The 71,619-nt window shown below is 35.7% G+C and overlaps 7 protein-coding genes across 7 annotated transcripts; 2 read left to right on the forward strand and 5 right to left on the reverse strand.

Moving 5' to 3' along the window:
* The first annotated feature begins 10,831 nt into the window (after window positions 1-10,831).
* LOC140963770 (GDSL esterase/lipase At1g71691-like) lies at window positions 10,832-12,429 on the forward strand. The gene is made up of 5 exons (XM_073423160.1): window positions 10,832-11,185; window positions 11,265-11,386; window positions 11,484-11,711; window positions 11,850-12,099; window positions 12,195-12,429. Exons 1-5 carry the CDS (start codon window positions 10,927-10,929, stop codon window positions 12,413-12,415), a joined length of 1,080 nt encoding a protein of 359 aa, XP_073279261.1. The 5' UTR covers window positions 10,832-10,926; the 3' UTR covers window positions 12,416-12,429.
* Window positions 12,430-12,512: 83 nt separating this feature from the next.
* On the reverse strand, window positions 12,513-14,172 carry LOC140963769 (GDSL esterase/lipase At1g33811-like). The gene is made up of 5 exons (XM_073423159.1): window positions 13,893-14,172; window positions 13,657-13,781; window positions 13,325-13,573; window positions 12,980-13,238; window positions 12,513-12,866 (listed from the first exon to the last, which is right to left on the reverse strand). Exons 1-5 carry the CDS (start codon window positions 14,170-14,172, stop codon window positions 12,643-12,645), a joined length of 1,137 nt encoding a protein of 378 aa, XP_073279260.1. The 3' UTR covers window positions 12,513-12,642.
* Window positions 14,173-30,189: 16,017 nt separating this feature from the next.
* Window positions 30,190-32,403, forward strand: LOC140964882 (uncharacterized). The gene is made up of 6 exons (XM_073424853.1): window positions 30,190-30,362; window positions 30,537-30,613; window positions 30,707-30,854; window positions 31,442-31,564; window positions 31,704-31,928; window positions 32,166-32,403. The coding sequence occupies exons 1-6, from the start codon at window positions 30,279-30,281 to the stop codon at window positions 32,304-32,306; spliced, it is 798 nt and encodes a 265-aa protein (XP_073280954.1). The 5' UTR covers window positions 30,190-30,278; the 3' UTR covers window positions 32,307-32,403.
* An 85-nt stretch (window positions 32,404-32,488) lies between these two features.
* LOC140964883 (uncharacterized) lies at window positions 32,489-33,248 on the reverse strand. The gene is made up of 3 exons (XM_073424855.1): window positions 32,986-33,248; window positions 32,779-32,893; window positions 32,489-32,697 (listed from the first exon to the last, which is right to left on the reverse strand). Exons 1-3 carry the CDS (start codon window positions 33,205-33,207, stop codon window positions 32,624-32,626), a joined length of 411 nt encoding a protein of 136 aa, XP_073280956.1. The 5' UTR covers window positions 33,208-33,248; the 3' UTR covers window positions 32,489-32,623.
* Window positions 33,249-33,776: 528 nt separating this feature from the next.
* On the reverse strand, window positions 33,777-45,373 carry LOC140964881 (dynamin-2A-like). Its single transcript, XM_073424852.1, has 22 exons — window positions 45,034-45,373; window positions 43,305-43,355; window positions 43,080-43,203; window positions 42,897-42,986; window positions 42,570-42,631; window positions 42,273-42,387; window positions 41,821-42,163; window positions 40,417-40,564; window positions 39,348-39,449; window positions 39,127-39,246; window positions 38,635-38,718; window positions 38,406-38,533; window positions 38,092-38,176; window positions 37,748-37,898; window positions 36,915-36,991; window positions 36,493-36,549; window positions 35,902-36,049; window positions 35,674-35,822; window positions 35,383-35,496; window positions 35,251-35,318; window positions 34,877-35,049; window positions 33,777-34,298 (listed from the first exon to the last, which is right to left on the reverse strand). Exons 1-22 carry the CDS (start codon window positions 45,181-45,183, stop codon window positions 34,069-34,071), a joined length of 2,769 nt encoding a protein of 922 aa, XP_073280953.1. The 5' UTR covers window positions 45,184-45,373; the 3' UTR covers window positions 33,777-34,068.
* An 8,007-nt stretch (window positions 45,374-53,380) lies between these two features.
* Window positions 53,381-53,923, reverse strand: LOC140963998 (ethylene-responsive transcription factor ERF020-like). Its single transcript, XM_073423475.1, has one exon. It carries the CDS (start codon window positions 53,921-53,923, stop codon window positions 53,381-53,383), a length of 543 nt encoding a protein of 180 aa, XP_073279576.1.
* A 1,293-nt stretch (window positions 53,924-55,216) lies between these two features.
* LOC140964811 (uncharacterized) lies at window positions 55,217-56,573 on the reverse strand. Its single transcript, XM_073424758.1, has 5 exons — window positions 56,174-56,573; window positions 55,942-56,056; window positions 55,778-55,859; window positions 55,609-55,660; window positions 55,217-55,481 (listed from the first exon to the last, which is right to left on the reverse strand). The coding sequence occupies exons 1-5, from the start codon at window positions 56,516-56,518 to the stop codon at window positions 55,419-55,421; spliced, it is 657 nt and encodes a 218-aa protein (XP_073280859.1). The 5' UTR covers window positions 56,519-56,573; the 3' UTR covers window positions 55,217-55,418.
* Window positions 56,574-71,619: the final 15,046 nt, after the last annotated feature.

The raw sequence follows: 71,619 nt of genomic DNA on the forward strand, positions 1-71,619 counted from the left end.
ACCCGTAATGTTCATCAACCTATTATATTATCATTTAGGCAGTTCAACTTAGGAAACCTTAGCACCAAAATTTATTGATCGACTTCTATTCCCGATAATATGCTTAAAAGTTAAACCTTATCTCAACCCCATAATAAATATTAGCCTAAGATCTTTGAATCGAATCCTTATCTTACGGTACCAACCTTACGTAACTTAACTATTTACAAGTACATCCCAAATGTAACATTGTTGCAAATCTTAAATTCGAGTAGTGTTAATCCATAAAACCCAAAATATACAATATTGATCTTCTACCTAATTAGTAAAAACCATTCTAGCACCAATTACATGCTTAAACTATTTTTCTCCCGATTACAATATAGTTGAAGCCAAGACCCTTGGACTTTTCTCATTGGAATAAATATCGCGTTCTTACGTATCGTTAATGTTTAATTAATTCTAGCGTATAAAACTTAATAAGTTATCACATGATAGCATTAGACTAACTCTAATAAATCAACTTCTCTTATAACCCATAGAGTTATAAAATCCCCATATCAAGATTTTAGGTTTCTTACTCGATAGAAATCTTAACATTCGTTCATTGGCAACCTATGTTAAACACAACTAATTCCCTTTTGTTTTTTATTTTACCCAAAATTTTCGTATGAACATATATCTCCTAAACTTAAATTCAAGCTTACGCATCCCAAATGATAATAGATAACATAATTCTCACACACATAATCACTTGTTCCCAAGTTTCTTAATGACTTCCAGGAATTCCTCAAGACAAGATGTCTACCTCAATTCTTACATGCGTCTATCAAGTAACCTAACCATCAATCATACCCAACTTTCTAGAAAAATTTAAATTCCAACTTTAAATTCCAACAAAGGTATAATCTTAACTGTTAAGATCATGACTAAAACTTATGACACATCAAACTTAAGTTCCCAAAAATTTTGCTAACTCAATGTTTATTCTTATAACTTAATCTAACCGATCAACTTTACCTTAAATCGTCATCACTTTAAATTTTCAATTTGCCACAATATTATTTCACTAACGCTTAAATTTTCAAGCCCAATGTTGATTTATCTTACAATGTCCTTGATTACCATTCCTTATAACACTATAACTCAGATGTTTCAAGGTTCTAAATATCCCTTCAAGCTTAAATCATCGAAAATTTTTATCCTTTAAACCATTCGATTCTCACTTATTTCTGAACTAGTTCCCCAAATTTCTTAAAAATTACTAAATTAGTTCTTACTTTCCTCGAAAACTATCCAAATTGTCCTTAATTTTGAAAATTCCCCAATTATCCACAAGTCATGGCATTCCCAATTTCATTTTATAGGTTTCCCGTATCATAAGATTCAATATCCTTAAGTTTATTAAACCCAAAATTAATTCCCATAACACGTCTTATATTTCTATAAATACTTAAAATCCCAAGTGTTCCTCAAAAGTTCGCACTTAAGCCTTAAAAATTTTGAAAATTTCAATCTGGCCCTTAAAGTTCTCCAAATCTACAATTTTGGCCCTATAACTCTGCGAAATTTACATTTTGGTCCCCATAAAATTTTCGATTTTAGCCTCATTAAACCTTAAAATCTTCGAACTCAAAATTTAATCCCAAAGTTTGAGAAATTCGAAAATAGTCCCTTAGAATTTTATTTTTGCACTTAAGTCCTCAAATTATTGGTTATTACAATTAGGTCCTCATAATTATCAATTCTTGAAATTCAATCCTTAAATCCAACTAGGTAGAGTATGCATCCTAAATAAATTCTATGTGTTTATACTTCCAAAGATCGTCGTAGTCTTCGAATCATTAATCCTTATATGGAATCCTCAAAAATTAATTCAACTAGCAACAACGAACCATCAGTAATTTCTTTAAAATTCTACAAATCCCAAAAGCATTCATAATCTTCAAGATTAACTTATAGCCCATAAGTAAAACATCAGTACTACTAACCCAAAAGTTACTATAGTCAAATCATTTCTAGCCTTTCCTAATGCCCAATAGAAAATTTCTTATTCATGTCTCATTCCACCACAAAACCAGCATGCATGAAAATCATATAATTTCTCATTTCATGTCGTAAAATGCACAAAAATTTTAAAACATCTAATCTCAAAACATAACGACGGATAAACATGTCCTGTGAAACGTATATCATGTAAACATGCAGGTGATAGCATTAAAACATTTAAATCATAAAAGCTTACAGACTTGAGGCTTGAAAACTGAGCGGCAGAAGATGGTGGTGGCACAACCCTATACAGGACCCTTGCTCTGATACCAACTGTAACGTCTACCGTTTTAAAAATGCGGAAATAATTTTTTTTAAATAAACGTTTAAATGAATCGCATCCATGCTCTCCTACTTAAAATCATCATTTAAAAATTTTCATAAGCAATTACCAATAAAATGCAGCGGAGTAAAAATATGAGAAAAAACCTACATCCAACAGTAAAATAGACAGCGTAAAAAACACTTGTGTCCTCTCAAAACAAGAAATCATAATAGTGCGGAAAAATCATAGGCCCTCGAGTCGTGTCGCCCACCAGGTCTGCTTACTCAGAGTTTGGCACCTCCAATCTCCTCATCATTAAGCTCACCTGCATCACACACGCCTAGTGAGTCTAAAGACTCAACACACCTGTACCAGTAATAGCAAGTACATATACGTAGCACACAACAGTGAAAAATAACATAATAAACATACATTTCATGAGCTTAAAAACATGAATATGAACGTGTCGTGTAAAATCGTAACGTGTCAAAACATTTCTCATCATGTTATCATATCGTATGCGTAACCGTGACCTGCCAAAACATGGTAATAGCATGTATCATCGTATCAGCATATACGTGTTAAAATCTTAATTTGAATTCCGTTCATTAGCTGTGACTTTCATATCATCATGTCATCATGTCAGTCGATGGATCCATCTACGTATAACAGCGGTACCCGGCGGCGAGGATCATCAGCGACGGCATTACCCGCCCACTGAGTCCAGACCTTACATGTCATCGTGTCATCGTGTTAGTCACAACTAAATCACTTCCTTCAAAACGTGTCAACATATTCATCACTTAAATAAAAGTATGCGTACACGTAATTTTTCCTTTAAACCAAGCATGCATCATAATTATCATAATAGCGTAAAAATCGTAAACATGATGCATAATCATTTAAAATATCATAATTTATGCTCAGGGCGATGCCATGACCAAAATCTCACCCCGGGTACAAAATGACCATTTTGCCCCTAGAAACCCAAAATTCTCGTTTCATCCCTGGACATCTAAAATTGACCCGAAGCTTACAAAACTCCTTAAAATGTCCTAAAACACTTTAACATAAATTTCTTAGACGTAAACTCGAACCCGTTTCAACCTTATTTGATTCGTGTTAAAACTTGGACCGAGATCCCCATTTTAACCCGGATCGACTCGAAACTAAACCAAAATTTTCCAACTTAACCCATACTTAAAATACACTCTAACAGCCCCTAAACTCCTCAAAATCAGCCCTCTAACCCACGGCTAAACCTGCTACCCTACATAACTCCTCGGCCACCCTCCACAAGCGCCATCCTTAACCCAACACATGGCTCCATTACTCAATTATTTCGGTCCACCCAATTTCCACCACATGCCCAGCCTTTATGAATCATCCTTAAGGCCCTAAAAAACCTCCTAAACCAAGCCTAATCAAAACAAGCTGCTGCACGCGTAATCCGAAACCAAAAATCCTCACACACAAGCCAAGAATGATCGGCCTTTGCTAGACCTCGACTCGATTGTGGTTCCAGCACTTACACACGTTAGATTACATCATTTCCACCCTTAGATTATCTGGACTCGGCAGCCCTTGCACAAGGAATCAAGAATCGTGAGTTTACAATCAAAATATAATTAACTTTCATGCAAAAACCGTGCATCAAATCTCGAACGTGTATGATCTCATTTTTAACAACTATGGTACACACATCAGCAGTATATGGCGTGTGAGATGCAGAAATGAAATTACATAACGTGCCTTAGATGATACGAACGCGAGGAGATCGAAGAACGAGTGCCGGGAGGATTTTCTTGCAAACAAAATAGTGGCCGAAGCCTACCTTGAAGCTGCTGGAGAAATGCCGAGAGAAATGAAGTGGGGAGGAGGGTTGTCGGCTGAATAAAGCTTAGGTTTTGGTTAAATGTGTTTTAGGTTAATATTAAATAGTAGTTTAGTGGATTATGGACCCTAAGTTGCCAATTAAATGTTTAAAAAGAGGTTTAAGCCCAAATAAATTTAAAATCAGGCTCATTAAGTCCAAACACACACCTGAAAAATATTTTGTATCGGTAAGTTCTTGAAAATATTAGCCGAAACCTCAAAAAGTCCCCCGATTCAATAAAATTTACGTACCGTTAAAAATAAAATCATGCATATAAAAATATCCAATAAAATCCCCTTTTTGAAAAATACCCTTAAAAACACCTTATGTTAATTAATAAAAATTAATCATGTAATAAAATAATTTTCCTGAAAATTCTCCGGTCTCCGTTTCTCGTTCGAGCACGAAATGCATCTAGAAACCCTAATGCATGAACTTTTAAAATTTCATGAATTAAATCATTTCATGCATGAATTATGCATAAAATGCACAAAATAATTAAACACATAATTTAGAATAAAATCCTAGATTGCATGAACTTTAAATAAATCAAGAATTAAATACAAATTCATGGAATAAACATGCATTTAAATGCTTTAAAACAATTTAATAAAATACCAAAGAATTTAATAACTTGCATGCATGTGGTTCACGTGGACCTTCAAATTTTCGGGACGTTAAAAAGTGTGTCACGGTGTTGGCCGAACGATGCATATGCTTGATTGACACAAAATGATTCACTAGGAACATAGAATGAACTTCAAGAGCCAATACATCAACAGAACCAGCGTCCATATCTGGGTTGAGAACTACACGAACCGCCTCCTTAGAATCAGAATAAATACAAATAGAAGCAACGCCCACCTGTAGACAAAGATCCATACCACAACGAATAGCCAGAATTTCAGCTGCAAGGACACTACCGGGATTACAGATGATAAGAATATGGGCACCTCTAGTTACTCCCTGTGAATCTCTGATTATTGCTCCAACACTAAATTTATTACGCCTGGTATCTAACCCTGCATCAACATCTAGCCGAAATAAGTTAGGGCTAGGCGGTTTCCACAAATGATCTGATGATATTTGTGAGGTACATACTGGGATAGCACACTTTAATCTAGAGTAGCGAACTGAATCGAGAAATGTATAAACCCAACCCACTCTAAATTTCATGCTCTTACCCTTGGCATCATGCTTTCGAATACAAGTTTCACGCCAAATCGCCCAACAAAGGATCCCAAACAATTCGAATTCCTCCTGGTTAAAACTCTTTGACACATATAAAGCACAATCAAGAAATGAAGCATCACGATGTTTTTTCAGACAATACCAAAAAGGAGTATTTTTCCAAACATCCTTAATAGCTAAACAAAAAAGAAGGCAATGACTAATAGATGCATAAGGAAAATTGCACAGCGAGCATGTCCCAAGAGTTGGAATATGATGAGAAAGCAAATTAACCTCAGTCGGAATAATGTCTCTTGAAGCTTTCCGCAAAAAATATACGAATTTTCGGTGGTAATCTGAGTTTCCAAATCTTCCGCCACCAAATGCCAAGAGGCTGCCGAGAATTGAAAGGTGGAGTGTCCCAGCTTCCAGTCTCCAAATGGTAACCATCTTTAAACGAATATTTACCATTGTTGCTCCCAGTCCAATATCGTATATCATCACAGCCCTGTCGGTACAGCGGAATATTGAGGACATCATCAATCTCATGTTTAGGCAAGCATTGCCTAACCAAAGACTCGTTCCATGTCCCCGCTCCAGAAATAAAATGTGACACTCAAAGGTGATTGCCAGTAGAAAGATGTAAACTGCTATGAAAAGATAGAATCGTCGGGATCCAAGGGTTACTCTGGCCATTGCCTACTCGCCAACACAACCCTTTTTGAATAATTTCTCTACTCCACAACATATATCTCCAAACATATGATCGATTTGAGCCCATTCCTGCCTGCATAATATCTGAATTTTTAAAATACCTGCGCCTTTGAGAACTCAGGCCACCAAAGAGTTGGGTGACTGAATGACTCTCCAGATTTGTTTTGCTAACAAAGATTTGTTGAAAGCTACAAAACCTCGAAAGCCCATACCTCCCACACTCTTGGGTTTACATAAATTTTTCCAGTTCATCCAATGCATGCCCTTGTTACCACTAGCATCTTTCCACCAGAATCTTGCGCAAATTTGTTCCACTGCTTTGCAAATAGAAACCGGTATTTTGAAGCATGACATTGCATAGGATGGAATAGCTTGCAAAATTGATTTTATAAGCACCTCTCTTCCCCCCGTAGAGAAAAATCGATTGTTCCAAGATTTAATTTTTTGCTCAATCCGTTCTCGCAAATAACCAAATTGTAATCGTTTACTATGCACTGAGAATGTCGGTAGTCCCAAATAAATGTCATGGTCGTGCACCATCGGTACATCCATAACATCCATAATTTCAGATATTGTGTGCGGACAGGTGCTTGGACTAAAAATAAGAGCAGATTTGTCGAAATTTACCACTTGGCCGGATGCTTTCTCATACAAATCAATACAGTTTCGAACTTGTACACTTTCCTCACGGGTCGCCTTGAAGAAAATCAGACTATCATCTGCAAAAAATAAATGAGAGATTATAGGACAAGTATTAGCTATTTTAACTCCCCGGATCAAATTTTTTTCCACAGCCTTAGCGAAGAGGTGTGACAATCCTTGAGCACATAACACAAATAAATATGGAGATAGTGGATCCCCTTGTCTCAACCCCCTGGATGGTTTGAGTGTACCAAATATAGAGTGATTGATCCGGAAAGAGTAAGTCACAGAAGTCACACATCTCATGATTAGATTGACCCATTGTTCTGCAAACCCCAATTTAATCATCATATTCTGCAAGAAAATCCATTCAACCCTGTCGTAAGCTTTACTCATATCCAGTTTGAGAGATGCGAAGCCTGTCTTGGCCTTTCGGTTGGAGCGAATCCAATGCATGCATTCAAAGCCCACAATAACATTATCAAGAATAAGTCTACCAGGAATGAACGCACTTTGAAAATGATCAATTACCTTATCCAAGATAGGTATGAATCTATTTGTGATTGCTCGAGACACGATTTTATAACGTGTATTGCACAGGCTGATAGCACGAAAATCCTTTAATGACATCGGTTCTTGAATTTTTGGGATAAGAGTAATAAGTGTGGCATTCCAGTCTAAAAGATCTTTCTGTTCATTGAGAATAAGCAAAGTAGCCTGAGTGACATCATCACCGATTAGTGGCCAAAGCTTTTGATAAAAGAGAGCTGTGAATCCATCAAGGCCCGGAGCCTTAGAAGGATACATATCGAAAATTGCTCTACGAATTTCCTCAGCTGTGAAAGGTGCACATAGAGTTTCATTCATTTGTTCACCTATGACTGGTTCGGCACAATCCAGCACTTTTGCAATATCCTCAGAAGATGGCTTGGAAGAGCTGAAAAGATTGCAGAAATAATCTTCAGTAATATTTATCAAATCTTTAAAATCAGAACACCAATTACCATTCTTGTTCAGTAATCCCTTAATGAGATTTCTCTTTTGACGCTTAGATGCCGACGCATGAAAGAATTTAGTGTTGCGATCCCCGGACTGTAACCAATTAACCCGAGCACGCTGATTTCAATGTAATTCATCCTGATCCGAGAGTCTTTCAATCCTTTTCTCCAACTCTTCTATACGAGCATGATTATTTTGAATGTGATCAGAAGTCATTAAACTATCCAACTCCTTATACAGCTCACGTAATGTTCGGCCAAGATGATCAAATTTAGTCCCTGCCCAAGAAGTAAGTGTCTTGCTGCATCTGTAGAGTCGCTGAGGAAGACAAAAATCTCCCTGAGAGCCTTTAATTTCCAACTATTAGTAACAATGGTTGTAAAATCCTCTTCCAAAAACCACTTGTGCTCAAACGTAAAATGCTTCGGAGAAATGTGTAATTTAACTGATGCAGCTGGTCTCAATTGTATTGCAACTGGTCTATGGTCAGAACCAAAGAAACCTAAGTTCTCCACCACTGCCTCAGGGAATGTTGATTGCCACCCATAATTACAGATGTACCGATCAAGCCGTTAGAAAATCAATGCATCACCCTTTCGTCTATTACACCAAGTGAATTTGTCTCCACGAGCTGGAATATCACATAAGCCACAATCATCAATAGTATTAGAAAATTCTGTCATCTGGGCATTAGTCCTCAACATACCCCCTGAATCAAACAAGATTTCGTTAAAATCTCCTCCAACTAACCAAGGCAAGGAGCTAAGCTCATGAATTCCTGCTAGTCTCCTAATAAGTTGCCATGATTGATTACGCATTGCTGTCACAGGGTTCCCATAAAAACCGGTAAACCTCCACTGTGTCGAACCCTCCTTAACCAGGCAATCAATATGTCATGCTGAAAAAGATTGAATGGAAACCGATAGAGGTGCCTGCCATAATAATATCAAACCTCCCTTGCAACGCAATCTATCAACTACAAATAAGCCTTCTGAATGAAGCCAACTTGACCACCATCGACATTGTGAAGCTGTTAATTTAGTTTCTGAAATGAAAAATAAAGATGGGTTTCTTGTGGCAATGAGCCTTTTTAGTTCACGGATAGCACGTTGGTTCCCAAGCCCCCGCGCATTCCATACCAAGCAACTGGTGCAGCCTCCGCCAGACTATTAGTAATGTTCAAACCTGAAACCATAAGAGTGCGTGGACGTTTCGAAGCTTCAAGATTCTCATGAGGGAGCATCACACGTTTTCCTTTATCCAGAGGTATCAAATTTTCAGAGCTCCCTTGGTTGGTATTTGAATTTGCCCTGGCCATGCGTTTCCAATTTTTCTTTTGTACACTTGGGATGACTTGCATGTCAGTAGTTAACAGAGTTTCCCGTTCAGGACATTCAACCATTTTCTCAATTGTATTATTAACAGACATAGCATAATGTTGGGCCTGCTTTGGTAGTAATAACACTAAATTTTCATCCGTCTCACTTTTTTCCCTTGAAGATTCTGTGACAAGAGGAGGCAAATTTGACCGAGGCTGAATATTGAGTGCATTTATGCATTTATTTCATCTGAATGCTGGTAATCTGCCGAAGGGGAACCATTACTGGTATTAGATTTAGATCTAGGATAATATGTTTTCCTCACCCCTGAGATCGAAGAAGCTCGGAGCCAATTGCCAAATGGGAAATTCGAGCTATCCTCCGCATGTAATTCACAATCTCTCTGGACATGCCCAAGTTTACCACAATTAAAACAGAAATTAGGCAGCTTTTCATACAGAAGGATGATACAAATATCCTCTTGTTCTTGCTCGGATCGAACCCAAAGGCATTGACGCAGAGGTTCATTGATATTTAAAGAGACACGGATACGAGCATATCTACCAGTGCAACTTCCTCCATCCCCTTCGTCCACCTCCATTACCGTTCCCAATTTCGACCCTAGATTGCGGAGAATCGTTGACTGCATAAACGCTAGAGGAACATTGTGACATCGTACCCAAACTGAAATTTTATCGAATACCAAATCAACAGTCTTTTGTAAACCTGATGGAACTTCAAAGATTGCCATGTCCTTAAAAAAAGACCAAGGTCCATCCAAAAGCGAGTGACGGCGATCGACAAGAGAAGCAAAATGAAAGAGGAATATATTCTCCCCCAATTACTTCAATCTGAATGGGTTTCTTCGCTTGTAAGATGCGGGGCATTTGCACACGAAAAGTCTCTCTGTTGACAGCCTTAGATGAGAAAATCTTGCAAATTAGACAGGAATCAGCCGATTTTTACCTATTGAAGCCAATTCCTCTGGAATAATAATTGGGTCTTTTATGTTGTTTGAAGATATTTGCATAGATCGAACACGTCTTGATATTTCTTCCGGATCCATGATAATAAACTCCCTGCATTTAATTCTTTTCTTTCTCTTTTTCTCTGTCACTTAAAGAATATTTATAATTTTGAAACTATATTCTAATATCATTTATTTTAATTTTAAATTAGTTTTTATTTATCATTTATTTTAAAGTTTATGCCGTCCTACAACAATTATGCGTTTAAGTGCTACAATTTCGATTTCAACTCAAAATCGCTATTGAAAAGGTATTTTTGGTGTCACTTAAGTTAATATTTTAAATTTCATGAAGATCAACTATTTCTCAAAATAATCGCCTATTGGTTGTGACTATAATAAATAACTATAATTTGACATCATTCAATTCATACAATCTACTGGTTGTTGGCTTATTAAATATTATAATTTTAAAATTAATAAATAATTTAAATTTTTTTTTTTTTTTTGTGTGGCAGATTGACCAAAACACAATCAAAATATTAGAAAAAAATTTATTCATCAATTACCTTTATCCTTTGAGGCGTGCATGCATGCATTTTCAAGTGTGTAGTATCTCAAATTCAAAACATCATGATAATGAACAGGACAGAATTGTACAAGATTACCCAAACAAAGAGAAATTAATCTAAAACCCAAGAATGCCAATTATATTATATACTAATTGGAATTGATATTATTATTTACATTTAAAGAGCAACATGCAAATATATTATGATATGGTAGAAATTATTGCATGCATGTGTTTACTGCAAGAGAACACCCTTCATTTACTCCTCCCCTAACCAGTAACCACCTCCTCCCTCCCATCCGCCTATTAAACTTATTACCTCCATCCATAAAACCACCATCGATCCTTAACAGTACACCACCTACACACTTTGAAATGGCTGCAGGTGGGCGGCGGCTTGACGACTCAAGGTTTTTCGTGGCGGCTGCGGTGTTGGTTCTGGGCGCAAATTTCAGTCTTGCAAGGGCTGCCTTGGTGCCCGCCATGTTTATATTCGGCGACTCTCTTATAGACAATGGCAACAACAATGACATGCCTTCTTTTGCTAAAGCCAATTATCTTCCTTACGGCATTGATTTTAATGGCGGTCCCACTGGAAGATTTTCCAATGGTTACACCATGGTCGATACAATTGGTAATGTATATATAGATCAGTATTTTACCGTACAAAGATTTGTGTATCATGGATCCAAGCCAACAATGTTTTCGTGCAGCCGAATCGCTTGGACTTCCACTCATTCCTGCTCATTCTGTGGCTTCCGGTGATCAAGCGCGGTTTGGTGTTAATTATGCCTCTGCTGCAGCTGGTATTCTTGATGATACAGGCAGAAATTTCGTGAGCAACTGATTTTATAACTTGGTTTATTTTTGCATATGCTGTAAGTTAGATTAAGGTGGGAATTAATTGTGGGGCTTTGATGGATGATATACAGGTTGGTCGGATTCCATTTAATCAACAAATCAAAAACTTCGAGAATACTCTTGATCAAATGACAGGCAATCTTGCTGCAGAGGAGTTAGCAAAGTGCATTTTCTTTGTTGGGGTAGGCAGCAATGACTACCTCAACAACTACCTCATGCCAAATTACGATACAAAGAATCGGTACAATGCTCAACAATATGCAGATCTCTTGGTTCATCAGTATTCCCAGCAACTCTCAGTAAGACACATGTTGGGGTTAATTCCCATTTACTAGAATTTTTTGAGGAAAATCAAAGCTATGATATATGTCTCAAATTCGAAGTCCTTCGAGCATGCTCCTCATCGTTTCTTTATTTTTGTGTTAATGTGAATGCAGAGATTATATAATCTTGGAGCTAGGAAATTTGTAATAGCAGGGGTTGGATTAATGGGCTGTATTCCAAGCATTCTTGCTCAAAGCAGGGATGGCACATGTTCACAAGAAGTTAACCAGCTTGTGCTTCCATTTAACGCAAACGCAAAGGCTATGATCAACAGCCTCAGTTCTAATCTGCCAGGCTCTAGATTCGTGTACATCGATATTGCCAACATGTTTCAAGATCTCCTAGCAAATGCTAGATCATATGGTACTGAAAATATTAATCCATTTCTATGATCAAGACATGAAGTTAATTATTTGAAACCATTGTCTTGTTAATTTTCAGTATTCTCTATGTTATAGGATTTAGCGTGGTGAATCGTGGATGCTGTGGCATTGGGAGGAACAGAGGGCAGATCACTTGTCTTCCATTACAGACACCGTGTCCGGTCAGGAGACGATACATATTCTGGGATGCATACCACCCGACGGAAGCAGTTAATGTCTTGTTTGGTCAGAGTGCCTTCAATGGAAATGCGGATTTTGTTTATCCCATCAACATAGAGCAACTAGCCAATCTTTGAGAGAATTGCACCTGTCTTTATTATGATAGCTAGCTAAATGGATGTACTTCTAACTTGTGATGGCAGAAAGATTTAGGTATTTTGTTAAGGAGTAAAGTAAGAATTCATGACTACGATTGAGTCCATTGATTATAACATTTCAACACGAACAGAGAGAATAGCAAGCTACATAATCCAGATTAACATTTTACATATTCAAATCAAACTCAACTAGTGAAACTTGAATCTTAAAGCATGGCTAACTGCTGTATATTAATCGGATAAGCAAATGATTTAGACTTGGAACTGTAAGCGTTCTTGGCGAGCAAAATGTTGACGTTTTCGGTGGGATGAAATGCATCCCAGAAAATGTACTTACCGCGATCATCGCATGGCGTTTGAAGAGGAAGGCATGTTATCTGGCCATTGTTTTTTCCCACTCCACAACAACCCTTGTCAAACACTTCGAACCCTATCCCCGAAGTATTCACAAAAGAAAACTACAGTAAGAATGTGAAAAAAAGGATTTCATCCAATTTTCAATCACCAAAAGGATTATGAAACTCTAAGTGTAAATGTATGCACCATAAGATTTTGCGTTCAGAATCAACTCTTGGCTGGCTTGAGATGAATCCAGGTAAACGAACTTTGCCCCTCGAAGCTGGCCATTGTTGAACCTATCGACCAAGTTCTTAAGACCGACATCAAAGAGTTCAACAGCCCTGTTGATTTCTTCATTACACTTGCTGTCATTGCCATTGTATCGCGCTAGATGGTACGGTATGCATCCTATATTTCCAACTGATGCCACTGCCACTTTTCGCGCTCCCAAGTTGTATAATTCCTAAAGACACAAACACTCACGCGCACATATACATATACACATACTTGTAGAAGATCATTATAAACTAATGAAGAAATGCACAGTACCGTTAACTGTTTCGAATAATCTTGAATGAGAGCAGCTGCATAAGCACTAGGGGTGTAGTTTGAACTCGTGGAATAGTAGTCGGTCATAAAATAATTGTTGAGATAGTCGTTGCTTCCCAGTCCGGAGTAAAATATGCACTTGTTAAGATAGTTTCCTGCTGCAGCAACATCTCCTCGAAAGAACCTAATCATCTGCTGCACAGTCCTAGCAAAGCTACCAATTTGTTGGGTCATTGACATGTGATCACCCTGCATTATATGATCAGATACTCAAGATAAATATCTAATAAACATAGCTGTAACAAGCAGCATTGCATTTTATGTGTAACGACCAAATTATTTCCAGTTTCGTCGCGAATCCCGGAAGCTCCTGACGCATAATTTACTCCTCGAAGTATTTCTCGGCCCATGGTCCTGGAGTTTGGTGGGATGTAGTTTGGAAAACCCAACAGTTGAGCTGAAAAAAGAAACAAAGACAACTAAGCCATAGAATCAATCTTAGTAATTAGCATACATGTTCTACAGAGATTACTTACAGGAATATAGTTGTTCTGTTGTTAGATAGTACCTAAGATATCGACGAAAGTACGGCCATTGGTGAAGCGTCCGGTGGCGCCTTGCGAGAAATCAATGCCATAAGGATCGTAATTTGATCGGGCAAGAGTGAGTATCTGGTTGTTATTGCCGTTGTCGACCAAGGAATCGCCGAATATGAAGAAGCAAGGCACTTGGGGAACTTGATCGATAGACTGTGAAGAAATTACTGTTAAACACCACAAATTCAGAACAAGCCACAAACCACTCAACTTTTCCATATTTTGTTCTAATAATTCATATTGTGTATGCATGCATGCATGTAGCTAGTATATATATGCTGAAAAGGCAATCTTTTTAGCTGTATTTCACGAATGCTTTCTGTATGTGCGTTGGAACAACAGTAAAACATCTTATGTCTCGTGATTTAGAACAATGGATTGGGTGCGTAGTTATTACGATTTTCTTTAGCAAAAATGTGTGGCTACAATTTCAAGATTTTCACTGAAAAAAAGGTAATGTATGGTGCCTTATCTTTAGCTTCTTCGGAAACATAACATTAGAGTTCATGCTCTTAATTTGATGCTAGGTAAGATTTGGTAAGAGAGATTCATGGATTTAGGAGATTGAAATTGAAATTTTAAAAATTTACCCAAATACATCAAATTACAACCGGCCGCTTAGTTGGACTATTAGGCATTGTTTGTTCGTGATATAAGATAAGTAAATGATATATAATAAAAGTGATTATAAAATGAATAAAAACGATAAATAACTCGTTGTGATAAATTATATGATGTTTACATGATTTTAAATTGTTTTTTATTTTTGTTAATTATATTGTGATTACTAAAATGCTCTAATCATTTTTCATGCACACCAAACAATACCTTGGGGCATAGATACATTAAAACATGCTTAGAATATTATCAGTTGCATAATTTTCTTTTTTTCTTTATTTTATTGTGCATGTCACGCCCCGAGACGAGTCATCGACGTTGTTTAACAATTTAAAATCGTGAAACAACAAGCCACATAATAAATAAAATAGTAAAAAGCAATCTATTACATAATTCAGGACAGTTTTTACAGTGCATAACATAATACGGAAATGATAACGTGATAGAAAATAAATCTAAAATCGATGCTTGAAACTTCATGTCTTGAACTTGATCACCAACCCGAAAACATGTGTTGTTCATTATCTTCCAACTGATCTTCATCGTTATCTAGGGAAGGAAGTAAGGGAGTGAATGTTTGGAAAAACACTCAGCATACTCGGATCAATCGAGCAAAAGAATATTGAAATATATACATAATATGAGTTCAAGGGTGATGTTAGGATTGGTTTGATGGGTCAAAGTGTTTAGAATGGGGGTTGAATAAACACTTTAAGATTTTTGGCTCTTTTCAAAATATGAATCAGTTTAGTGATAAACTGAATTCAATAATATTGTTGTCGATATCAATCGGTTAACTAGTTTGAAGTGCGGAAATAAAGTAACTGATAGATTGAATACTCAAAGAATAAATGAACTGCTGAACACAAAGAATTGTGTGGATGTTCGGAGACTTCAAACGCTCCTACGTCACCCCTTTTATCACAAAGATAAGTTTTCGCTAAAAGACTCTGATTGATTACAGAAACTGTAAGAACCCACTTCAATTTGGACTTAAACACTGCCAAACTGAAACTCTTAGTTTCTTACAACTTATCGATACACAAAATGATTTTCTTTCGTAGCACAATTGATCTCAAAAGATCGAATATTTCAATGTAAAGTGCTAGTGATTTTGTTCAAATGATAGCCTGAATGCTATGAATATATCTATGAAATGTGAGCTTTTTGTAAATATCGTAACTAATTTTGTATAACTGATCTTTCACTTGTTCTCTCTTTCAAGAATTCTCAATTCAAAAATCAATCAAATTCTCACTGAACTCCTCAGCTATTTATAGGCTTTACTTCCAACGATAATATTGAATGCATTAATTAATACATCTGTTGATTCGTCCTTTCTGAGTGTGTCAACATTTTTCTGACAATAGTACGATGTTGCAGTCTGCTATGCGGCGATCCTTCTGTTATTTGCGGTCTGCTTAGTAAGATTTGTTGGCTTAAAGCGGGTTTAACTGATGAAGTGTCAAACTGACTATTCGACTGATCAGTTGAACTGACTTAAGGCGTCATATTCAGTTCTAACTGATAGTTCAGTTTTCTTATCATATTCAGTTATCTTTGTTCAGTTTGATTGCAACCGATCATTTAACTCATTGATCTTCAGTTCAGATTACTTCAGTTTAGATAGCTTTAGTTCGAATTACTTCAGTTGTATGGTTTCGGTTTAGTCGATCAGTTCTACAAACTTCGATACTTTATTTGTCAAACTCCGAAACCTTTAATTCTAACAATTTCCCTCTTTATGTGTTTGACAAAACTTAGATTTCGAGAACTGATAAAACTGATAGTAGATAAAATAGTTCTTCAATAGAAATAAACAGATTCGTACAAAATAGGAATAAAGATCGAACCGATTGGACTGTACATCATTTCTTAGCTTTCTTATCAGCTGGTCCTTGATCATTGGATGTCCAGTTCTTTTCTGTGAAGTACCGCCTTGACTTGACTTAGTTGTTGTTCCTCTTTCTCCTTTTTGTCAACACCTGTCATGTGAGAGAAAAGGCGGAGTTCTGAACTGACTTGAGATACTGCATGAAGCATTTGTTCTTGCATTAAGTCCATTCTCTTGGACAAACTTGTATGCACGAAGTCAATTCTGTTGATGAGCATATCTTGGGTTTGAAACAAAGCAAGAACTGTGACTCTGTATTTCTTCGGTTGGTCAACGGCAAGAAACAATGTAGTGATGTCTTTTGTGACATGCTTGAGGTTCTTCATTGTATGATCTTTGATGGAATCAAATCTTAGAGTATGCATCAGTTACGTTGATTTTATTTCCGAGATTGTAGACATCAAATTGTGTACATTGGAATGAATGCCTTCAATCATAATATCAGCAGGAATTGACATTTCAGGGGAGCTTGTTTCAGTTATATTTGGTGTTTTTCCTTTGCTCTTCCCACTTAAAGTTACCATTGCTAAGGCATGGGATCCAGTCTCAATTTGATTTTCCAATTCAGAAATTACTTTTTCAACAACATCCTGTTGTTGATCAGAAACTGAAGGATGATTCAGAGGAGCAGTTGAAGTAGATGGTGCTTCAGTTGTAGTTTCTTTAGTGATTGCAGCTTGTTGCTGCAACTGAGCCGCTTCATATCGTTGTTCAGTCATAACAACTGACCGAACTTATTCTTCAATGCATTTAAACATAGCCTCCAAGGCTATTTGTTCTGATAAGCTTGGTTCTACATCTTGCTCAGCTGGTTGGACAAGTGAGAAATTCAGCTGAATATCAGTGGCAACTGATCTAACCACTTCGTCAACGTTGGCCAGTGATAACTCATCATCTGTGTAAAGAGTTTTTCCAGCTGGTGAAGATCTGGAAGGTGCAGAATAATTGGATGGTTGAATATCCTCATGAACAGATTTAGTTATTTGCTCAGAACCTTGTTCAGCAATTTTCTCCTACAACTGCTGATCCATCTCCCAGAGTTTTATCTTCATTTGAAGAGAGATAAGATCGTTTTCCAGTTGTTGAAATACTGCTCTGCCGGCGTAGGCAGTTGGACCAGTTGGTTTATAGTTCAGCTTCAATTCGGCAGTCACTTCAGCTAGTCTCTTCATCCTCATTAGATCAAAGAAATAACTTTCCTTTCCAAGGCATGTGCGATTGTTATTGCTTTGACAGTTTTCAGAACCATAGTCTCCAAAGCAATATATTTCTTCAGAACTGACTTTTTCTTCAGACTTTTCGCAAAGATTACTGTTCTGAATTGAACCCATTCATCAAAATACTCTAACTCTAATTCAACAAACACATTAATGTCACTCCAGATGAAATCGATGTGAGTCTGAACAGAGCTGGTTGGACTGGGTTCTTTTGACCTTGTCTTTTGGATTAGTCAGAGGATTAGAAATACTTAGCCCTTAAGTAGTTGAGTCTATTTTCTCGCGAATCACCACGCCATTGGATCGTGCGATCGGAAGAATGTAGGTCGGATCACTGTGATAGGAGGTGCACGAAGACCTACAAGCTTCCAGGTTTCACCAGATTCGGTGATGAGCTTTGAAGGATGATCAGCTGGCTTCTTCAGTTGAGGTTCTTCAGTTGATTATGCAACTGGAACTGAATGGATTGGTTCGGCAGCAAAAGGTGCCTCAGCTCCAGTAGACATCAGTCTGATACTGGAATGGCTCCGAAAATAGCTGGTTTGGTCTTTTGAGACCTTGGTTTCTTCAAAATTTTTGGAGATGGTGTTTTCTCCGAATCACTGTCATTGACAACCAGTCTCTTTTTGGTTGTCAGCTGGCGAGCCACAGCCTTGGCTTTTGCAATCTTCACAAAATTCGGAGCTACTATCATTCCAATTTCCGTCTTGATTTTCACAAATTTGGCTGGGGAGATGTCCAGCTTCATTCTGGTTTGCTGAACATTCTTGACATTAAACACCTTGAATTTGGACATCCTTTATGCGGAGTTACTGATAATACCAGAGCTTTCCAACAAATAGCTGAGCTGCAGTGCGAAACCATTCAACCGCTTTGAAGATTGAACCATATTCTTCAGAATTTAGAAGATGATTGTTGACCCGTTCAACTTTGTACCCTTCATGATTGCAGTCATGATTTGAAATTTCTCTAGAGTAAGGGCAGCAAAGGAACCTGTCTTGGCTAGAGCGCCTTTGGCAACAATATCAGCCAGCAACTGGATCTCTGGCTTCAGTTCTTTCTTTGGGTCAGACACCTTGATCTTCTTCCCATCGACAGATAGCAAAGTCTGCATTTCTTCGACATCAGCTATCGTGACTTCAGAGAAGTGTGACAGACCTACAGTAGGTAATTGGAAAAGATTGCTGAAGAATTATTCATCTATAGTCAGCGTCTGGTTGTTGACAGTCATGGAGATCTTTCCGTCACCAGAAACTGTGCTGCTAACATAAACTGCTTGAATCTCCTTCGGATAAATAACTTTGGTTGTCATTCCCAAGAATTTCCTCAAACCCATAGCTTCGAGCTTCAGAAACATGATGCGAATGAATTCATTCGAAACGGATAGAACCGAATCGAAATCAATAGCCATAGTGTTGAGAAGGAAAGCAGGGGTTTGGCTTGCCATTTGCGTAGATTTTTCTGCAAAGAAGATTGCTTTGAGTTTTGAGTAATTGAAAGTTTGAGGTGTCACCACATCCACCTTGAACTATTTCAGAATCTCGAGTAGGTGGAGTTGGGTCTCGATGTTTTTGAGTCAGTTAACCAACTTCAAGGTCCGTGTCTCCTTTGAATGTTTGAGCTTAATTCTTCCAGAAGGACTCATAGTGGCACTTGACCCCATTTGTTGAGGTTCGGTGGTAGTGGCGGATTGCCATTAGCATTTGGGTTTCCCAACCCTTGGATTGTGGTAGTCACAATGGTTGCTATGATTTCATAATCCTGGTGGTGGTGGCGGAGGTGGATTATCGTTGTTTTCATCGGTGTTCCAGTTTTTGTTGCTATTTCCGTAGCATGGGTTGCGGTTTTTTTGTACTGGTCTTCTGTGCATGTCCTACATATGTACAAGTTTCTAAGATATTTGTTTACCAATATATATAAATGAGTGAATAATAATCACGAACTCATAGTGGTCTAAACATGAAATCAATGAATCAACCGATGATTCAAATAAAATTTTATTGTTTCCAATGAGAAGGGAAATAAATTCAATTCAAAGGTTTAGGAAGTGCAAAAGAAAATTCGAAAGAAATCATATGGATTATAAATCCTTATTACAAGAGTATGATGTTAGAATCTAATCTAGTTGTCTAAAATTTCTCCATCCCCCACCGCTTCATCTTCCATAAGCTTTTCCTCGGGATCTTCCTCAAACAAGTTGGCCAGCACATCTTGAAAATGATTAACATTGTTGTGCAGCTGGTTGTTCCGAGTATTCAGAGCCTGCACTGAATTCTTTAATCCTTGGATTGTTGCCTCATCTTGTTGACGGCTTTGGTCTGGAGGTGGTTTTTGAGCTCTTCTAACTCTTGTTTTTCCTTCTTCAAGTCTTCAAATGCCAAGTATTTGGCCAACAATTGCTTTTGGTGTTCTTGTTTATCTTTGTAGAGTTGAGCTCTAAAATTCGCGAGCACGAGTACAAAGATCCATTTCCTGATATAAAACAAATTAAAATACTTAGAACAATAAAATAAAATCAATAATGATAAAATAAACTTTAATGGACAGTTTTAAAGTGATTGACACAAGGTACGAGTAAGAAGAGATTTTTCAGGAAAAAATTTATAAAAATAGAAAGTTCGGAAATTTTATAAGGGTCTAAAGCTTAAGTCAGGAGGATTACATAACCGTTAACGGAATTGGATTTAGCATTTTTTCTTCAAGAGGTTATTTGTTTAACGATAATTAACAAAAACGCAATTTTGGAGCCATAAACGATGGAGTTTTGGTATAAACAAGGCTTTGGTCATAGCGAAGAGCACTTTGCGTAAGTATCTTTCGTTGGATCATTTCAGAGGGTAGTACATTAGGGTTTTCCATCACTATATGAAATCTTGTATTTTTTTTTTGGACAATTACAGCCAGATTATGAATCTGACAACTCTGATATACTAAAATGTCACTTTCTGAGACCGAGACGCATCATCAGCATTATTTAGCAATTTAAAATCATGAAACAACAAGTCACGTAGTACATAAATAGCCAAAAGCCAGTCTATTACATAAATCAAAACTATTTTTACAGTGTATAACATAATACTGAAGAAATAACGTAATGAAAAATAAACTAAAATCAATGCTTGAAACTTCATGTCTCGAACTTGATCACCAACCCCAAAAACATGTATTTTTCATTTTCTTCCAATTGATATTCTCCTTTATTTTGGGAGTAAAGTAAAGGGGTAAGTGTTTGGGAAAACAATTAGCATGTGGGGGACAATCGTACACAAGAATAACGAAATACATATATAGTATGAGTTCAATAGTGACATGTCACATAACATGCTACAATATGAATCAAACATGAGACAAACAGAATTCGAAGCAAGGCATTAAGACATATCTTAAATGAAGCATAAACTTAAACAAGACAATGTTATTCATCTCTTTATCCATGGTATACTGACCAGTCCTTAATTGTTACTCCTCTAAGGGGCGAGGCCATATATCAGTTATTATAAACCACCACATCATAGAAATATCTTATCTTATCATATTTCAAAATTTTCATTACCACTTTTAATTCAAATCCTAACAGTGCATTTTCAAGATTTCTTAGCATAGCCAAGGAATTATGTCGAAGGAAACATATTCGAAATCAGAGGACTTCAAACTAGTAGTGTAATGTTGAGTTTTCAAAAACAGAAACATCATTATTTTAAAACTTATATATAAGCTCATTTCTTTTTTCTATAATTAAACGTGGCTGAAAGTTGCTGGAATGGTAGAACACTAACGCTTTCGAACTCTCGGACTTGTGCAGAATTCGATGCTCAAAAGTTGCAGTATCTACTCGACCTTGGACAACGGCTCTTTGCTCGATTCTTGGACAGAACTTCAGCTACTAGAGTGCTTCCAAATTTATCAGAAAAGGGACATGAAATATGTTGCTCTTCTTGCTCAAAAATGTTAATGTTTGAGTGATATGTTGGTGTGATATTTTCCTCTCAATTCTTGGTGTATTTATAAGGGACTTGGATCAGCTTAATGGCCATGGTTTTAAGGCCATTATAGCCCATTTAATGACATTACCAGCCATGAATGGGCTGTTACAAGTCTGGTTCGGAAGGTTGTAACAATTGGTCAAATGATGCATTTAAATTGACCTTTCAAATTTCAAAAGAAATTTGATGCTCAAGGAGTTTAAATTTAAAAAACATGGCTGAATGAATTTCAAATTTTGGCTAAATGAGTTTGTTGCGTCTTGGTCAATAATTCATTTAATTTCACCTTCAAATTTTCGAAAATTGCAAGGAAGATAAAAGCTTGTACAAAGCTTTATGTGCATGGATATGCATGGAATCTTGGGTCTTTGTAGTGCACGTTAAACGTGTACCTAAATTGTTCGAGCCTAAATTCGAGGTCATGTCTTGAGTTTGAGATTCAAATATAACAAAATCACTCCATCGGCTCAAAAAAAGGTATTATTACCCCATATTACTCTAAACATTTCTCAAATATATGTATCAAAATATAGTTATTAAGTAAGATCAATAAATATATGGGTTCACATAAAGAATTTTTCTTTTTTTCATCAGAACATAGAGTGAGAGAGTTTTGCTATAACCCGGTTCGAACAATAGTCTCTCCCAAAATTGAAAGAGCGAGGATTATTAGGTCATTTCCACCATCAAGGCGATGACGATCACTTAAAAGGTTTTTAAGCGAACCGTTATTGCTAAAACCAAAAAAAATCAAACTTTATCATGATNATATATAAAAGAATATATAAGAAATATGTGTTATTAAGTGAAATATGCACATTGCATTTAAATTTTGGTAGGTCCTATTGACAAACTCAAGAGCACTTGCCTTATAAATCGACACAATCACGCCTATAAAAGAGTGTTGTAGCTACCATATTTTTATCCTCAAAATAAATATAATTACTAGAGCCTCTTTATAAAATAAAAAAAATGAAATACTCCTTTATCTTTTCCATCATGCTCTTCATGACTCTTTCGATCTCATCTTTCGGTATATATATTACAAAAATTCTTGTGAGACGATCTCATAAGTCAATTTTGTGAGACAGATCTTCTATTTTTGGGTCACTCATGAAAAAATTTTATGTCAAAAATATTATTTTTTATTGTAAATATGGACATAGTTGACTCGTCTCACAAAATACATATTTTATATATATATATATATATATATATATGTGTGTGTGCGCGCGCGCACTAATTCCCATTATTTATATTTTTCAAAAAGCAATGTCATAATTAATATAATTATTTATTTTTGACAGGACAGAAAGAATTCAAATTCTGCCCAGCCAGTATCCCAAGAAAAGGTGCATGCGGTGTGGGAGGAAACCATGATTGCTTTTTGCTTGTAATAGGCCAATTTCCAGCTAGCAAAATGCCCAGTAAAATTAAATGTGTGGATGTTGGGCCCAACCACAGCAAATGCAGTTGTGAAATTGTTTGCGATTGATAATTATATCCAAGTGTCATCCATAATTTTCCCATCTATTAACAAATTATTAAATTTCTACCTAGTTATTCCTATATATTTATTTTTTAAAATTGGAGAATGATTTCATTTTAAGGAAATGAATGTGAAAAAGGAAAAAGAAACCTCCTAATGAGAAAGTATCGTTCTTGCTAACTTCAATTTAATTGTGAATTTTAGTTTAAAAAATTATTTTTGAAAAATAGCTAAACATAGATAATATAATATTTATATATAATCATAGAATTTAAGGGTTATTAAAGAAATAAATTAAGGGAATTTAAATCTAAAATAATAATGAAAGAAATACCGATAGAGTAAATTGAAATTGAGATCTCCCCCCATCTGTATCTGTATAAATTTCTACTTGAAGATAGCATATGTCTCCCTGATGTTGCATATGCACTGAGTGTTGCAAGCAGATATCAGTCGAATCCCGGACCACTGCATTGGAAGCAGTGAAGGACATTTTTAAATAGTTGAAAATAACTAAGAATTTGTTCTCGGTATACACGAGTGGATAACTAAAATTGGAAGACTACACTGATTCTAACTTCCAATTAGATGTGGACGATTCAAAATCGATCTCTGGATTTGTATTCACGCTCAATTATGGTGTTGTCTCTTGAAAAAATTCCAAGCAAGACACCACAGCGGATTCAACCACTGAGATATAGCTGCATTGGCTGCAGCAAAGCAGGTTGTTTGGTTGAGGAATTTCGTCCAAGAGTTGGGTGTCATTCCTCAAGTAGTTCATCCAATCTCGGTCTACTGTAACAACACTGGTGCCATTGCCCAAGCGAAGGAACCGAAGTCTAATAGACGATCCAGACATATACTGAGGAAGTTTCACATAATCCGGGAGATTGTGAGAAAATGACACATATCGGTAGAGAGAGTCGCCTCCGCAGATAACGTTGTTGATCCACTAACGAAGCCACTGTTAGGACCATTGTTTGAGAAGCATCGCGAAACAGTGGCTCTAAGATCTATGGGTAGTTGGCTATAGGGCAAATGAGAGATTGTTAGAATATGTACCCAACAAACCAACTTGTAGCTTTTGTTTTATTGACTCTAATGTAAAACAATATTTATTTTAATAATATTTTACGAATTCATTCAACTATGACATTATACTTTATCTGTATACCCATGCAAGGTGCATAGATAAAGTCCTTGAATATACAATTAGTACCATGAAGTCTACCTCGTAACGTAAGATCATGAAACTCATTAGCAAGTGTACCATATATTTTAAACAGGTTTCTCGTTGAATCAGCCGCCTACAATAAGGATAAAGGTCGCTCGAGCTCAAGACTAGCATATGTGATGTAAACGCCATGTTTCACAGACAAGGACATGGAGATATCCATTCACATAGATTGGTGATCAAATTATGATGCACTGAACAACCCTCCCTCGGACTATCCAAGTGGTTTTCACTTATTGAGTCAAATAGTCTGCGATTATGGTTGTACACCATTAGTCTTTTGACCCGGGACAATGTAGGAGCTATACGTACTAGCATGCACTTTGATCCGTTTACCGACTCCATTTAGGCTCACCAGATAGCGTGGTTGGGTGTAGTTTTGAAATACGTAGGAGCAAATGCATTGTAGTCGGGGATTCACCGTTTGCCACGGGTGAAGATATTCTATGTGATCTGATGAGTTAATAGAGCAATGAGTCTCTGGCCAGAGCAAGAAATGTGCTTTAGGGAAAGATGTTTTCATAGTTTCACATACCATGATACTATTAATTCTCGATATACAAATGGATGCAGATTTGATCGAGATATATGTGTTGAAGGGACCGTACTATACGCTAACCATGACTAAAAGTTCTTGTATGCATTATTAGTGATACCTATGGGATCATGGGCGATGCTACTAAACGCTCTTACAATAATCACATGTGTATAATCAGATATGAGTTCTGACATTATTAATCAATTGATGAAAAGAACGAGACTAACTTGGGTAAACCCGAATAAAAATAATGTTATTTTGAATAACATGGAGATGTAAACTAGTAATTCCTATATATTTATTTTAATAGTAATGGACACGTACATCTGATTTCATTTCAAGGAAATGAATGTGAAAAAGAGAAAAGAAAAAAAATCTCCTAATGATAAAGTATCGTTCTTGTTATTGTCAATTTAATTGTGAATTTTTAGGTAAAAAGAGATTAAAATTAATTGTTGAAAAATAACTAAAAGTAAAAATAGATAATATAATATACAAATGATTAGAAACCCGACGTTATCATAAAAACATGTAGTGATTTGTTTCAAGTTTCTGAACAAATTCATGCAGTGACCAGTAATGCTTCAATCAAGAATCACAAAAGAATTGAAAATACAAGAAATGAGAACACCCGATTTATAGTGGTTCGGACGAAAAATAGTCCTACATCCACTTGACCTTCAAGTGTTGGGAACGTTAGCCAAATTAAATGATAGGATCAGTTAAAACAGTTAGAGTATTTAGAAAGAGGTTGAATAAACACTCGACTTTTTTGAACTCTTTTTGAGTATGAATCAATATTTTAATTTGATTGATTCTGAAATCTTGTTTGTCCATAAAAATAAGTCAACTGATAATAGTGTGGAATAAGACTGAAATATAGATTGAATACTAAATGTAAGGTTATGTGAAAACTGAAAAGATAATAAACTACAACACACGATTTTTGTGAATGATCGGAGTCTTCAAATGCTCCTACGTCACCCCTTCTATCTCAAATATGTGTTTTTCACTAAAAGACTTTGATGCATTACACCAGATTATAATAATCCACTTCAGTTGGACGTATACACTGCCAAACTAAAACTCTTAGTTTTTCAAATACTTTACAGCAAATAACTGAATCTCTCTTAACGAGTAGCCTGGATGCTACGAATAAATACAATGAGAATAAGAGCTAAGTGTGTGATTAGTAAACTAAGAAAAACTCGAAAAATGTTTCGCAACTGATTGATGATTGTAGATAGTTTGTCCAGTAAGTTTTCACCAACCCTCTTCAACTGAATCGATCAGCATTATATAGTTTTTGATTTCAACGGTCACATTGAATGTATTTAATGAATAATATATGTTGAATCATCATTTAGTCCAAGTAGATGACTTTATTTGATAGTGGTACAAAATATCAGACCGTTCTGCTCTGTTGCATCTGTTCTGCTTATGTACGAACTGTTAGTATGTCGGCTGATACTACAACTTGATGTCTTGATTAATTGATCAAAAGTCACTAATCGACAGATCAGTTCAGCTGGACATTTTCAGTTCAAAGTAATGTCATTTCAGTTTGGGATACTTCAATTGTTGTAGGTCTTTTGAGTTCAGTTACGTGAGATCTTCCGTTTTAACTACCAAATCGTTTACTGAACTTTATGTCATCTTTTTTAAATCTTTTTTCAGTTACGATCTCTTGATTATGTTCGATCAGTTTGGTTCTTTACCTCTTTTGCGGATTTAATTGTCAAACTCTGAAACTTATAATATTCCAACAATTTCTCGCTTTTTGGTGTTTGACAACACTTAGATGTCTTGAACTGATTATTCTGATAGACTGAAATAACAAAATTGATTGTAGATAAAATAATGTACAGATTCATACATGATCAGGAAAAGATTTTTCATTGAATTTGAAATAGGTAAGTAAATATTCGTACATACATTTCAAAATGAAAAAAATACAGATGTCCAATAGAAAAGCAACTGATTTAGGACACTTGGTCATTTCTTGGACTTTTTATCAGCTGGTCCTTTGTCAGTTGGTTTGTCTGGTTCACTTCTCTTCTTCCTGCTGACTGCTGTTGTCATATGTTTTTCCCTTTTTTTGTCAACACCTGTTCAAGACTTGGGTGTCATTCCTCGAACAGTTGATCCAGTCTCGGTCTACTGTGACAACACTGGTGTCATTGCACAAGCAAAAAAACCGAGGTCTCATCAGCGATCCAAACATATACTGAGAAAGTTCCACATAATCCGGGAGATTGTGGAAAGATGAGACATATAAGCGGAGATAACTGCCTCTGCAGGTAACGTTGTTGGTTCATTGACGAAGCCTTTGCCAGGATCATTTTTTCATAAGAATCGTGAAGCAATGGGTCTAAAATCTATGGGTAGTTAGCTATATGGTAAGTGGGAGATTGTTAGAGTAGGTGTCCAGCGAGCCAACTTATGGTTTGGGCTTTATTGACTCTTATGTAAACACAATCTTTATTTTAATAAGCTTTGTGCATGGGTTCAGGGGATTGGTCTGAGCTTGGTTGGGTCTGGGCATGGTCCAGGGTCGGTGAGGGTAAGGTGGGTTTGGTGGTGGCTCGAGCAGAGAGTCCTAGTTAGGTGGAAGGAGTTCACGCGCAGCTTGCATCTTCTGTCCAGGAGAGTTTGCGTGGGCTAGGGTCAGGTTCTAAGGGTCAGGGTTTAGTAGGGTTCAAGATGGGTTGGCTAAGGTCTGGGTCGAGGTGGCTCAATCATGGCTCTGTGGAATTGGGAGATGGATCGGTTTGTTCGATTGAGGGTCATATTTCGAAATTAAATACAAATTAGAACCATGGGTCCACGGGGGTGGTTCATGGAGCAAAAGGGTAGATTAGGAAATAAAAAGTTTATGTTTAAAATCTGGGAAGAAAATATTAAGTTTTGAATTTATTCGAGAATTAAATGCCTCATGAATCGTTAATTAAAAAATTAATTGAAAAACCTCGAATTAAACTGAATAAAATTATGAAAAATTATATTTAAGCTTTAATAATTATTTGGGATAAGCCCATATCATTAAAAGTAAGAAAAAGTTAAAATCGAGGAATTTTACGTTTAGAGGCAAAACGGTCATTTTACACTAGAGAATTGCGTAAAAGCTTGGCAGCGTCCTGAAGGATCATAATGCATGTTAAATGATTTAAAATGATGATTTTGGTGAAAATATGATATTTTATTATTTATGGTAAAGATGTGTAATTTTACTGTTAAACTGTTATTTTTTGGAAAGCTATGATATTATATGTTTTAAAAGAAAATGAAAAATATTTTGAGAAATGTGAATTGATTGTGACAAATGATATATGATATGTGGGGGATCCGTTTTAAGAAAGAACGGTGAACTTATAATTTTGTGGAGATGTCGTGAGAGAAAAGACCTCAGAGGGAGCTCATTTATGGGAACAGGCCCTAGAGGGAGCCCGTCTATGAGAGAAGGCTCTCGAGGGATCCGGATGATCGTATTTTCATTACGGAGCCTAGTGCCCGCCCCCTTGGGCCATGTGGAGCTGGAGACTGATCAGTCGACCGGAGGATAAAAGCTAGTCACTTTCAAGGATCAAACTTCACCCAAAATGATAAAGGATTGAGAGCTTTACGATTTTACGATATATGATTTAATTATGTTGAAAATGATTTTAAATGGTGTATTTAAGCTTAAAAGCTATTTTAAATAAAAGTATGATTTTTAAATGCTTGTGATTGTATATGTATTATTTGTTACTCATGTTTAGAACGTGCTGAGTGATTAAACTCACTTGGTTTGTATGATGCATGATATGATGATATTATGGGAGGCGCTGACGATTGAGTGGATCGAGTGCAGCAATACACTCCCGAGAGACATTTATTTTTCGCACTAGCTTGTTAGATAAAAGATTTAAAGGATTATTGTTGATGATTTTATTCGGGATTTTTATGTTTTATTTTATTTGTCAATTGATCTTTTTATAGGTCGACGTAGAATTTTTAGTTAGTTGACGATTTAGGATTTTTAAGCACTCGAGATTTCATATATTATATTATTTTGATTTATGAATATGTTAAGTTATTGTGTTTAGCAATTTTCGAGTTTATCAATTTTTTTTTTTAAAAAAAATTGAGGTCGTATCAAAAACGGTACTCCAACAAAAAAGTACTTGTTTTGTATTCTTTTTAGCTGTATTTCACGAATGTTTTCAGAAAGTGTGTCTGTGCATAGGAATTGCGAAGACATAAAAGATAAGAAATCAAAGTTGAATGTTTGACAGATTTCTACTCCCCAATACAAAGGAAAAATAATCATAGAATATCTCCACAACTAAATTGGAAAAACATTGATTGACAGATTTCAACTCCCCAATACAAAGGAAAAATAATCATAGAATATCTCCACAAACTAAATTGGAAAAACATTGATTGATAGATTTCCAACAAGAATATAAGAAATCAGTGTTATTTAGTAAATGAAATAAGGAAATATTGGTGTTAATGTATTTGAATTTTGGTAGGTACCATTGACAAACTCAACACCACTTACCTTATAAATCCACACAATCACACCTATAAAAGAGTGTTGCAGCTATCAAAGTAAAATATAACTGGATAGAACAAAAATGAAATACTCCTTGGTTTTTTCCATCATGCTCTTTGTAACTCTTTTAGTCCCATCTTTCGGTATATATATATATATATATATATATATATAGTATAAAATTCCCATTATTTATATTTTTCAAAAAGCAATGTCATAATTAATATATTTATTTTATTTTGACAGGACAGAAAGAATTCAAATTCTGCCCAGCCAGAATCCCAAGAAAAGGTGCATGCGGTGTGGGAGGAAACCATGATTGCTTTTTGCTTGTATTACGCCAATTTCCAGCGAGCAAAATGCCCAGTAAAATTAAATGTGTGGATGTTGGACCCAATCACAGCAAATGCACTTGTGAAATTGTTTGCGATTGATAATTAAATCCAAGTGTCATCTGATTATGTAATGCACACCTGATTTCATTTTAAGGAAATGAATGTGAAAATTTTTTAAAAAAAACTCCTAATGAGAAAGTATCCATCTTGCTAATTTCAATTTAATTGTGAATATTTAGTTTAAAAATGATTAAAACCCCAAGTTGTCATAAAATTTAAGGGTTATTCAAAAAAGAAATTGACTTTAAATCCCAAAAAAATAAAAATGGAGGAGTAAATTGAAATTGAGATCGGGCCGTTTGATGAGCCACGTGTCGATTTATGAAGAATTTAGGAGTCAAAGCCCAATACGCCTTGGAAAGGAGGAGGCCCAACTGCTAGGTCAGTTTCACCACCCTCGCGAAGAAAAGTTTTGTGATTCTGATCGATTGGGAATCAAACAATGGTCGGTCAATGGAACTGAATCTTCTTACTCAATCTTGTCCTCCGCCCAAAATCTTCAAATTCTCTGCATTGTTTGCCAAAAACTCCTCGCAGGTTATCTTCTTTATCCCCACTTCATCTTTTTGTTTGTTGATGACATTGTTTTATAAGCAGTGGAGTGAGTCCTAAATGAGCTTGTATTTGTTTAGGAAATTGTAGGAAGATTGGAATTTTTTTCCATTTTTGTGAAAATGAGCTAAAAACCCTTGTGGATTTTCATCGTTACAGAGATGTAAGCTTCATCTTCAGCGGATATCTTTGAAGAGTCCAGATAAGAAAAGCTTGGTTCATGTTTTTGTCAAACAGTAAATCCATTTTACTGAATTTCATTTACGTTCATTTGCTACTTATTCTTTAACAAATTTGTTTCTTATGTTTTGATTTTTTGCATGTTACAGAGATGAAACTCTGTCTTCCATTTCAAAATTATATGGAGTGCCAATTCTTGAAATTGCTACTTCTGGCAAGGATATTGAGGATAGTGATCTTATTTTTGAAGGGAAACATCTTGATGCCCCTTCTCCTATTATCGCATATGCTCAAGTGGTGAGACTTTGTTGATTGATTTCTTGAATGCCTATGTTTGTCGGGATGGAGGTGTAGATAATCTAGCAGGAAGTTAGAGAATAAAAGTCAAGAGCTTGGTCTTGTGTGAAATCTGTAGACTAATTGATGTTTTGGTTGCAATTATGTTCAGTTATAAATGAATGATGTGATTCTTACTATGCTATATTTTGCAACTTCTGAATCTCAAATTTGGCATCCCGGCGACTTTGGTGTGTTATGAATAGAGTGCGGAAATTTAAAATTATCCTTGAAATTGAACTAGTTTTAGAAACCCTTTCATACTTCATGAATTTTGTTTGGGGGCACGCCTTTATTGTCCAATATCTGGCCAACTTGTATACTTCATGGACATTTAGTTTCTGCCATGTGTTCCCCATGTCCCTCTCACACATTATGAATCGAGTGTTGAAGTACAAGGGTATTGTCAACTTACAACTCATCGTTCGAGCTTTTAGAATAAGTTGGGTCTAACAACCAGATGACAAATGCAGTTTAATCAATTGACTTGCCATCTGTTTGAGAAATCTTTGTTACCGTTTTGGTACTTTTATCTCTTTTCTTATAAGCGTCACTTCGGAGGCGGGGAATGGCTCAAAAATAAGTTGTCTAAAACAAGTCGAGACTTAGGATTTCGTGGCAGAGAATGGAATCAGATCATTATGAAGCCATCGCACCATCCTTTAATTAGTGTAAGCTTCTTGATTGTACTCATCTTCGGGTTCAAGTTTCACCAATGTGTTTTGCAAGTGAAATATTATCAGCTTTTGGGTGCAAACGCACACTAGAAGTTAGTTTCAACCTCAACAAACTTGTCCATGTTATTGTCAGGCTAAAACCACTAGTTCTTTTCTGGTTCTGGTACCTCTGGTAGCCTTTTGCATCGGATGCATAATGGTGGCTATTAGAATTAGAAATGCCAAAGATCTGAGAAATCAAGAACCACAAATGTCTGGAGTTCATCAACGCATGTCTAAAAGCACGAGATGGAGAACGGCTCTCAGTGACTTGACGAATCCAGATGGAATGGATACTGAATGTGAACCAGATTCTGCTGTAAGTAGTAAAGCATGAAGATCATTGGGACTGTTCTTCACGTTTTATGCACTTGAGCTTTTCAAGAGTGGTGTTGTATCGCACCATGATCTGATTCTTAACTTACAAAATTTTGTGGGTATTTCGAGGAAAATGCTGTGCTGCTTTTATACTTTTAGCATGATACAATAATAAACTAATTTATATAAACTTTTCTCGTCCTAATTTTGACCTGGTTGCACTTGACATTCGTGGCAGCATGTCTCCGAAGACGAGGATCAACCTCACATCTATGAGCACTCTGGTGATTGTGCAAAAGTTGAAGATGACTATCAAAAGTTCCTTTCCGAGTGTGGAATGAGTGAATGGGGCTATTGGCGTGGAGGTTCACCAAAATAGAGCCTTGGAAGCTGCTTTTTACAGTCTTTTACTGTGCGAAGCTTTGGATGTCATTGTCGCAAGATTATGGCATCAATAATTGAGATGATTGTATAGTGTTATCTCAAGATAAAAGTTTGTTGGTAGACGAAGTGAGTCCGAGGATTGTCAATATTGAAAAGTTTGTAAATAACAGTTCAAGATAAATGGTAATGTGATGATATTATACTTGAGATAGCATTTCATGTTTGAGAAAAGAGACTCGTGAAATTTAGCGAAACAAAGCGAGAAATATAACTGTTCTGATGTAAGAAAATCATACAAACACAGCATATACATCAACGGACATTGCGAGGTTTCTGTTCCTGACCTAGTCCCAGTGATTTCTGTGCATCTGCTATACCTTCAGGATCTGGCACATTCAAAGAAATCAGAAAAGGAAGTAAACAAGATGATGACATAACAGTAACACACTCTCCATGGAACAACTTACCGAAGAATTGAGTAAAAATCCTGGTGAAGAAGCTCAAATTGCGTGAAACATTATAGGCCATGGCGGGAGGAAGAGGCTTCACCATCGTGTCGATGCTGAAAACACGTTGAACGAACTGCACAAGCACGTCAAAACGAACAAATTTCAATGGATATCAACACTTAGTATCCAGACAAAAAAAAAGGGATTCCTTCCATTTAAACATACCTGGAAGTTGCGCTGGAAGCTGTATCGCAGCTCGGGATCGATTTCAGTGAGGGAGTCTTCGTCGAAATCGGAATTTGGGGATTTCTTCTTGGCGGCGGGGACGTGCATCGTAGGTGTGGAACCTGGTTGGCTCGTGACTTTGAGCCGGGCGTCTTTGAATTTCTCGTCACTTTCAACTCTCCATGGAGCCGAAGTGAGCAGCTCTTTCTTTGTCTTCGCCATTAATTGGCAGGAACAGGAATAATCAACAAGATAGGAAGGTTTAATAAGACGTCGTTTAAGGGCTTGAAAATTAACTAAAAAAAATTATTAAAAAATTCATAATTTCTTAGGCCAAAGTCTGATATACCAAATTAAATTTCAAAACAAATATAAAGTGACCTGTATGAATGAATCAAAATAAAAAATAAAAAATAAAAATGGGTGCCTACTTATTTACGTTAAAAATGATATTATAAAATCAGCGGGTTAGTAAATTTCTTCCGACGGCAACGTACGCTGACGCTCTTGAAAAGAATCAGAGAACGTAAATTACGAATTGTTTCATTATTATTATTTATCAATCCACAATAGTAAGAACTTGTGTCTTAAACACACAGATCATCTGGTTTTGACATTTGGAGCTCATCATCGAGCAGTGTTTTAACAATAAACTTCCCAGTAATCAACAGATCAGGTCTATTTGATAAATTCTGAAATAAAGTAATGATGTATCGTACGCAATCACACACAGAAAAAAGAAATGTACGACAGCGGTTACAAGAGCTTGAGAAACTCAATGACTCGCAGCATACTAAAGAGAGTATCAATATTTTCTCTTATATATAAAATACAACCGGTGACAACTTTGCAATGGAATAATGAATGTCCCATGATATGTTATTTGACAATAATACACAACAAAAAATTCACCCATCACAAAGGCACCATCAATCCTCATATTTATCTACACAGGTGTGTGTACTGGATCTACAGATACAAAAGAGAATGATTTGAGCTCGATGAGAGCTCAATAAAACGTTTCCCAATACACCCAACCATTCGGCAACAATGCAAGAATCAATCAGCAAAATTATCTAAAATCTATGAGCGTTGTCCAGAATATGGAGGAGCGGGTGCCACTCTAACAGGTGTGCGTCGGCTGCTGGAGTTTGCCCCAGAGCTTAAATCACCATTTTGGGCTGGATCACTTTTCCGGCGACTGTGACCATTAGACTTAGAACCCCAGTATGAATCTGATGGACCGTTGGCAGCAGCGTCAAATGCAGATCTCCAGTCATCGCCTGATGTACCAGAAGAAGTTGGACTACTCACTGCAAATTTCAGACAGGAGCACAATTTACTTGACAGAGAAATGTACTCGTGAAATAAAAGGAAATAATGACAATGATGATATAACATTAATTATAATAAAGAAGCTCTCATCATGATCCCAAATGCACTGAAATGACCAGATAGGAATTGAAATTAAGTATACATGACAACAAGTGTGAAAATACCATGCCTCCATACACTTGGGGAGGATTAGCTTTCAAAAACTTAGTTTGACTAAGGTTATTTTGTTATATTTTCTGCCTCCGTCTGCCTATTGATACCCTTCTCCAGTTACTTTTTGTGTTTTCTCATTTATAATAATGAATCACTAATTATCCAATCATGCCGGTTGAATTCTCCTCCAAAAAGTATTCTCCACAACGCACAGTAGCATTTCGTCCATAAAAAAAATATTTTTATCACTTAATTTGAGATTACATCTACAGAAACAGTTCCAATGCCATGAGATTTCATTCAGTAAACTATTATATCAGCCGAACAAAAGACAAATGAGTTGAAACTGGAGAAGTCATAGAATAGCTCATCGTGATAGAGAAGAGATAAAGAGAGTCATTACCTGCACCCCCACCATTTGAAATGTTGGAAGCTGCAGCTGCTTGATTGTCATGAATACTTAATTGCCTAGTAAGCTTGGAAAGTAGAGATGATTGTTTTTGGTAGCGTTCTCTTCTGCGTTTCACGTTCTGGTCCTCCTGGAGCAGTTCTTCTATTCTTGCTGCACTTTGGGAACTATAATCCCATATAATGTTACTCGATAAGAGAATAAGAATGAAAAATACAAATATTAAAATAGTAAGTAGAATCGAAGCACATACATTTGATCGATAAAACAAGATTGACAAAATAAATTTTCCAAGAAAATTTCACATTTGATCAATAACACAGAAAACAATAAACATATTTCTATTAGACGCAAAACATGAAACTTACCTGACAGAAATGTACAATTTATTGAGCATGTCTTCTTTTGCCTTTTCTACTTGGCATAGAACAACCGCCTGAAATCAAATGATACACATGAAAACGTGGCCTAAGCTAAAACTTGTCACAATAAAATCTGACCTTAGGGACATTGGCAGCCAGACTGTTAAGAACAGCTTCAACATAACCACGGACTTCTTGAGACATCCATCGAAGTTCTTCGTCCGGATCAGCAGGTCTTCTGACCACTGTATCCTACATGGGTCAACCAAAATAACACATGCTTATAGAGCTCTATATTGAAATATAGAAAAATAGATCTTAATGGAGCGAGCAGGCAAAAATTAGAACACATAGCAATCATCTAAATTAGTTGGGACCATAGATGCACCAAGAAGGCAAGAAAGCCAAGGCAATTCATGAATCACTTACAAGTGAACCATCAGAAAGACTTTGTCGCATCAAAGGGGCAGATTCACCCTTAACTTGACCTCCCTTAGAACTAATAACATTTCTCATTTTATTCAACCACTCAGTTTTATCTGCCATACTCTCAGCCTTTAAAACAACAGCACTATGGGCTACAAACATCAAAGAATTACTAGTTAATTTGGTAGGAAATATAACAAAAAAATGAAAAAAAAAGAGTAAAATAACGACCTTTTAGAACAGTCTTATATTGAACCTTGCTTGTTATCTTGAATAAAAGACTGGGTGTTTTCCCAGTATCAGGACCATTCGCCTTTTTATCTTTTGAACTCTTTGAAGGAGCTTCCTCTTCCTCTGAGACTTCATCCAAGTTACACTCCTGATAGTTTCAGCCACAGATTACAGAAAGGAGAATTTCAAACGCCAATTCTTCCAGGGATATCAATTCATATCGAAAAATTTAACGGCTAAACATTATACAATATGAAGAAAACCATAGCATTCAAGATACAAGTGTCCTAACTTTGAAAAAACGTGTATGTAGACCAACTATTGATCCATCAAACGATAAAACAAGAAAATGTGACAGGCTTTTCTATTTTGCAGTATGCCATAAATATTCTCTTGTTGCTAAAAGTAATAAAAGCATTGCCATCTTCAATTGTCCATGCCGCCATTTCTCTAGACAGTACAAAGTGTCAAGACAACAAAAATGGAAAGCTGGAAGGATTCCCATCAAACAGGAATACTCATAAGGTCGAAAGTTTTTTTTCCCAAAAAAAGGAGATAAGGTAGCAAACAGTCATCATAGGCAGGGCACACCTCCAACGTGATGACGCCTCGGAAGTGCCGTTCTTCTTGTTTCTTGGTGTATCCAAGCTGAGACAAAATGGAGACAATTCGACTGATTGAGATAAAGAGGTAAGAAAAAAGGAGATAAACAAGAATGCACGAGGAAAAAAGTTAAAAACTCTATATGGCACACCACCACTGCACTGTTCTATTATATGCGCATTGTGTACTATCAGTGTGCGCACCCCCCCCCCTTTTTCCGAGTCTATATCCATGTTTGTTTTACAACAAAAGAGTAAGCACTACAATGTAATGTTTAAAGGCAACTGGCAATCAAAATGATCTAAATACAGTCTCAGATTTTCTTCTCTCACCAAACACAAACAGGGGATAGAAAATGTGTGGGTATCATTCAGCATAGCAATTTAATAAGTTAACTTCGAGCCTCTCACTTTTCCTGTTTTTTCATTCAAAACAAACCATCTTCTGCTCCAACCATTGGTTTTGGCACTCTTCTTCAATAAAAAACCTGCAGAAGTGACCAAAAATAAACCACAATTTTTTTCCAATAAATGATCTATCAAACTAAATCACCAATCAACCCGCTTAAAGCTAAAAAATGTAACTGTCAATCATGGAGTGAAAAGATAAAAAAAATTACAGAACAAGACTAGGAAGAAAATTAACACAAAATAGAAATAGTGTTCCTGACTTCCAACCATCTGCAACTTAAACCTCCTCCAGGTGGCTAACAGGGGTTAAAACAAAAACTAGCTTATTAATGCTGTTCATAGAATCAATTGCGGCTACAATGATTTATGAAGATGTTTCTCAAAGTTCATGTTTTGCAAAAAATGCAAATGCCTAGCTTCTGCCAACCACAATTCATCAAACTGATTCTTCTCATTCGATTTTACCATCAGTTTTCCCAGAATTAATCTTTTAAAAAATGCTCGAATTCACGATAAATACTTGGGGTCAATTTGCAGCATACGACTGAAACTTTATAAAATGATAAACAAGGGAACGGTCCAAAACAACCATAATCATGGCATCATGCAGAACATACAATGAGTTAAACATATACACAGAACCATATATAGACTGAGAAGAAAAGGAAAGGAAAAATTCAAGAATTTTCATGGGTTGAATAAGACGAAGCTTGGCAAAATACAAAATAAACTCCATATAAGGAAAAAAAACAGGTCTTTAATCTTCAATCAAACTAGATACAGCACATATGACATCAATACAAACAACAATAAGGCAACTTGTTCACACGAACCTGCTGTTATTTCCCCTTCAGGCCCTGCTGTCTTCAAGGCAGACGCTTCTTGTGTATCTTTATCTTTATCTTTATCTTGCTGATTGGGCTTATCTTTCATAGATTTTAAGTTCCCTCCACTTTGTTGACTTACATTTTGCGGACTAGCAGCCTGATTCAAGCAATCGAGACACTTAGAGGAGCACATTAATAACAAACTCTAATATCATCAATAAAAAATAAACTTCTTCAACGAAACTGTGAACACATGACATTGTTACAATGAAAATACAATGAAAAAAGACAAATCTCAGACATCCGAGAAATTTCAGTAAAATAATAAATAAACAAAATATACTATGTACCCTGCTCAATGTGGACTGTTCAGCCTCTGATGCCTTTTTGGATGATCGGCCTTTAAGCTCATCCTCACGTCGTTGTCTATCCATTCTGTGAAAAAATCAAGCATACAGAGGGTAAGGATATTCCTAAATCAGCAAACAAGAGTGGGAAGCTTTTAGGGCTGTCATTGACACATCAAACAAAACATTGGGGTCAAAAGGACTCACAAAAGATACAGTGTGTTTGACAAGTAACATAAGGCACAGTTCCAACTAAAAATTACTAAATATAGGGAGGGAGGGGGAATTTCCAATACACGACCATCAATTGAACGTACCGCCTCTGCACCAAACGAATAAAATGCTGTGGAGGAACAAATGCCCGTTCCATGTCAACAAGCGCAACAACCATATTTCTTGCTTCAGTCTTGAATCCTTCCAAAGCAGTTGTGGCAATTGTTACAACCTATGTGAATAACAGAGAATATTCCATCAAGAACTAACAAAATAAAATCAAACATATATTTGAATTTTGTAATTTACTCTAACATTACAATTCATGTTTACCTCTCGCTTAAATGGAGGATATCGTCCAAGGCCTGGAGTCGCATTTGCAGCAGCTGAGACAATATCAACGAGTACCCGGTGCACCTATTCAAATATTTTTAGTGTATAACCATTAGAACAAAAGAACACAAGGCAGGAAGAAGCAGGATTTCTTACTGCATGATAGGAATGAAAAATGGTCTATAACAGAAAGATGGACCAAAGAATATGGAGATAAGGGACCACTTGATAGGAGTAACTGCTTGTAACAAGCCTGGAACTTTAGCTGTCGGGATTCATCGAACTCACTTACAGATCAATTTGAAGTTAAAATGAAAGTAAATTTATTTGACTAGATGTGGTAAGAATCAGGTAAATGTAAATAGGAGGGCTATTTCATGCCAAGATAGCTGATTAGGAAGAAAAACAAATATGTAGCAGAAACTATTCCAAGGGAAACATTTAATAAACAACACAAGCTAAAAAATGAAACAAAAAACAACACTAGTTTACCTCTTCAACACAAAGACGTGAAGGTTCTTTTGCAAGCTCCAGAACACCCTTGATTAAAGACCTCAACCCTTTCTCAGGAGAGATTAGATAAGGTTGATAACCGTCTGCTTCAAGCACAATCTGAATCAAAAAAAATCATCCCATTAAGAAGGCAAAACAGACATCACAGCTTCCAAATTAGATACCTAGATAACATGCAGCACGGGAAAGACAACACATACCCTCTTCACATTATTTATGTCGAAATGCCTATCTAATGGAAGCTGCTTGATCCTATTGGGAAAATTCCCTTCAAAACTAGCAACAACTTTCCACCCTCCACCCTGGAAGAGAAGTGATGTTGTTTATAAGCTGAACAAAGTAATATCATACTGATGCTGCTCACATCATCTCACATATGTATACAGTTGCATGATAATACCAAAAACAATGTCCAAAAGAGTGTTTAAAATCAAGGGTAATGATGATACAAGCGAAATGTTGATACAAGAGGCATCAGACATAAATAAATGGAAGTGCACCATTGAACAAGCACTATACCATGGAGAATGAGAAATGCATAAAAGATCCGAATTCTATTTCTTCGTCAGAAATGCAATCACATCAAGGGGGAAAACAGCTGGGAAAGTCCCTTACACGTGTTGCAAAATCCAAGTTAAAATTACCCAATTGGCAGGTAGAAGGCAACATCCATTTAATAAGCACACGACCCACAAAAAAGAAATTTATCGAGCAAATCCAATAAATATCTAACCGGCATTGCCAATCCAAAAGGAAACATTTCTTGTCAAGACATTGGAACAGATCAGATTGAACTGAATAAATATGGGCAGACAGATATCGTGTTAGTCTGTTAGACAAACAAAATTTGACAGCCTGTGAAATCCTAGCATTGTGAGACAAAGCGATTTCTAAACCAAATTCATACAAACTATTCAAGATTCTCTATTTTAAGATGTATAGAATATCGATAATCTCAACGTGCAGCTGTTGATATAAATTTCAGAAAACAAGAGTACCAAACTCCACAAAACTTCGCGAAGGTAATTTACGCTAGTTGAGTTGTTCTAGTACAAGTTCACGTGAATTTGAGAAAATGCCAGGTTGTATAATGAGATTTGATTAGAAAGGAGAAGAACTGCCAGCAATTCCTGATATTACTACCAACTAATCATCAAGTATGCTGCCAAAGATCCTCTTTCCAACACTGGTTTGTAAAAATGGCACCTTTACAATAATTACCTTCACAATTGTTTGCATATAATGATAGAGCACATTTTCATATCTCACCTCTCCAGTAGAAATATGTTGGAGAAACTTGTCTTCAAACTCGCGGCAAAGCTCCAGTGCTAATGCTTTTGTACCCTCAGAACTCTGAACCATCTGTTCACCGAGTCTGAAAAGCATATCCTGTACTGTTTGGGACTTACCCTGAAGCCTGAAGGAGTATCAAATTAAAAATATAATCAAAGTGTCAAATATAGGTTCTAGATACTGTAAGTCGACTGGGAGAGAATGCACCAGTTTAAATGCATCCGACATCATTAACATAATAATTTTTATGCATCGAAAAAACTTACAGCAGTAAAAATTCCTAATAAATTTAAGTTTTCTCGAGAATGCTGGGATCTTATGAAAGAAGATCTAACAGAAGTGAGATGTGAATCACGAATGAGACCTACATTTCCATCATACTAAGAATTTTGGTTGATTAAAAACTAATGACTTCAGGTCGTTTAGGCTTCCAGTCTATAAAAAATAATCATCCGAATATATTTTCCTCTAGCCAAATTTTTACTGTGTGAGATTTTTAGCCTCTCGTTTCGAAAACCTGGCAAGGTACAACCTGGCAATATACAAGTTTTAATTTGGGTTTTTAATATGCTGAATATGCATGGTAAACTACAACACACAAAACTTACTCCAAGATATTCCCAAGTCGGTGTACCCTATGCAAAGTGCCAAGGAATCCAGTGATTGCATCTTTCTCTTGAAAACTCGCATCTAAATGATGTAAGATCTTGGAGGAATATGGTTTTCATTTGTTGTGATCAGTAAGATAACACGGTTATGGAAAATCAATTATGTGTGGGAGGACAAATTAAAAAAAATTATGAAGTTGGTGATAGTAGCAACTAAAAGGGAGCTGGAAAGGAGGAAACAAACAAATCTTTGAAGGAATAAAAGAGGATGCATCTAACAGTGAGAACATAATATATTAGGTTGCCTTTAAGCACATCTAGACAGAGTTAAAAAATAACTCTCTTTAAATCATTATTAATTAGTTGGTCATATATATCAGCATAGGTCAATAATTGTCATTTGATTGGGTTGAGGACCAGGCACTCCAATTGGGTTGGAATTCGGAGACATATTTTGGAGAGATTGATTACAAGGATGTCTTATCCTTCTATTGCATACATAATAATTATTGATAATTTTTGTTTCTTATAAAAATCAATACAAGTTTCTTCAGACTTAATTATTAATATACAGCTGTAGTCAAATGCACTGTAGTCAAATGCCAATTCCCAAGTATATCGAATCATCTTTCCCAGTAACTGCAGCATAAATTATGTTTAAGAGGAAAAAAGTATAAAATAATACCATGGTTAGAGGTTATGGAAAGAAACAATCCTTTCCAAATGGATGAGCACAGGTGGAAAACAAAAGCAACTTGAAGAAAGAGTATACCCAGAGAGGAGACTTGGAAGCCTGACTTTCATACGGCTTCTGATCTGCTGAGCAAGAGTCTCTACCAAGGCTTGTCTCCCAAGCTTGCTCTCCGGGGATCCTATAAGAATAGATTTCAAACTTTCATTCTCGGCTCGCCATGCAGCTTCCAAAGAGCTGTCAGATCCTACGCCCCCCGATTGAGCTGACGCTATGGAGACGGATTGTCCAATTAAAGCAACCCAAGGGATGTCAGCTGTACTTCGTGGTCCTTGTTTTAATAAAAGAGCTTTTACAGCAGCAAGGATTTTTGGTTCTGAAGCAACCTGATCTATCTTACTAATAACACCAACAGTTCTCGTACCTTATAAACAATAAGAAAAAATTATACAAAACGTACATATAGAATCTAGAAAAACGCCAACACATGAATCTCTTTAGAAATTCACACTTCACAAATGAACGTAACCTACATTCTCCATCAAGCTCCTTTGCAATTCTAATGGCTTTTGCTGACGCAACTTCTGGAGCCTGGGAAGCAGGAATTACAACCACCAATATTGCATCATTGTGTTCAGCATATTGACCCTGTGAGAAAAATAATCCATCAGACCACTGAATTGAATTATAATTCAAGTGTCTAGTTATGAATTTTTAGTCTGATTCAGGCAAGATGCAAAAGGCAGAACAAAAGTACAAAACCAATATGCAATATGAAGTTCAATTACATATGCATTTTTAAGTCTCAAAATCTCCTTAGAAGCACTCACCAATGCATCATCAAGACTTCCTTTATCCACCCCAGGTAAATCAATCAATTTTAACGATGGGGCTGCAAAACAATGTGACAAATAACTAGATGGTTATGAACATATAAAGCAATTCATTGAACATTTTTGTCACAAAATCGAACATTTGAATGTTTTGCGAAACAATAGTGAAGATAAAAATAAGTTAAGAACTAGTTTTGGAAGCTTAATATGTTGGGCAGAATGGGCATGTTTACAACTGGATCATCAGATGCAGGAGACAGCATAAAAAAGCCTCCTACAGTCCTGTACAATTTTTAAACCAAGAAATTCGTAAGTTAAATGCACCTGTACTTGTTCGGAGTTTCAAGTATATCTCATCGCGACTCTTGCCCGGAATTTTGCTCAACATATCCTGTAATGAATGCCGAAGAGCAGCTACAATGGAGCAAAGAAAGAAGAAGAAACATATAAGATATAATCGATGCTTATACAAGAATACAATATGCTCAAGTTCAGTTAGAGGCCTACTAGCGGAAACTTGTTGAGATTTATTGTCAATCTGCCAAATAATTGTGGATTTGCTGCTAAGAGAGCTATCCCTTGTTAAATCAACACATATCGGAGCACGTGTGGCACCACCTTCGCCAGTTGGCTGAAAAATCGAAGGTCAACCTTATGAAATATGGTTCACACGGAAATACTTTAGGGTGCATGATAAAAACAACCAAAGATCGACAAACTAAAAATACTTACCAGTGCAGCATGCCCGATTAGACTATTCAATACAGCAGACTTACCTGCACCCTGATGTAATTGTTCAACGTCAAATACTATTATTCATTTACAACATTATGGTAAAAATAAAAAAATTAGTTCTACTACATTATTCCTGTGTGTATAAGTTACGAGGGATGTTCACTCAGATGCTGATTCAAAACATGCATAATTCTGGAGCAGCGTCATCACAATTCCAACATCTGTTGTCGATTGTCAAAATATCCAAACCGGATGGTGCAGAACATTATTTATATACAGGTATTCCATGAATAGAATATTATCATTTTTCTGAATATCAAACCGGATGGCACAGAAAATAATTTATAAACAGGTATTCCATTGATAGAATATCATCGTTTTTTGTTTTAAACTTAGTTGTGCTTGGGAGGATGCAATCCCACTTTGGTTAGGCCTTTTTGTGAATGACAATGTTAATGTTGATAGTTAATGAAATTGCACTTATTCGGGCAAGTTAAAATTTTTATGATTCAGAGAAGTACAAGTCTATCAATCAATGATCAACAATTTCCCAACCTCAAGCCTCAGGTACTCATACAACAGAAAGACACATGGCATGATACTCATAAAATAGAAAGACATATAACAACTACATGAAACATGACTTCTTTGGTATCTCTCTCTTCCTCTCCATCTCCCTATGTCTCTCTGCCAAAGGCTTCGGTGCCCTTCAACACCAGACATAATCCATGTTAAATAAGTCAATATTTAAGCTAACAAATGTCACCAATAACGTTATTTATATATCATAAAATTTATTTAACCTATTCTTATTAATCAAGGAACTACTTTTCTATTTCGCTAAGAAGCAATTTCCTCAGGAAAACAGAATTCTCTTTTTCTCCTTTCCAATTGCTATATAACTTGACTTTGATTGAACGCACCTAGTTCTAAAAGGACGAGTTAAGAAACTCACTGAACACTTAGCCAATATTTGTCAGCATTAGGATCGGATAAGGACACGGAACATAAAACATACAACTTAGAAAGTTCAAAATATACAAGCATTGTCACGAGAGAGTAGAAAAAGAATTGGCAGCACAGCGGAGTAAAGAGCATGTAGGTCTGCCAACCAAGAAAAACAGCTCTAACTGCATTCAGACTGAAGGATTCCAACTTTAAAGGTATAAACTAGAATATGATGAATCTTGGAAAAGTAGATTCGATAGAAAAGGAGGCTGATGCTCAGAAAATACATATCATTTCAAACGACTGATGACAATCGCTGTTGATCCATATATTTGTTTCATTCAGAAGATTCCAATACAATACAAATAAAATGTCCAGTGATCTTCGAGGCCATTTTGACATCATACCATTGTGACAAACTTCAAATTAATGGTAAATGCAGAGCACAGAACCAACATGGGCAATCACACCGTAATATAGCAAACCAAAACCACATGATCCATAACGACTCCAATCTACCTAACCACAAATTGACAAAGAAATAATGATCTGCCACATTATTCGTTATTAACCTAAAACTGCATGCGCTACTAGAATAAAAAGGTAATCAAGAGACACGAAATACAACACCAAATCACATTCCAAATGACTAGAATGAAACTGTAGATCCAAAACTGAGGTAGCTCGTGAGATCTAATAGCACCCCACTCGATCCAAGAACCATAAATCGAATTGAAACGAAAATTATGATGAGTAAAGGTGGGTATGATGAACCCACAGTGTTTCCGAGAGTGACAACATTGAGAAAAGTGGAGGCGCGTTTGGAGGAAGCCGAAGACGAGGTTTCGTCAACATCTTCGTCGGCAAGCAGGCTCGCCGCCTGGCGCATGGAATCGGACAGCTTGGACAGCTCGTCGATCGCCTCCATCGATTGGATCAACAAGAAATGGAGATTCAATGGTAGAATTGAGATAGGAGTGCGTTTGAATTTAGGGCTTCGAGGGGAGGGTGCCGGTTATATTTGAAATTTTGAACTTTTTGCTTTTCAAAATTAATAATAATGGTGATGAAGAACAACAAAATGGATCCAAATCGAAGAAAGTTTACTCGGTCAATTTTGGGCTCCTCAACTTAATACTTGGAAGAAATTAGTATGTATGGTATAAATTAAGATAAATTTACCTCCGAATTAATTAAAACAAAGTTTGTATCAATTCTATTGGTTTAAATGGGCAAATTAACATCAAACTGTTTGTGCGTGTCAATTTTATCTGAGTAAGTATGTTGTGAGACGATCTCACGAATCTTTATGTGTGAGATGGGTCAATCCTACCGATATTCACAATAAAAAGTAATACTCTTAGCATAAAAAGTAATATTTTTTTATGGATGACCCAAATAAGATATCTGTCTCACAAAATACGACCCGTGAGGCCGTCTCACACAAGTTTTTGTCATTTTATTTATATATATATATACACACATACATGATTTGACATTTTTTATTTTATATAACCATATGTATTGATATCATTTGTAATATTCTCTAAATCGTGTAATTATAATCGTGTGGTTTAGAAATATATTGTATATAACATACACATACACACATGTGTTTAACAATTTAATTATAAAAAATTAACAATGATATCAATCCTTTGATTATATCAAATTTACTAAATCCGATAATAAAATATAATTATAATCAATTGATTTAACAAAAGATATTTGACTAAAAATATCACACTCGGTTTAGATGACTAATATTGACATTTTGTCTTTTATTTTTATTTTATTTTTTTGTTTTTGATTTAAAAATTGATAAATTATTCAAAATGTGTTTAGTTAATCTATTTTTCTATACTATCTATATTATATTATCTTTATTATATTATCTTTATTATATTATTAAGTGTGAGTGTGTTAGAAAAACTGTTTTTGGAGGACACCAAAATTTCTTCTTTTTTTACTCTCCTCTTCAACACCACATATAAATTATAATAATTCCAACCGCGTCAATCCTACGTCTGAAATCTTCCTAAAAAATAGAAGCTACCGACACATTTGAAAACTTCTCAATTTTAAAAAACCTTACGGTTAGTATTTTTAACGCAAAAAACCTTTCTTTTTTCTACCATAATATTATTATATTTTTTATTGAAATTAAGTTTAATAGAGAAATAGATTTTTTGTCATATACAACAATGTGTACGAACACACTAATTATAATATTCATATCAAATTACAAATATCAAATATTTGTTGGAAAATTTTGATGCTTAATGAATGAAAACTAAGCAAATTAATCAATGTGTTTGATTGGAAAAATTCGAAAAAAAAAAACGAAGCTTAATGAACGAATATTAAGTTCGGTGGTTCTGAATTAAACTCGAAACGAGTTCATCAAATGTTGAAAGAAACTCAAACGAGTAGTCGGAACATGTAAGGGACGAAAATCGAAAAAAAAAAATTCGGTCGTGAACAGTGGCAGGCGCGCACCTGCGAGCGCGTCTGCGCGCAGGTGCGCGCGCTTGCCAGTGGCAGGCGCGCACATGCGCGCGGACCTGCGCGCATGTGCGTGCGCCTGCCGAGCGCTCCCGGCAGGCGTTGCCGAGCGCTCTCGGCAGCGCTTCATTTCCTTGGCATTGTTTGATGATTGTGATCAGTTACCATGGCCAAGGGACATCCCCATGAATGAAAGATCATGTCTCTTCATTTGGAAAACATTAAATATTTGATATTTTGAAAATCAAACATACATACATCATTTTGCATATCTTCTTCTTCCTTTCTTCAAAAAGACAGAGTTTCTTCATTTCCTTGTGAAAGAACTTGAATATTTGAGTGCTCATTATTCAAGAGTTGTAGTTGTATCTTGGGAGAAGATTGTCACAAAACTCAAGCACATTGTGAGGGCAAATTCTTCTTAAGGAGAAAGTGTTCAACACTTGCCTCTACAAAGCCATTTCTTTGGTTTCTTCTTGTTTTTCTCTCACATTTTAATACCCCAGTCAAACAATCTTAAGAAGAATTTTGGTTTTTGGTCAATTGCAAGAAGAATATCAATGGCTTCATCATCTACAACACATCATCCAACCATTGCACAAGGAGAGAAACCAGAAAAATTTTCTGGTGCGGATTTCAAAAGATGGCAACAAAATATGCTTTTCTATCTCACAACCTTGAGTTTGTCAAGGTTCTTGAAGGAGGATCCTCCCACCGTTGCTGAAAACGAGACTGATACCAACATGAGGGCCGCTTTGGATGCATGGAACCAAAGTGATTTCTTTTGCAAAAACTACATCCTCAATGGACTTGACAATGCATTGTACAATGTGTATTGTCAAGTCAAGACCGCCAAGGAACTTTGGGACATGCTTGATAAGAAATACAGAGCGGAGGATGCAGGCTTGAAGAAGTTCATAGTTGGGAGATTTTTGGACTTCAAGATGGTGGATTCAAAGTCCGTAATGAGTCAAGTGCAAGAATTACAACTTATCTTGCACGAGATTCATTCGGAAGGAATGAGTCTAAGCGAGTCCTTCCAAGTTGCTGCATTGATCGAGAAACTCCCTCCGTTGTGGAAGGATTTCAAGAACTATTTGAAACACAAAAGGAAGGAGATGTGTTTGGAGGATCTCATTGTGAGATTGAGGATAGAAGAGGACAACAAGAGCACCGAGGCCAAGGCAAGTAAGATGGCAGCAAGGGTGAACACTGTTGAATCGAGCTTCCAAGGAAAGAAGAGGAAGTTTGAGAAGCAACCACAACAAGGCCAACAACCAGCAAACAAGAAGAAGTTCAAAGGCACTTGTTATAACTGCGGAAAACCAAATCACATGGCTAAGGATTGTAGGAAGCCAAAGAAAGGAAATCCTCAAGCCAACGTTGTTCAAGAAAGGTCGGTACCATTTGATTTTTCTCAACTTGATTTGTCTGCAGTTATTTTAGAAGCAAACTTGGTTGAAAACTCAAATGAGTGGTGGGTTGATACCGGAGCAACTCGACACATTTGCTCCAACAAAGGGATGTTCTCCACATACACTCCATCGACCGGGAGAAAACTATACATGGGGAACTCCGCTACATCTGAGGTGGTGGGCACCGGAAATGTGGTACTGAAGATGACATCGGGTTTGGAAGTAACTCTTGTTGATGCACTTCATGTACCAGACATAAGAAAGAACCTCGTGTCGGGGTCTCTGTTGGTCAAACATGGGTTTAGACTAGTATTTGAGTCTAACAAAGTTGTATTGACCAAGAATGGTCATTTTATTGGAAAAGGATATCTCGATGAGAACCTTTTCAAGTTGAATGTAATGGCTATACGCCAAAATGTTGTTGAAAGTAATAAAGACAAAAGTTCTATTTACTTGCTTGAGTGTTCTCATTTATGGCATGTTCGTTTAGGACACGTAAATTTTAATACCTTGCAACGTTTAATGAAACTGGAATTATTACCTAAACACAACGTCGATCCAACACACAAATGCGAAATATGTGTTGAAGCAAAAATGACCAAAGCGCCTTACCACTCGATTGAAAGATGTACAACTCCTCTAGAACTAATACACACCGATCTTGGTGATTTAAAGTTTGTACAAACTAGAGGAGGGAAAAGATACTACGTGACATTCATTGATGATCATACGAGGTACTGTTACGTATATCTTTTGAGGTCTAAAGATGAAGCTCTTGAAGCATTCAAAGGTTATAAGACCGAAGTTGAGAATCAACTAGGCAAACAAATAAAGAGGGTTCGAAGCGATAGAGGGGGCGAATACGGAGCACCGTTTGATGAAGTCTGCACATCTATGGGTATAATTCATGAAACGACTGCTCCTTATTCACCACAATCGAATGGCATTGCCGAAAGAAAGAATCGAACTCTAAAAAATATGATGAATGCTATGTTAATAAGTTCATGACTACCCCAAAACTTGTGGGGGGAAGCAATACTATCGGCTAATTATATCCTGAACAAGATACCCCACAAGAAAAATGACAAGTCACCTTACGAATTCTGGAAAGGTCACAAACCTTCCTACAAATACCTTAAAGTGTGGGGGTGTCTAGCTAAGGTTGAAATACCAAAGCCTAAACAAGAGCGAATTGGACCAAAGACGGTCGACTGCATATTCATCGGGTATGCACTTAATAGTAGTGCCTATAGGTTTATAGTGCACAAATCTGAAAATGCAGAAATGAATACGGGCATGAAAATTGAGTCAAGAAATGCAGTATTTTTTGAAAATATATTTCCTTGTAAAGAGAGGAAAGAAAATGGTTCTAGCAAGCGAAAACTTGATATGAAACATGAAGGTCAAGTATCTACACATGATCCAACTATAAATAAAATTGCTATACCATTGGAAAGCTCTTCAAAGGAGCAAGAACCAAGAAAAAGCAAAAGGGCTAGAATCTCAAAGTCCTTTGGTCCAGACTTCCATACTTTTATGTTGGAGAATGAACCAAAGGATATACAAGATGCTCTGGCTAGTCCTGAAGCTCCTTATTGGAAAGAAGCCATGAACTCTGAAATGGATTCCATTTTGCAAAACCATACTTGGGAACTAGTGGATCTTCCACCAGGTACCAAGCCATTGGGATGCAAATGGATATTGAAAAAGAAAATGAGAGTTGATGGAAGTATTGAAAAATACAAAGCCAGGCTTGTGACCAAAGGCTATAGACAAAGAGAAGGACATGATTTCTTCGACACGTATTCACCAGTTTCAAGAATAACATCCATTCGTGTGCTCATTGCTATTGCAGCTTTGCATAATCTTGAGATACATCAAATGGATGTCAAAACGGCATTCTTAAATGGTGAACTTGAAGAAGAAATATATATGGAGCAACCTGAAGGCTTCATAGTTAAAGGACAAGAAAGAAAAGTTTGTCGTTTAATTAAGTCACTATACGGACTTAAACAAGCGCCCAAGCAGTGGCACGAAAAAGTTGACAAGGTAGTATTGTCAAATGGATTTAAGATTAATGAGTGTGACAAATGTGTTTACATTAAAGGCACTCGAGAATCTTATGTGATAGTATATCTATATGTGGATGACATGCTAATAATGGGGAACAACCAAGATTTGATTAAGGATTAAGGGTACAAAGAAAATGTTGACAAAACATTTTGATATGAAAGATATGGGTATTGCTGATGTAATTCTAGGGATTAAAATCTTTAGAACTCCAGAAGCAATAGTCATATCTCAGTCTCATTATGTAGAAACAGTGTTGAAAAAGTTTAACGCTTATGACTCTACCCCAGTAAAAACGCCTTTAGACGTAAATGTCCATTTGGCGAAGAATCGTGGAGAACCAGTTTCCCAACTGGAATACTCCAGAATTATTGGAAGCCTTATGTACATCACTAACTGTACTAGACCTGACATCGCTTGTGTGGTTAACAAGTTAAGTCGGTTTACAAGTAATCCTAGTGATGCACACTGGAAGGCATTGACAAGGGTGCTTAGATATTTAAAGCACACCTCAGAATATGGACTAAACTACACAAGGTATCCCGCAGTACTTGAAGGATACTGTGATGCAAATTGGATTTCTGACACCAATGACTCCAAATCCACCAGCGGCTATGTATTTAGCATTGGTGGGGGAGCAGTCTCTTGGAGGTCATCGAAACAAACTTGCATTGCTAGATCTACTATGGAATCGGAGTTCATAGCGCTAGATAAAGCTGCAGAAGAAGCTGAGTGGCTTCGCAACTTTCTAGAGGACATTCCGTGTTGGACAAGTCCAGTGCCAGCAATCATGATACATTGCGACAGTCAGTCAGCAATTGCAAGGGCACAAAACAGTATGTACAATGGCAAGTCTCGACATATTCGTCGAAGACATAATACTGTGCGACAGTTGATCTCTAATGGAGTTATATCTGTTGATTATATTAAATCAAAGGATAACTTAGCGGATCCGCTTACAAAAGCATTAAATAGAGATCAAATGTACTGTCTGTCAAGAGGAATGGGTTTAAAACCTACCAAATAAAGTTTTCATAATGGCAACCCAACCTTGTTGATTGGAGATCCCAAGATCTTGGTTCAATGGGACAACTAAATTATGAGAACTTGAGGAATCACTCCTCATTCGTATGACGATGAGTGAAGTTGCCTACAAAGGTAGTGAGGTTAAGTATTGTACTTTTAATGATTCCGTAGCTTGCAAAAGCGGGGTAAGTAGGATACCCTTTTACAAGGAGATCACCTATGTACGTGTGAGGACGGGGCGCCTCGATGAAACACGTATGAAGCCAAGATGTGTTCCATGGCCAAAACGGACACAACCGATAAAACAAAATGGAAATGGAAGAAAGGTTATCATGTGGGTACAGTTGTCTGGGTTTACATGAACCGCCAAGAAGTTCAAGACATCACGTTCACTTCGTGGCCTAGTAAATCCGATTGTATTCAACTAAGGAAGGTTCAAAGCCAAAAACCACCTCTCCTGATGTGATAATTTTTCGTATATACTATCTCTTATGTATCACGAGCATTCATGCATTAATTTCATTCATGTGGGGGATTGTTGGAAAATTTTGATGCTTAATGAATGAAAATTAAGCAAATTAATCAATGTGTTTGATTGGAAAAATTCGAAAAGAAAAACGAAGCTTAATGAACGAATATTAAGTTCGGTGGTTCTGAATTAAACTCGAAAAGAGTTCATCAAATGTTGAAAGAAACTCAAACGAGTAGTCGGAACATGTAAGGGACGAAAATCGAAAAAAAAAATTCGGTCGTGAACAGTGGCAGGCGCGCACCTGCGAGCGCGTCTGCGCGCAGGTGCGCGCGCTTGCCAGTGGCAGGCGCGCACATGCGCGCGGACCTGCGCGCATGTGCGCGCGACTGCCGAGCGCTCCCGGCAGGCGTTGCCGAGCGCTCTCGGCAGCGCGCAGGCGGGCGCGCCCCTTCGGCTGTTTTTTCGAAAAAAATAAAAAAATTTCGGTCGTGAACAGTGGCAGGCGCGCACAATCGCGCATGTGCGCGCGCCTGCCGAGTGCCGAGCGCTCTCGGCAGGCGCTGCCGAGCGCTGCCGAGAGCGCTCGGCAGCGCGCAGGGGCGTGCCCCTTCGGCTGTTTTTCGTGTCCCTTCGATTTTTCTGATATTTTTTCATTTCCTTAGCATTGTTTGATGATTGTGATCAGTTACCATGGCCAAGGGACATCCCCATGAATGAAAGATCACGTCTCTTTATTTGGAAAACATTAAATATTTGATATTTTGAAAATCAAACATACATACATCATTTTGCATATCTTCTTCTTCCTTTCTTAAAAAAGAGAGAGTTCCTTCATTTCCTTGTGAAAGAACTTGAATATTTGAGTGCTCATTATTCAAGAGTTGTAGTTGTATCTTGGGAGAAGATTGCCACAAAACTCAAGCACATTGTGAGGGCAAATTCTTCTTAAGGAGAAAGTGTTCAACACTTGCCTCTACAAAGCCATTTCTTTGTTTTCTTCTTGTTTTTCTCTCACATTTTAATACCCCAGTCAAACAATATTCATTTTATAAATTGATTAAACAATATTTCAAATATATAATATTATGTTACACGCAACGCGTGTGCTTCATCCGCTAGTATATATAAAAAGTGTCCCTAGGCTATAAATACGCAGAACTGTTTAGACTTTATTTTGAAAGAACATCTGGAAAACCTTCTAATAATAAAATGCTTTTTTACAGCAAGTGTTTTTTACATAAAAATAAAAAGTAGCCTCTAGTGTGGTTATATTAGAGTAAATCTCTTGTGCCAATCCGACCGACAAATTTCAAATTACTTAAGACTTGTTTTATATTGAAATTAATTACAGACCCAATTACTTTTTATATCTTAAATTTTCAATAGAATTTTCTTTTCTTTTTTTTTTTAAATGATAAATATGAAGATTTTTACAACGTAAAATTCATGTTTCAAATTATTTCCGAAGTAAAAAAATCTATAAAATATTTCAGCGCAATATTAGCCAGGATACAAGTATTACCATCGATCATCGTCATTTCTGTGTGTGTCTGTGTGTGCGTTCGACTTCATAATCTTGGATTTACTGCTGGGAACACAAAATCACTTGCTCCACTTGGTACTATTATCATGATTAATTATTGATTGCTCCATTGCAGATAATCATCAACTGAAATGTTCAAATTCTGATCCTCATCATGTGCTGATCTTCTCGACCAATCCCAGTTTTCATGATTAGTCGGCTCCCAGTTAATCACTTGATCATGACCTCCCACCAGTTGATCTTGCTTCTGCGGTATTTCATTCTGATCATCAAGCTGCTGCTTCAATGAGTTCAACAACCTCGCGTCGATAGCCAACCCAGCATCCGACGCGGCCTTCTGCACCTCCGCGGGGGACATGCCCATTCTGACGCTCCCCGGCAACATCGACGGGAAGTTGAAATTATCTATGGGAGCCGAGTTTCCCCTGAGACAATACAATGCCACGTCGTGAGCAACAGCCGCCGCCTCGGGGCTGGTGTAGGATCCCAGCCACAGACGCTCCGACGTCCCCGGGACCCTGATTTCCGAGACCCATTTCCCCCATTTCCGGCGACGGATCCCTTTGTATTTGTTTTGAGACGTGACGCTCGAGCTGCAGTTCCCGTTCTTGGAGTCATCCGACGATGAGCAGCTCATTGTGTTAATTCTCTTTAATTGAACCAAAGTGATGCGGGAAGAAGAATGGAAGTGAAAAGGTATATATAGGTTGAAGATAAGGAAAGTCAAATTAAACAAATGATATAAAATTAATATTATATAATATATTTTCAAATGTCAAAGTAAATGAGGCATCGTGATATTTTAGTGTGAAATGCGGGGTGGCCCAACTGCATTCCATTTGAGGTTAACATGCAATAGGCTAAAGGTTGTGTTTGTCTATTTGCCACCAAAAGATGCAGTTAGTGAGTCATTAGTAAACATCATGTTTCATGTGTCAATTGATATTAGTTAAATAAATTACCCTTTATTGACTGGAATAAAGGCAAGACTCAAGGTAAATAATGATATATTTTGACTACTTTTTATATGTAATGTATTCCATCTCCATGGTCAAATTTGAAAGTCTTCCTGGCTATGTATGCTATGGTCAAGAACGCCATAATTATATATATTATATTATAATTATTATTGTGTGGGGGATGGGCAGCTATGCATTTGAAATGGTCAAAAAGCTAAAGTGTCAATTAAGTCATAGTAATTCTTCTTTGTTGTTGTAATAAATAATAACGACGCCATTCATGACGTCATAAAACCATGTCGATCGGTTCGTACGGAATCCAACTGTCCAGTTTTTTGACCCATTCTTTTCCCAAAAACCATATTAATTATTATGTTAGGATTCAGATTGTTGTATGGATCCATCGTATCCTCAAATATAATTTAGTCGGTTGTATGTCCAAGACAAATTCAATCATTTATTTTGTTAGTTAGTTTAGGCCGTATATATAAATAATATTGTGATTTGATTGATGAGATGATAATAATATAATTTATTGATTTGATTGATATATATTAAATAAATAAATAAATAAATAAATAAATAAATATGATTTGAATGATGTGTGACAAATATCAGTCAAATTTTTGATTGAATTGGATTATTAATCATATCTAAAAAAAGCTTTGCTTAATATTAATAATACGTATAAAGAGAGTTGACGTTTGGGGTACTAGCTTTCGCATTTATGATGCTAGGTCGGTATAATTAAGACTTGGTTCCGATTTATCAACACCCAGCCATAAACCCACATAAAATATCTTTAATTTACAATTGTTATTTTATAGAAAATTCATACTTTCAATTTTTATTAGATTTTATCGATTAATGCATTTCTTCATTTTCGTACTTTTACAATCAGGATTCACAACAAGCTAACTATAGAGCATTTTTTGTGTACAAGGAATGGATGCCACTTCAGCTCTTGGGTGTTTTTTTAACCTATATCATTTCAAACTTTTAATATGTACACGTAACGAAATGGGTATTGACTTTGCCATAACAATCTCCACATTCATATCTTCAAAATTTTCTAACAACACGACTGTCTTTTCTTAGACCTTTTTTTTGTATAAAATCCTATAAGCTGTTGAACTCGCGTCGGGTGGAGTTTGGTCCGACATGCTGCTTCCCTCATAACTTATCAGCCAAAGTTGGAAATTTCTGCAGCAGCCATGTCACTCCTCTGATAGCAACCTGAATTCAAAATACACACACAGGCCTTGTAAATACCGAGTTTCGTAATCTAAAACAATACATAACAAGAGTAAGCGGTACCAGATACTAGATTGACGAGGAGTAGGAGGGGAAAAAAAACACATACCAAAGCTGTCTCCCCAGGCTTAATTGCGGGTTCCACACAGTCTCTTCCATAACTGTTGTACAAAAGACAACTTCAGTATATGTGCAAGCAGTATCAACCTATGTCGTATATAAATGGATTCATTTAACATGAAGCCATAGCGAAGAGCAACCAATTAAGAAAAACTCACAGTATTTGCCTCTGGCCGTTGATTACATCCAGCCTATAAAAGCTGCAACCTTTGCTAAAAGGAAAAGTTTTCCCCTTCCATTCTGCGATTATGTTGAAATAACAAACCAGTTATTGAACTGAAATACAACCACCTGAGGGCATTTTGACATAACAAGATATTACCCAAGTGCCAAGTTACCCCAACAGCTGCGGCATCCTCCTCGGATATATCATCAATTGCAAACTGCAAATCTGAGCTGATTGAATTGACGAAATTGTTGAAGAACTCCAGGATCGCCTGCAGTTTTCATCGATTCTTGACGGTCGGATAACTCAATTCAACAAACTTAATAATCCATTTCGTAGTCGCGGGAAGAAACAAGAAAATATATTTCATACACACAAGCATTCAAACCTTGCGGCCGACGAATGGTTTAGGGAAGATAAGGTCCTCGTAGACGCAATTCTGGGCAATGAGGTCCTCCACCTGCGCCAAATCACGGCAGTTGATTCCCTCGTAAAACTTCCTCACGACGCTGGAAGCAGAGTCTATGCTGGTGGCAACCACAGCATCAGGATCTTTGCTTCGAAGCACTGCCCATTTGCTAATCATTTTACGATTCCCATTAGAGGCAGCACAATGCAGAAATCCACAAACATTGCTACGTGTCGTGGTAGGGGGGATTTGATGATAGAAATGTGTTTTGAGGTGGAGAGAAGGAATAGAGGATGAGGTGGGAAACGTGTGGATCTGAATCATAACTCCCGTGCGATATACTGTTCTTTGGAACCTAATATACTCGGACAAGATTTTATAAGCACAACGATTTTTAGTTAGATAAATTTAGCCGGCGTCTAAAATACTACAAATAAAATAATGCCGTCGAACCATCGTATACCACCACTCATTCTTCAATCCACCGTTGAGTTTAACAACACTGGCAGAACCAATATTGTTTGCTTCTTTTTAATGTTTTCTCGTACCAAAGCGAAACGTAAATTTAAAATTTTTCATTTTGACATTCAAAATATTCCTTGAGCGTCGTATGACTTAAAACATTCATAAGTTGCTTAGATCTATTCACCTCTACGTTTTTAACGATAGCTCCGACTATTCCGATTTTTAAGCAGATATAACACTTCTTATAATTTTCTACAAACGGATCTTTCATTTGATCGTCTAATCAGGTCCACAATCAAACACTGAACTCCTTGTTTAGATTGCACTAGAGATCTTAAATAATTTTGCGTCGAGAATGGTTCGCCGGAATTTCAGAAATCCAGCGACGATGTGTCTTTGAACTCTTTCACAAAAATAGACCGTTCTATTCTCCTCACTTATTCTCATTCTTTTCATCAACACCTTGATCAAGAATGTCAGAACTCATTTCTGATTGAACTCATCAGATCATAGTAAGAGCGTCTAGTAGTATCGCCTCATAATCTATTAGGTATCATTGATAGTGCCTGCAAGAACCTTAAGTTATGGTTAGCATATAGTACGGTCCCTTCAACTCATATATCATTATCGAATCTGCAACCATTAATTTATAGAAAGTTGCAAATAAATTCGATAACGATGTGATATATTTGAGTAATAATATTGACATTGTATGTGCAACTGAGAAAACACATTTCCAAAATGCACATGTCTTACTCTAGCTAGAGATTCCTTGCACGATTAACTCATCATATCACATAGGATATCTTCGTCCATAAGCAAACGGTAAATCCTCGACTACAATACATTTGCTCCTACGTAGTTTGAAACTACATCCAACCTCACCACTTGATGATTCTCAATAGAGTCGGTAAAAAGATCAAAGTGCATGTTCGTACGCAGAGTCTCTATGTTGTCTCGGGTCTGAAACGTCCTCTATTTTTTTAATAAATCATAAACTCGAAAATTACTAATAAAAATAACTCAACATTTCCATAAATTATAATAATTTAACATTTATAATCTCAAGTGTCCAAAACCTTAAATTGTCAACTAACCAAAAATCCTACATCGACCTTTAAAAAGATCAACTAACAATAAAATAAAGCATAAAAATCCCTAATAAAATCATTAACAATAATCCTTTAAATCTTTTATCTAACAAGCTAGTATGGAATATAAATGTCCCTCGGGAGTGTACTACCGCACTCTATCCACTCAAGCGTCAGCGCCTCCTCATATCATCAAATCCTACAATATTCAAACCTAGTGAGTCTAATGACTCAGCACGTTCTAAACATGAGTAGCAAGTAATACATATACAATCACATGCATTAAAATCATACTTTTATTTAAAATAATTTTAAGCATAAATAAATCATAAATTATTTAATCGTAAAGTTTTCAATCCTTTATCATTTGGGTGAAGTTTGATCATTGAAAGTGACTAGCTTTTATCCTCTAGTCGACTGATCAGTCTTCAGCTCCACATGGCCCATGGGGGCGGGCACTAAGCTCCGCCATGGAAATACGATCGTCGGGCTCTCTCTGGGGCTTTTCTCGTAAACGGGTTCCCTCTTAGGCCTTCTCTCTCACGATATTCCCACAAAATTGTAAGTTCACCGTTTCTTCTTAAAACGGATCCCCCACATATCCTCTATCCTTTGTCACAGTCAAATCACATCCTTCAAAATATTTTTCATTTTCTTTTAAAATCATAAAATATCATGACTTTTCAAAAATAGCATTTTTAACAGTAACAATTGCACAACTTTACCATAAATCACAAAATATCATATTTTTATCAAAATCATCAATTTAAATCATTTAACATGCGTTATGATCTTTCGAGACGCTGCCAAGCTTTTACGTATTACCCAAGTGTAAAATGGCTGTTTGCCCATAGACATAAAATTTCTCGGTTTTGTCATTTTCTTACTTTTAATTGCATGAGCTTATCCCAAATAATTATTTAAGATTAAATCTGATTTTTAATAATTTTATTCAGCTTAAATTCGAGTCTTTTCATTAAATTCCTATTTAATTACTCGTGAGGCGTTTAATTCCCACATTATTTCAAAATTTAATATTTAAACATAGACGTTTAATTACCTAAACTACCCTTGTGAGCCATGAACCACCCCCGTGGACCCATGGTTCGAATTTTGCTCTTTAAATTTTCGTAATTTGACCCTTAATAGAACCCACCGAGCCATCTCCCTATTTTGTCAAGTCACGGTCGAGCCGCCTCGACCCAGACCCCAACCAACCCACCTAGGTACCCTACTGACCAACCCTTCACACAAGATACAAGGCTGCGCGTGTTGCTTCTTGGACATGCTAAGACTCCTACTCGGTTTAGGACTCTCTTTATTGCTTAGACACCGATCACCAGCCTACCTAAACATCACTAGACTAGCCTAAGACTCGCCCCAGACCAGACCCAAGCCCCTAGACCACGCACTCATGCGCTGAACGAGACAAGAGCCGCGGGAAACCCCTTAAGCGCATATGAGTCCTTCTTCACGTGGGACTCCTTGCTCGAGCCACCCTCAAGCCCGAACCCCCTTGACCATCTCTGGACCATCCTGAGCCATCACCTAGACCATCTATCCAAGCCCTTAACCCCTTGAGTGCTACAGCTCTCGGCCGCGCCATATACAAGCATGGGAAGATTCCATGCGGTCATGGACTCTTCCTTACAAACTAGCCATGTCTAGGACCCCACCAGACCCTAGTACATGACCCTGGCTAAGTCCCAAATAGCCCTCGCCGAGCCCCAAGAGACCACACCCAAAGCCGCACCCCTTAGAAGCTATGCATGTGAGTTGTGTCCTAGAAAACCCTAGACCCCTCTTCCTTTGTTTATGCGTGGATTCCATCATGTGTTTTCCTTTAAATTTGTTCATAATCCATTCATATTTCATCCTACGTTGGCAGCGTATACGTTGGAAATCATAATACGATCATATAAACGTAAAAACGTTGAAAACTTTGAAAATAATCATCACGTCGTTAAACCATCGTACGTAAATATTTTTCATGCAAAAACAATTAAAAAATGCATATTATGGTTTGAATGATGCGTAAAAGAGTTTATAAAACATGCCTTTGTGTTTTAGAACGCTCGAATACGTGATCGTCGGCGAGGAAGGACGAATGGGCGACGAAAACTCCTAGCTTTTCTTACTTCCAAATTCTGAAAATTATGTGTGTGCTAGTGTGTATTTTTCAGCTGATTGTGGTGTTTTGAAGCACCAAGATAACTTATTTATAGATTTAATTGCATGATAATGAGCTTTGGTTTTAGGCATCTAAGTGTAGGAGCAATTGGGCCTACTCAATTTCGTTAAATTGAGCCCAATAACTCTTATTTAATTAAAACATAAATGTTTATAAAATTTTAGTTTCCAAAACTAATATTTTTTTATCTTTTAAAAACTACTCGTTAGCCCAAAATCTGCTTCCCGAGAAAAATCGAGCTTGACTCGTAAAATAATTCGAACTCTACTATTTTAATAAAAATTAAATTATTTTTAATCATATTAGGAAGCCTTGCAAATATTTAGTGAAAAATAAATATTCTTGTCTTGGTCGTCCAAGATCTTCTTTCGCCAGCCTATTATCGAATATTAGGGTAAAATACTTCAATTTCATGAAATCATGTCATATAATTATTTAATCATACAATCATACATTTAATCATTTAATATGTATCATGCAAGCATTTAAAATCAATTAAATAAAACAGTTAAGTAATTCAAATAATTTGCATGCATGTGGTTTACGTAGGTTGGTTTTTCGGACGTTACAAGGTCAAAGTACTAATGGTGTACAACCATAATCGCAAACTATTTTCACTCTATAAGTGATAACCATCTGGACAATTTGATGGAGGGTTGTTCAGTGCATCATCAAATGATCACCCATATATATGAATAGGCATCTATATGTCCTTACCAATGAAATTTACATAACAGATTCTAGTCTCAAACTCAAGCGACCTTTCCTTATTTTAGGCAGCTGATTTGATCAGAAACCTGTTTAGAATATACGGTACACTTCTTAATGAGTTTCATGATCTTACGTTGAGAGAAAAAACCTCATGGTACCTTTTACATATTCAAGGACTTTATCTTTACAGCTTACATGAGTATACAGATAAAGTAAATGTCATAATTTGATAAAACCGTAAAATATTATTAAAATAAAGAATATTTTTACATAAGAATCAATAAATCTTAAGCCATAAGTTAGATTGTTGGGCATCTATTCTAATACTCTAGGACCACTGCACTGAGGGTGAACTTAAAATGCTCATAATCAAATGCATGCCTGATTGCGCCAAAAAACACTTCCAACAAAAGAATTTTGACATTCTCCTAATAGTTTTGTTGGAGTTAAAACATGAAAGCTTTATTATTTAAAAATGTTAGAGTACAGTTTTCTTGAACTCAAGGCGCAACAAAAAGTTAAAATTTTTTATTTTGACGTTCAAAACATTTTTTAGGCGTAGTATAATTTAAAATATTCATATGTTGTTTAGATTTGATTTACCTTTGCGTTTAAGAACGTTGAACTCCAAATCAGAACGGGATTAACGGAGTTGGTCCTTCTTGTAAATCACTACTAACTTTCTTCAATCTCTTAATCAGGTCCACTATCAAAAGGTTTGTTCCTCATATAAATTGCACTAGAGATCTAAACGAAGTTTGCGTTGGGATTAGATAACCAGAATTCCAGAAATCCTATTACTTTGCGACAACGTCAAGGCAGCGGTGCGGTGGAAGAAGGTGGTTGGATTTTTTTTCAAAAATTGAGTTGGCTGAAATTTTTGTGTGAAGAAGAGGGGGGAGAAATTTTGTGTGGAAAAATTATGTTACATGTTATCAACCTTTGATAAAATATTAATAAAATACACTAACTTAATTCTACTATGATTCAAATCCTAGTCCATTTGAATTCCATTATTTTTATTAATTTAAATTCTCATGTAATATATATAATGCAAAGTTAATTCAATATATATAATGCAAAGTTAATTCTTGATAATGCATGATATATATATACACACACACATTCATACATAAATATGTATGTATAGATGTAAATGTAAAATTAATTTATCAATTTTAGACCCCTGTAAAATATTTCATCATAATCATGCACATATAGTAATCATCACTACTAAATTATTGTTTAATTAATAGATTCTAAATTTATTAAATAAATAATTGTGAACTTATTATAACAGCAATCGACGATCAGACATCGTTGATGTATCAAATGTACAAATCTTGTTTATATAATGAAATTTTAAAATTTCGAATCACAAAATTTCCACTAATCCATTTTTAGCACCTGTCAGTTTTGTTAACCCATTCACTAAAATTAAAAATTCCACTCTAATTAAATTCTAAAACTTCCATTATAAGGAATCAAGTTATAAACTCCTTTTTAAGATATCTGTTTAATCTTCATCAAACTACAGTCGTCAAATTCCACTCTTCGAATATGACTCTCGACGGGAACACAACATCTGATACTTGTGTGACCCTCAATGGTTCATGGATATAGCTAGTCATGAGTTCACAAATTCATGTGATTCAGAATAACATTTATTCTTATTCGGGATTTTCTTTATTAGCCTCATTCTTTTCATAAACCCCTTGATCAAGAATATCAGAACTCAAGTCTTATTGCATCCATCGGATCATGGTAATAGTGCTTAGTAGCATCGCCCTATAATCATCTTGGTATCACTATAGTGCCTGCAAGAACCTTAAGTTATGGTTAGATTATAGTACAATCCCTTCAACTCATATATCTCGATCGAATATGCAACTATTTATATATCGAGAGTTGCAAATGAATTCGATAATGATGTGATATATCTTTGAGTAATAACAGTGTTGGAACATTTCATGTTCGCAATCATGATTTTGATGTTAACAAAACTTGCTATTTTGTTTCTAATGATTTAGTGTAGTGCGCAGGAAGCTGGAACTGATCAGGCTTCGAACTGATCAGTTAATTGAGCCAAAACTGAAGATATCGAGACGCAACTGAAAGTGCCAACTGATTGCCCAAACTGAATCAGCTCAACTGACATATCAAAGAACAGTTCAACTGATGTCTAGCTGATAGGTGGTTCAGCAAGAGAACTTCAGAAGCTCAGCCAGCTGATGAAGAACTCAACTGATGAAGAGCCCAGCTGATCAGTTCAACTGAAAGAGTGAAATCAGTTCAACTGACGAGTCAATTGATTTCATCAGCCCAACTGAAGATCAGTTCAGATGACCAATTAAGAGCATCAGTTAGGAATCAATCAGTTGTAGATCAAGACTAGCTTACCTAAGTGGATTCCAGCTACGCACAAAGATACAAAGCATCTGTACTATTGATAGTACAATAATAGACGTTGCAGCAAATCTTAAAGCCAAAATGTTCCAGAAGGCTTTCGGAAAAGTCGAGTCACAAATTTCAAGGAACACTTTCAAGCTGCAACGGATACAATTATTGAGTCTCACTGTACGATCAGTTTTCCGCCTATAAATAGAAGATCAGTGAAGACCAATAAGCAGAAGAAGAACAAGAACAAGTGTATGAATAAACAGAGAGAAAGGGCACGCTTATTGCATATCTGCTTACTAGAAGCAATTTGCCCAGAGAGAACACTTCATCGTGTTATCAGCTTAGATTAGAAGCACAATTCTCTCAGTGTCTGAGAAGACTTTCTTGTAGTGTTCATTGTTCAGTTCCCTCTCTCACACACACACACATACCACCACCCAAAATACAGTCATGCACGAAGACATTAAACTTGTGTATGTAGTCTTTGACACACAAACATTAAACAAGTATTGGCTGGGAGGTGCTGCCTTCATTCTAGTCTAGGAGTTCAGTTAGGCAGTGGGTAAGTCCTAAATTGGGACGGTTAGTACAAAGTGTTGTATAAATCAAAGTCTTCTAGTGTATCCTACCCGAAGAGGTAAAAAGAGTGATGTAGGAGCAGTTGAAGTCTCTGAACATCCATAAACATATCTTGTGTCCTTTACCTATTTAACTTTTGTTTTAACAGATTTGATCAGTTAGAGCATATGTCAATTCAGTTGTCACCATAACTGAACTGATATGTGCCACAATTGATTCCCTTAATTTCAGTTATTCAGTTGCACATTATATAAAATATATAAGTTTTTCTTAACGAATGATTACTTCGAATGTTTTACACTTGATTCTTAATCAAACTCGATTTAATTCATCGGTGCAAACATTCTTAGAACACGAGCTATTGGAGCTCTTGGAGAATATTGTGTTTGAAGTACCTCTGGTGCCCAGCACACGATCCTTCAATTGGTATCATAGTTAGCTGTTCTAAAAAGGACATTTGAAAAACTGACTAAAATTATTTTACTTTAAAATAGTTTTAAATGTTATTTAAAAGTACTTTATATTATTTTTAAAACTATTTGAAAATGTTTATCTAACGCTCATAGCGAAGAGTAGAGAGGATTGGCTCTGCAACTAACGTTGTAGCCACTTCTCTAAACTCCGAGCTTTGGGGTTTTAATCAGCCTACAGGGCCCTTCCTGTCAAGACGTTTAGCTAAACTGTTCAAGGGACAAGATTTCAGTTGCAAGTCTACCAATTCAGCTGATCAAAAGACGAGGCCCAACCATGCTGAGACGTTGGATGATTCAATAACATCATCAACAGTATACCGCCGCTTGATTGCCTTATCAGATCAGAATAGATGATCAATGCGGTTCAGCATCAGTTGAGTCCAGTTTTGAGTCAGCTCGACCAGTTAGCCAGCAAAGAGATCAAGTTCAAGTCAAATCAGCTGCTCTTCTGGCAAAGAGACTCAAAATCGCTGCATCATTCAAAGCTTTCAAGGCGACTAGTTGTTAGTATATTCAGTCCTATTATGTGTAAACTAACTGATATGTGATGTTATTTAAAAGTATGCTATTGTAGTAGCCAATTTCCCTTACAATCACTGATGTGAGTATATGTATGATACAAGATATGCTTATTTGATTAAATGAGCATCATGTCCATCCAGTTAAGTCTTCATATGACTGAACTGTTAACTTAAGATTTGTTGCCTAAACTGCTTGAATGATAAAAGGCTGTTAAATTCCTTTTAAGCGTAGATTATTTTATTTTCGAATAAGGAGTTTTTATTTCAGTTATTGAGGGAGAGCTTTCTTATCTCTCGAACTGAAATATTTTATTTTTACTCAGTTTTTAAATCAGCTGTTGAGGGGGGGTTTTCTTTAAAAAGATCCCACAAGCTGAAAAATGTTTTTAAACTAGTTGTTAATTCAGCTCTTGAGGGGGTGCCTTTTCATTTTTCAGTTCACACACACACACACACCACCCAAAATACAGTCTTGTACAAAGACATTAAACTTGTGTATGTAGTCTTTGAGACACAGACATCAGATAAGTGTTGGCTTGGAGGTTCTTTCTGCCTTCAGTCTAGTCTAGGAGTTCAATTAGGCAGTGGGTAAGTCCTAAGCTGGGTAGGTTTGTACAAAATGTTGTATAAATCAAAGTCTTCTAGTGTATCCTACCCGAGGAGGTAGAAGGGGTGACGTAGGAGCAGTTGAAGTCTCTGAATATCCATAAACATATCATGTGTCCTTTAACTGTTTCACTTTTGTTTTCAACTGATTTGATCAGTTAGAGCATCCGTCAGTTCAGTTGTCACCATAACTGAATTGATATGTGCCACAACTGATTTCCCTAATTTCAGTTATTCAGTTGCACAGTATATAAAATATATAAGTTTTTCTTAACGAATGATTACTTCGAGTGTTTTCCGCTTGATTCTTAATCAAACTCGATTTAATTTATCGGTGTAAATATTCTTAGAACACGAGATATTGCAGCTCTTGGAGAATATTGTGTTTGAAGCACCTCTGGTGCCCAACACACGATCCTTCAAACAGTGATATGGTTTGTGCAAATGAGGAAACACATTTCCATAATGTACATGTCTTACTCTGACTAGAGATTTCTTGCACCATTAACTCATCAAATCACATATGATATCTTTACCATAGAAGAGCGGTAAATCTCAGAATAAAATACATTGGATCCTACTTATTTCGAAATTACACTCAACCTTGCCACCTGATAACCCTCAATGAAGTCGGTAAACGGATCAAAGTGCAGCTCACATGATTATACAGATAAAATAAATGTCACAGTTGGATAAAAGCGTAAAAAAATATTAAAATAAATATTTTTTTTATATGAGAGTCAATAAAACATAAGTCATAAATTGACTTACTAGACATCTACTTTAACAAATAACTTTGTTAAACTGAAAATGGTTCAAATAGAAAGCGTGAATCCCACGAGTCTTCTATAGGAAACTAAAAAATCATTATCGCCAAATGCAGTAGCACCAACAGAAAAAACAGGGCAATCAACAAAATATTTCAAGCTTTAGCACCACATGGGATAAAGTTTTTTTCAAATACAGGAAAGAAAAAGAAGTCAGTTTTCTCCCCAAACCTGTTGATGACTGCGTCAACTATAACTTGAATCAGGTTCTGGTGTGTGAGCAAATGAATAATTTCCAGAATCTCCTTCCCGTTGTTCCGCCCATGCATCACGAGTGGGTTGGCCAACCTTTCCACAATTGGGCCTTTAGAAATCGCTTGGCCTGGTACCTTCCAGCAGTATTAGGCATATAACTAGGTAGGGTGCTTTACAGCAGTGGCTGTGATGTAATCTTCGATGGAAATGTCATTGACACCAAGAAATTTCAGCTTCATTTATTTAAACACAATTAGCATCTTATCTTATAACAATGAAACACCTCCTCAATGCATACTTACACGTTCAGAACAGCTAACTATGAAATAAATATAAAAAAAGTTATCCTCTTCCTCATGGCAGACGGAGAAAATTGCTATTTTGATTGCTAGCTAGTTGAATGAGTATTTTCCATTTGATTTATAATTTTATCTCTTAAAGTAGGATCTTTAATCATTTTTAGAAATTCTAAAATGTTTTTATTAGTTAATAACATTAAGATCTTTAAATTGAGAAATAAGTTTATAAAACTCATCATTTTGATTGTCAGTATTACTGATATAATTAATACAAGATTGTCTTTGAATACAAGCATCACAATCTTCTTTTTCAGAATTAATAGATTCGATAAGTAAAATTTCTTCTGAATTATAAGATTCATTTTCTGAAGAAATAGAATCATAATAAGATTCTTGATTTGTGTTTGACTTAATTTAATTGTGGTGATGAGACTTAAAACCAGTAGGTTGTGATAACTTTAATCAGAAGACAATATAAAAGCAGAAGCTCTCGTATCACGTTAACGAAGCAGTACTTTTCGAGTATTTATCAGCTTAGATAACCAGAAGCAGAATGTAGCTTTTAAAAGCAGAACTTAGCTTAAACAGAAGTAGCTTAACGTCTTTTGTTTGAAGTGTTACAGTCTTAAATCTTACCGTTATTTTACCTAGTACTAGTATTAATTGCACCATTAATGATGTACAAAGATATTTAATGCTCCTTACTAATTTTAGTATGAAACAAGACTGATTGTTTTTAAGCTTTCTGCAGGACCCATTTTAGGTATTAAAGCTGATCTTACTCGGGAGTCTCAGAAGCCGTTTTTGATTATAGACGTTGGACTCAAGTTTTCTATATATATGAGGTTCAACCCTATATAGAAAAACACTATCATCTTTATCTTCACAACGATTATTCCAACGTGAGTTTGAGCTATCATCAACTACTATTTATCTTCTAGCTCAACATACAGAAAAGCAGCACACGCCTCATTATCGATATCCGATCTTCTGAGATCATATTGTGCTGACTGTTTCGTAATCTCGTCAAGCTAAACACTTTACTATATCTTATTGAGAAGAGTTTGTAAACTGAAAAAAAGTCTTTTCCAGAACTTTGTTGCATTCATTTACATCGTGTTGAGAAACTAAGAGTTTCAGTAGGCAAAGGATAAGCCCTACTGAAGTGGGTGTGTACAAGTGTTGTATTGTAATAACCAAAGTCTTTTAGTGATACATTCTGGAAACAGAAGAGGAGGAGACGTCGAAGATTTTATCTTCGAACTTCTAGAAAAAATTAATGTTCTACTGCCTATAGTTTTATTGTATTTCACCGTACTCCATCGGATCGTTTCCGCACTTATTATTGTGATCTGCTGGATCTACATCGAACAAGATAAGCTATAATCTCTAACATGATTCTAGCACCCTTTGCAAAAACATCCATCAAAGGAAAGAGTTTATTCACCCCCCTTTAAACTCTATATCGATCCCCAAAAATTTGAATTCATTATTATTTTAAATAAATTTTCTTTAAGATTTTCATCTATATCTAAATTATTAATTTTTGTTTTAGCCCAACATTGATTAGCATAGTGTCCAAGCTTATTACATTTTCTACAAATAATAAATTTTCTTTTATCTTTTTTATAATTTTCTTTTCTTTCTGCTTTTCGTGATTCATGGTTTTATTTTATTTTTTATTTTTTATCTTTTTGTCTATCAGAAAAATAACATTTTTTCTTATAAAATTATTTATTTTTATTTTTAGATTTTATTTTATCTTTATTAGGTAAATCCATATCAAATTGATCACAAAATTGACCAAGTTGTTTTCTTTCTAAAAAGTTTTGTTTTTAATTTAATTATTTAATTTTAATTCATTATAAAGAGATAAACCTTCTTGAATACAAATACTTATTAACTTGTCATAAGTATAATTATCGTAGATATATTATCTTTTCTTAATACTTTTCCTAATTTTATCTGCAAAAAGACCTGGAAGCCCGTCTATAAATTTGCCTTTCCATTGACTAGTATTACGGTCAGGTAACTCATAAATACGAGATAAAAAAGTATCTTTGTATTATCTAAAATCAGGAAGTGTTTTTCATCTTAAATTACTCAAAAGAGTATGAATATTTTTACTATTATCAGTAAATCTTCCAGTAAAATGTTCTAACATAGTCATCACTGATGAATAGACTGCATTATCTATTTGAATATTATTTTATGATTTTATAGAATTTAAAATTTCATCATGTGGATGTTTATTTAAATAATTATCCCACCAACCTTTAAGTTGTCTAGTAAATCCTGCTATTAGCATTTTAGCAATATTTTTATCAGTATTACCTACAATTTTACAAACAGCACTATACATAAGCATTCTATGAGAAATATTATAAATAAGTTTGTCAGTAAAACCATAAATATTTCATTCATAAATACTTTTTCCATTATAACTATTAGAATTAATGTATTTTTGTTCTTCAAAAAGAACATCCATTGAAATATGTATATTATAATAATATTTATTTTTGATTAAGTTTGTCTATCCATTTTAATTTATTAATTTCTTCATTAGAAGAATCTTGCTTTTCTTCATCATTTAAAGTTGATAAAGAAAATTTTTTAAATTTCTCTTCTATCAATTTTTCTAATTCAGAAATAGAAGATTTAAATTTGAAATCTTTAATTTCTGGAGGTGACTGAATAGAAGAAGAAGCGATTAAAACAATATTATTTTCATCTTTTTTCTTTTAAATGAATATCAGGATTTATTTGATTTATAGCTATTATTATTATTTTTTGTTCTATCTTTTAATGAAACAATTTTTTCTCCTAAAATTGTAAGATATAATTTTGTGTTTCAATTATTTGATTAATATGTTGAACAGTAATTTGTAACATATTGTTTTAAAATAATTTTGAAAAAGCAGTGAAATTTAAACTTTTATTATTTTTCTCAATTATAAAAGAATTCTGAGGAGGATAAAATGATTTCTGAATTTGTCATGAAGAGAGTTTATAATTTCTTTCGAGAACTGAAATATATTAAAAAACAAAGGTTTTACTAAACCAAGGAAAAAAATGTATTAATTTATTTTGTTGTTGGCAAAATTTATAAAATTCATTTATAATATATTCAAACTCATTTTCAGAAAAAACTTTGGAAATACCATTTTCTAAAATAATATCATTTACGGTGATAAAATTTCTGATTAATTCTTGATCTAGCAAGAGATCCTTCAGTAAAATCAATTTTTGGTGTAAAATCCATTAAATAGAAAAATTCATTTCTGAAATTGTATCAGTTTCTTTTACTTTTTATACATTTTTTTTATTATGAACTATGTTATTCCGATTAATTATTAAATCTTATGTTGTATCTTCTACAGAATATTGAGATCCTTGTTCTTCTCTAATTTGAGAAGTAGAAGCTTTAGAAGTTTGTGGAATATCCACTGTATATTCTAAAGGTGAAATAAAAGAATGACTAGATCTTGATCTAGTATAAACAGAAAATGGTAATAATCTTCTTTGTTCATTATTGAACTGTATCTGAACATATCCTTCATTAGTTTGTATAACTTGTTATAAATCTCTATTTATTATAGGATTTCTAGGAACAGCTTGTTCAATTATCCAATTTTCTAGAAAAATAATTTATTCTCATTTAATAGATCGTCTTGTAGTAATATTAGAGTTATTGAAATTTGTTTCTATAAGAATAGTTTCATTTAATTTTTTATCTATCTATTTACACATCGGATTAAAAGTAAATAATGGTTTATAATATATTCGATAACAAATACATATGATTTCTGTACCAGGAGTATAATTATAACAATGAGTTTTGACATTTAATATTAAAGAATCAAATATATTAATATCTGATAGTGATAAATATAAATTTGGATAAACATCAAAATATACTGGACCATGAGCCAGAGTAGATTGAATAATTCTCATTAAGGATTGTTTTCAATTTAAAGTTATATCATCTCTTAAAGCTGGTATAAAGCTTTCTGGTAATCCTTCTAAAGTTAAAGGTCTAAAAGCTATTTGAATTAATCCAATATGAATAAACATTTTGACATGTTTAGAATTCTGCTATCGTACAGAGGATTCTGCTATCTTATACGATAGATTAAAGAAAAATCATTTACATTGGACAAATAAACATACTGAAGCCGTTAAAAATATTAAAGAGAAAGTTAAAAATCTTCCTTGTCTTATGTTTACAAATCCCTAATGAGATAAATTCGTAGAAACTGATGCTTCTGATACAGGTTTTGGAGGAATTTTAAAACAAATAGATTCCTTGACAAAACAAAAATATCTTATGAGATTTTATTCTGGAAAATAGAATAACTCTCAGAAAAATTATTCTACGGTAATAAAAGAAATTCTTGCTACAGATAGATGTATATTAAAATTTCAAGATGATTTATATAATAAAAATTTTATTATAAAAACAGATTGCAAATCTGCAAAATTTATGTTTCAAAAAGATTTTAAACATGAGGTCTCTAAACAAATGTTTGCGAGATGACAAGCCTATTTAGCCCCTTTTGATTTTGAAATTATTTATAAGAAATGTGAATATAATCACTTACCAAATTTTTTAACTCGTGAATATTTTTCCTAATTACAGATATTAGTTTACGAGGTTGTGCTGATTCCTCTTATAGAGGAAGAGGTGGTAGGGGAAGACCCCCAAATATCATTGCACAACACGGAACACATATGTTAATAGCTCAAAATAATGCTAGTTCTTCATCAAGTAATAATATGGATACTAATAATCCTTTATATAATGAATTTCAAGAATTTTTGAAATCCAAACAGAAAAATAGTTCTGATTCTTCGACATCGTATGTCAATATTACCAAAGAAGATGATAATGATTCAGCTTTATACACAAAAAATTCACATAAAGATATGATTCTTCTTATAGAAGAAAATGATATTCAATGGGAACCATGGACTATCATGGAAAGATATTTATCCAAGACATCATATGTTAATGGATCATACAAACAAAGAGGATTTTATGAATATGAAAATCTTCTGTTATCCTCA

This window comes from Primulina huaijiensis, chromosome 18 (genome assembly GCF_012295235.1).
Source record: "Primulina huaijiensis isolate GDHJ02 chromosome 18, ASM1229523v2, whole genome shotgun sequence".
Lineage (NCBI taxonomy): Eukaryota > Viridiplantae > Streptophyta > Magnoliopsida > Lamiales > Gesneriaceae > Primulina > Primulina huaijiensis.

Bases quoted from the DNA above. Each gene is read 5' to 3' on its own strand.
- LOC140963998 (XM_073423475.1), bottom strand. From the start codon at position 53,923: ATGAGCTGCTCATCGTCGGATGACTCCAAGAACGGGAACTGCAGCTCG.
- LOC140963770 (XM_073423160.1), top strand. From the start codon at position 10,927: ATGGCTGCAGGTGGGCGGCGGCTTGACGACTCAAGGTTTTTCGTGGCG. The intron at 11,387-11,483 runs GTGAGCAACTGA...GATGATATACAG, and splicing joins ATGATACAGGCAGAAATTTC to GTTGGTCGGATTCCATTTAA. The intron at 12,100-12,194 runs GTACTGAAAATA...TCTATGTTATAG, and splicing joins AGCAAATGCTAGATCATATG to GATTTAGCGTGGTGAATCGT.
- LOC140964883 (XM_073424855.1), bottom strand. From the start codon at position 33,207: ATGGCGAAGACAAAGAAAGAGCTGCTCACTTCGGCTCCATGGAGAGTT. The intron at 32,894-32,985 runs GTATGTTTAAAT...GTGCTTGTGCAG, and splicing joins GCTTCCAGCGCAACTTCCAG to TTCGTTCAACGTGTTTTCAG. The intron at 32,698-32,778 runs GTAAGTTGTTCC...TGAATGTGCCAG, and splicing joins GATTTTTACTCAATTCTTCG to ATCCTGAAGGTATAGCAGAT.
- LOC140963769 (XM_073423159.1), bottom strand. From the start codon at position 14,172: ATGCATACACAATATGAATTATTAGAACAAAATATGGAAAAGTTGAGT. The intron at 13,782-13,892 runs GTACTATCTAAC...TTCTTTTTTCAG, and splicing joins TACTTTCGTCGATATCTTAG to CTCAACTGTTGGGTTTTCCA. The intron at 13,239-13,324 runs GTACTGTGCATT...TTGTGTCTTTAG, and splicing joins ATTATTCGAAACAGTTAACG to GAATTATACAACTTGGGAGC.
- LOC140964811 (XM_073424758.1), bottom strand. From the start codon at position 56,518: ATGATTCAGATCCACACGTTTCCCACCTCATCCTCTATTCCTTCTCTC. The intron at 56,057-56,173 runs GTTTGAATGCTT...TGAAAACTGCAG, and splicing joins AACCATTCGTCGGCCGCAAG to GCGATCCTGGAGTTCTTCAA. The intron at 55,860-55,941 runs GTAATATCTTGT...ACATAATCGCAG, and splicing joins TGGGGTAACTTGGCACTTGG to AATGGAAGGGGAAAACTTTT.
- LOC140964882 (XM_073424853.1), top strand. From the start codon at position 30,279: ATGGAACTGAATCTTCTTACTCAATCTTGTCCTCCGCCCAAAATCTTC. The intron at 30,855-31,441 runs GTGAGACTTTGT...TTTTCTTATAAG, and splicing joins TTATCGCATATGCTCAAGTG to CGTCACTTCGGAGGCGGGGA. The intron at 31,929-32,165 runs GTAAGTAGTAAA...CATTCGTGGCAG, and splicing joins AATGTGAACCAGATTCTGCT to CATGTCTCCGAAGACGAGGA.
- LOC140964881 (XM_073424852.1), bottom strand. From the start codon at position 45,183: ATGGAGGCGATCGACGAGCTGTCCAAGCTGTCCGATTCCATGCGCCAG. The intron at 38,534-38,634 runs GTAAACATGAAT...TTATTCACATAG, and splicing joins ATCCTCCATTTAAGCGAGAG to GTTGTAACAATTGCCACAAC. The intron at 38,177-38,405 runs GTACGTTCAATT...ATTTTTTCACAG, and splicing joins ATTCGTTTGGTGCAGAGGCG to AATGGATAGACAACGACGTG.